The following is a 71186-nucleotide window of genomic DNA, read 5'->3' as shown; positions in this document are numbered from 1 at the left end:
TTACAAATCCTTGACTTATCAGCAGAAGCACAAAATGTGTTAACTTATTCTTTGCATTTCATGAAGTTACCTTATCAGCATTAGCCAGCTTCCTCATTTTTCCTTTCTGAGCAAGAGATTCAGTAGAAGGACTTGAGAACTGTGGAGTGTGCCATTCATGTAATAATAAGAGGAACACATTTGGGACTTTACTCATTTTCCATCATGACTCCAAACCCAATTCTGCCATCATAGGTAACAGCAGTACAAATCTGGCTCATTTTTCAATAATTTTTAAACCTAAAATTTAGAAAGATAGTAACTTTAAGTGCCTGTCGGATAAACACATCTAGTATTAATTTGTTATTAGTCTTAAGGAATAGCACCTTTAATGATTATTTAATATAGTACAATAATCAATGGCTAAAAACCTTAGGATTTGAAGAGAGTAAGATCAACATATCACTAATTTTGCACAATTGAGAAAAAAAACCAACCACATCCTGTGAGATGAATAAACAGGAATTCTGGTTTAAGATTTGCTGAGTAATTGTATGCTATTCAGTTTAGGAAACCACTATTCAAGGTGGAGAGAGTTCAAATAAGCAACAACATAGAGGTGTGGAAGATAATGACTTCTAATGATAGAACAGAGCCTAGAAAGAAGAGGGCTGAAGTCACTAATCCCCAGTAATGTGAAAGTTTGCTTCCAAAAGCTCAGGGACATCTGAGTAAATGAAAAGGACAATAACTAATGTCCTTTGGATGGAGCACTGAAAGTCTAAATAAGACACTAGGGAGAAAATAAAACAACAACAACAAAAAGATCTGTCCAACCATAGTGACAGTGAAGCACTGGAATATATTACTTTGGAAAGTAAAGACCTCCAGTGACAAAGATGCTACAAGACAGGCTACAATCATGTTGGTATCAGTTTAATTGTAACTGATCCTGCCTTTGGCCAAGGGAAATGGATTGGATCAGGAGTTCTTCAGCTGTGGGAAGACACTGACATACCCTTGGAGGCCCAGGCTCCAGGAGAATTTAATCTTATATTTTTCCTTCCTACCTATTCCCCTAAAAGTTCCCTCTGAAAATCATTTGAAGAACGTTGTATTTGCTGTCAGGACAGAAGGGGTGCAGAGCCATCAGATTTGCCCTGCCTAGGGGCACATTTTGAGCATCTGCAGTGGCCACCTGGAGAGGCACTCACTGCATGTTCCCTGCACTCCCCTGGTGAGAGTGAGCAGAACTGTGTTGAAGTTTATGCTACCCCAGTGGCACAAAGTGCATGGGGAAGGCTGACCTTTCTCTTCCCAGTGAAATACAGATCCACAGCTGAAGAACACTGAAAGGCATAGGATGTGAGGAATGGCGCAATTTCCCAGGTTCATCAAGACTTGGATCAGGCAGAGCAAGCTTCTAATGATACCTGTCAATTCAGGCAGCAGCTGCAGAACACAACTACCCAGGGACAAGATTCTAGGTGTTGTACAGAAGTACCACAGTGCATGTGGTATGAACCCACTGTGAACCCCACTGATACTTCATATATGCAGGTTACAGTAAATACCAAAAATTATTAATGAACGTTGCAAAGTTGTTGGGGGGAAAAAAGAAAAAGGAAATTCTGGTTACAACACAATGAAACGTTAAAATTCTTATTACAATTTAAAACTTAATCTTTAGGAAGAAAAATTATAGATTTCCTGATTAGAAATTTAATCATGAATGTCAGTTTAGAAATCAAAAGGTGGACTTAATTACAGTCACAACCACAGAACACTTACCTGTTTGAGACCTTCCTCATAGCAGATCATAATGAAAACTATGGAGAGAAACGAAGACAGAAATAAGTGACATAATAATAATAAAAAGGAATACAAAGTTGAACAAAATAGTTTCTCAGATTTCTAATAATTCTTACATAACATAGGCATTAGTAAGTAGAATAATATTTAGTAAGCTAAAACTATATAAACTTGATACATTAGGATTCTCACCTTTTCATCTTCACTAAGCACAAAGAGTGCACAATATACCTAATAGGTGATCACTACAAATTTAAGGCCTCTGGAAAACCTGCTTCTTTCTCATCTTTTGTATGTTGTAAGCAGGTGGTGACAGACTGCACCTTAAGTAACTACTGTGAACAGCAATGGTACAATAAATTCCTTACATTTACTCGGAAGTCAAAACATGCTGTCTGCAGCTCCAGACTTCAAGAGGTGAATGGAAGTAGTGAGGAAAATAGTCAGTATGGCTACCTTCTATTCACCCAGGACTGTCCTGCCAGTGAACAAAACTTAGGGGTGACAGGTGGAAAAAAAGATTGGGAACCACTGATTTAGACTGATGTGCAGAGAGACGGTAAAGCTACTGAAACAGTATTTAAGTGAGGACAGTCACAACCCGTCCTTCCCACTTCTCAGGCAGCTAGGGTCACTAATTTTTGCAGTTGCAGGAATATAATTATTGTACATCAGTCTGGTCTTCATCTCCTTGATCTCCCTGCTTCAAGACAAGGTCACTCTGGCTTTAAGGAAGATTACAGTGACCTCCTTTATTTATTCCAGCAACTCATATTTCCATGCAAATCCATGGCCTGGACAACTGATGTTTCAGATTCAGCTCTGCAGTGCTACAGAAGTTAAAAGTTGTCACCTATCTCTCCTTTGCTCATTCTTTTTTTGGGCAGAGTCCACTGGTACAGGTCCCTGGTGGCCTTTGACAGAAGATGGCCTGCCAGAATAGGTTGCTCAAGAGTTTCCTTTGTATTGCAGCTCATCCAATCCTTTACAGACCCAGCCTTCAAATTCCCAATGACAAAAAGTTCCCTGGCAAAACATCAGGATTCTTTGATATCACATGAACCATGTTCTGGGAACAGCACCAAAAGATCTTATCCAAACATTTCTCACAGATCTCACAAATGCTAGGGAAAACCAACGCAGTCCAACAGGCATAGGGAAGAATGAGTTGCATCTTTCTGCTCCAGTGAGGTCTTTATTACTGTTAGAGAGTTTTATCCACAGAAAGCAACTTCTTTTGTCTCCCTCCATTTCTGGAAAATGGGGCCTTAGCTCACAGTTTGGGTCCCACAGAGGCTTAGAAACTAAGAAGTAAAGCTGACTTTAACCAAACCTTAAGTTTCCACTCAGACACACAATATACTGTAAACAGTTGCTTATTTTCACATTTTAACTATTTAGAGACTCCCACAAGTATCTGATGGATTTGAAGAGAATGGCCTTTATGCTAACAACTACTGACTCAAGGAAGTAAAAGAAATTAAGATGGTTGACTGAACAATCATTCTAATTAAAAGTATTTAGCAGTTAGTTTTATGGAGCATAAACATATGATTTTTTTCTATACATAAAACTTTGTGGGTGATGCAGTCAGTGCCAGAGACAAACTCTTACCTAATCTCAGAGAGGCCAAGCAGTAGAATTCCTCAAGAATCCTGTACTCTTTACTTTGGCAGTGAACGATGTAATGACCTTACTGTTTCTTCACAAACTTTTTTCAAAAGGTCATAAGTTAACAGAGTCTAGTAAAAACATATTTAAAAAATGCCTTGCCTGCTTTGTGTAATTAATTATCTAAGTAAATATCTTGTTTAATTAGGTTTCACAGAAATGTAAAAAAAAATCCATAAACATGCACAACCCCCCAAACTTATTTTATAAGTAAATTTGTATTTAGTACATGAAAAATGAGTGTTAGAGAATCCAGAAGAGAGGGAAATCCTTTGTTTGTAAATACAAAGAGTTCTGTATCCTTCATCAGCTCAATTTCAATGATTTCTACCTTTTTCCAATTTAATAGCATAGCATTCTGATTTTACTGTTTCACACTGTAACCACTCCAGCACTGAGATTCCTGCATACATCTCCAAGACAAAAAACCCCAAACCACTCACAATTTATGACTAGTAATTATTCTGCCTACAAAGTTGTCTCTGTTGTGTTTTAATGTTTGAAGTGGCTCAGTTTATGAATCTTTTGAATAATTCTGTGGCAGTCATCTCCAATTTCCTAGCACAGTTGCAACACAGAGCTGAAATCCTGGCCTCACTGAAACCAGTGGGAATTGGAAGTTCACTTTTGGAGTTCTGAGCTCTCATAATTAATAGCTATTTAAAAAAAAAAATCCTTTTTTTTGGCTATAATTTGGCTGAGACATGGTCTACAAAAGTCTGCACATCAAGGTGTTGAGAGGATGAGTCCTTTGGCTAACTCTGTATGTTCAACTTGGTTTTAACTGGATGATTCCAGCAATGCTCAGCACTGTGTTCATTATGTTAGTTCTGAATCCAGCCCCAAAATTACAGAATGTAGTACATTTTGTGTGTTCTTTTTGGCCAAATCACTTGTTGAAGATTTCAGTCATGTTTTTCAAAGGCAACACTTGTGCTTTTCATGTTGTCTTGTCAGCTACCTGCCCTAAACTTAAAGAAAGGCAATGTTTAAACATCAAATATCTGTATATATTCAATGTGCCTGGAACAATTCTGTATAACCACAATGTCTCAAATAACAGTTGTATTTTTTGCCTTGTTTGTAGTAACAGCCAATTACTGGTTATTGATCTTTGCAGCCAAGTTCCATTTGAAGGTAGCTCTCTCCCCTACAAAAGGGTAACCAAAGAAGTTCAGGAGAAACACCTACCTATTTAAACTGGGGGTGGGGGGAAAAGCATTTGTAACACAGGAATAGAACATTCTGCAGTTAACACTTGTGTCTGTGGTTATTTTCCTAGGACTATCTTGTGGAGTTGCTTGTATGGTCTATCTGGATTTTGCCACCTTTTTGGTAAGTGCACAAAGGCCAGGTGCACAAATGTTTGCACTGGTGACCATTTAACCTTGTAGGTGAAATACAGGGTGCTGATCACTATGTATAAAGCCTAAAGCAATCTGGCTTACAGAGAAAGTAGAAATTAGCAAAACTTTCTCTCTTCGACTGTCTTACCACAACATCTGTGTTCGGAAAGAATGTTTCCAGGTATCTTTTCCTGAGCCAGGCTGCACAGGACATTTTTTACAACAAGCCATTGTTTGACTTTAATGCCATCAAATGTACTTTGATCTAAATATCTCATATTATTACAAGAAAATCTAAAATGTATATTCAATTATAGATCTTTGATATTAGTATTCATTTTACTGATAAAGTACTGAGATAGCAGCAGAAGCTTGCATATAGCACTGAAAATCATACCTTGGTTTCCAGAATGGAGATTTTTAGGAATAAGGTACATTTCAGTGATAAGGAGCAAACATAACATTTGGAACTTAATTTAAATTCCCTTAAAATTCCACAAAATTCACAGGGAATTTGATTCACATTTCTTGTATTTTCACAAATATGAATAGACTTACTCACTACTTAAACCCATTTCCTTTGTCACATGATGTATTTCACAGCACTCAGGTCAATTTTTTTAACCACATGGCACACTGTTTTTCATTGCAACCTTGTTACAGATCTTTATGTGAGACAGTAAGAAATTAAACAATATATCCTGGTAAAGCAGAAGAGATTATAGGAATAGAATATGGAATGACAATATCAATAGTTTGAGATTTCCATTTGCATGATCCTTTCAGAAATTATTCAAATCCAAAGAAAAAATTCTCCTTTATTTAAGAAATGGAAACAGAAATGAAACCACTCACCTCCAAGATGAACTGAAAGTAACTTTGCCATATGCCTGTGGTCTTCACATTCCAGAATATTATCTCAGTAGTATAATAGTATCTCAGTCTGTAATACATTTTAATGCCATGAGATAATAGCCTAGATGATTAATGACTGCTGTTTGTAGTCAGGAATTTTAAGAGATTTCCTTTTAGAGACACACATAAGCTATACACACTTGCTTCTACCTGGCCTAATTTTCTCAGGAAATATTACTTTACTCTCAAAGATATTTCTATTTTGTACAATTCTGGTGGCCTTGTTCATGTTACAAAGAACAGCATACATAAAACTCAAAGAATGATGACATATACATCACAAGATTTTGCTTTGCTTGCTTTGACACTGATGTGACAGTTCCCAAAAGAGGGAGAATAGGGAGGTGCACTTATTTCTTTACCTGGTTGCCATCTGCTCCCAAGCTAACTTGAGGACAGATGCCCAAATCCAAAGCTCTGTGAAGTTTAAGAGAGGACTTCCACCAGTAACCTCCTGGGAATTGAAAGGACAACTCAGGATGCTCCAGAAGAAGGTAGGTTGGATTTTAGCAAAAATTTTTTCACCAAATGGTTGTCAAGCATTGGAACAGGCTGCCCAGGGAAGTGGTTGAGTCACCGTCCCTGGTGGTATTTAAAAGACTGTAGATGTGGCACTTTGGGACATGGTTTAGTGGTGCACTTGGCAGTGTTATGTTACTGGTTGGACTCAATGACCGTACCAGTCTTTTCCAACTAAAATGATTGTATGATTCTATGAAAATCAGACGGTTCTTGGCTTGAGCTCCCTCTGGTGGGTAATGCACACTCCAGGGACCACAACTACTGCCAAAGGTAACCACCACAAAACAAAAAAACCATGCAAGTTGTTATGTTTTGCTTAAAATACACATAAATACACCCGCTGAGTAATGATTACAACTGAGATCAGTTAAAGCTGCAGCTTAACACATTTGTGCTGAAAAGTGGAAGATGCAAGGTTCTTGCCAGAACTGAACTCCCTTCAAATTCAGGGAAGAAAAGAGACCAGTGTTTCAGTCCAGATGGAAGTTGATTTTCAGCATCTAATACTGAGTAAAATAAATTGAAAAAGTAGTTTAACACTCTTCTTTTTTTTTTTTCAATGGCAATATTCACTTGGGTCTGTGTTCCTGACTGGTATTTTGGGCTGTCCTGGTTTCAGGTGGAATAGAGGTGTTTCCTAGTAGCTGGTATGGTGCTGTGTTTTGGATTCAGTGTGTGAATAATGTTGATAACATGCTGATGTTTGGTTGTTGCTAAGTAGTACTTACCCCAAGACAAGGACTTTTCAGCGTCCCATGCTCTGCCAACAAGGAAGTGCACAAGAAGCTGTGAGGGAGCATGGCCAGGACAGCTGATCTGAACTGGCCAAAGGGATATTCCCTGCCACAGAATGTCATGCTCAATATATGACGTGGGGAGGAGTTGGATGGGAGCTGTCGATGGCTGTTCGGGATCAGGCTGGACAGTGGTCAGCAGGTGGTGAGCAACTGTATTGTGCATTGCGTGTCTGTCTTAGGGTTTATTCCTTTCCTTTTCATTACAATTATTTTTAGTAGTAGTATTATATTATATTTCAATTAATAAACAGTTCTTACTTATCTCAATCCACAAGTTTGGGGAGTGTTTTGTGATTCTTCTTCCTACCACAAGGAATGTGTGGAGTGAGCAAGCACCTGTATCATACTTAGTTGCTGGCTGGGGTTAAACCATGGCAGAGGCCTAAAGCCTGATGCCCTTTCTAAAAGATATTTTGTTGGTGGGATTCAGAAAATATTCATTATTTCAAAAATCTCACACCCTAAAGATTTTTTATTTGTTAAAAGGAGTTTAAAATCTGTGAAATCTTACTTACAAAATAAGCACACCCACACATTTATCAGCTGAAACAACTGAGAATTAAAGCATATTATAAATTTATATTCTTGGGTACAAATCTAGGTCCTTCCACAAGAACAATGGGTACACTGCATTGCAGTATCCCAAATGCAGGGGTTATGATAATGGCAATTTGTGATAATTCTTATATTAAAATAAACATCAGTAATCTCTGCACTATACAAACAATACTTATATTTTTATTACCTTTGCAAAATGCATGGAAATTTTGCAAATAGCAGCAATCTGATGTTTGCAGAGGCTTAAAATTAATCATACTTTTCTGCTCTCATAAGTGGCACCAATAAACCAAACTAACTCTTGCATCCCTGTGTTTGTTTTTTTTTCATTCAGAATCTTACTTGTTGGTCTGAATCACATACTGACAGATGTTTTGGAAAAAAAAAAACCCACAATGTTCCCATCAGAAAACTGTAATCGAGTGTGGGGTAAGAATGGTCACATGAGTTCATGTTCTTTGGTGGACCAAGCCCATACTGTTTAGTCTTAGAACCAACTTAAGCAACTGTATGGTCTACTCATTTAATTGCTTATGGAGTTACATTATGCTTAAAGACAACTCAGTGGATGAAAAACTGGACATGAGCCATCAATGTGTGTTTGCAGCTCAGAAAGCCAACCATGTCCTGGGTAGCATCAAAAGCACTGTGGCCAGCAGGTCAAGGAAGGTGGTTCTGCCACTCTACTCCGCTCTGGAGAGACCCCACCTGGAGTGCTGCATCCAGCTCTGGGGTCCTCAGCACAAAGAAGACATAGACCTATTGGAGCAAGTCCAGAGAAGGGCCACAAAAATGCTCAGAGGGATGGAACACCTCTTATGAAGAAAGACTGAAAGAGGTGGGATTGTTCAGCCTGGAGAAGAGAAAGCTCTGTGGAGATCTGATTGTGGCCTTTCACTACTTAGAGAAGGCTTCTAATAAAGATGGGGACAAACTTTTTAGCAGGGCCTGTTGTCATAGGACAATTAATGGTTTTAAACCAAAAGAGGCTAGACTCACACTAAATGTAAGGAAGAAGTTTTTTACGATGGGGGTGGTGAAACACAGGAACGGGTTGCCCAGAGACGTGGCAGATGCCTCATACCTAGAAACATTCAAGGTAAGATTGGACAGGGCTCTGTTGAAGATGTCCCTGCTCATTGCAGGGGAGTTGGAATAGACAACCTTTACATGTCCCTTCCAACCATTCCATCATTCTATAACTAAGCTGTAGGCATGTATATTGCATCACAACTTGTATTCCGAAAGAAAACTGTAGAACTTATGAAAACCTCTTTTTTTCTAATTAATATTTTTCTCCTTTTAAAAAGGAAGCCGTCCCACTTTCAGATACAAATAAGAACCTGGTGCCAGAAGTTCTTCACTAGATATGTAATTTTAATTGGAATTCTAAGTAATGGATGAAATATCCCAGAAACTTCTCCCAGAATTATTTTAATTAGTTCCTATCCCCTTATGTTGCTTCATATGTTTGCACTTATATTAAGTAACATAAGAGTTTTATGAGGTGAGTGGCATACGTGCAAGTCGTATACACTAGAGACTGACTTGTTTGTAGACATGTAGGACTGAATCCTCCATGTGGTCTCTGCTGGCTAATTAATTTGTACATTTATGAATCCTCCTGCTCGTGTATCATGGTCTGGGAACACAATGGATGTGTATGAACCTGCTTACAACACTCATAGTTCTGTGCTAAGAAAGAAGTACTAAGTGACTTTGTTAGCTCTGATGCACAGCCACTTTGAACCTCAAAGAAAACATCTGATTTTCCTTTATTCTCCATGTGAAAACCAGAAATGATCTGTTTGTAAGAAAAATAATGAAATGGATAGCTATGCTTTTAAATTATTATTGCATTAATTAAGATTATTCTGCAGTAGTCATTTTATTCGCCGCAGTTAAACAGAATTTCACAGCATGTGTTTTATTTTGTTTGGCCAAACTCCAGGCTTTCTGATCCTCTAGTACAGCCTAAAGCGTTGCCTGCAGATTATAGAAAGAGCTACATATATTTAAGTGAATTAAACAGTACATTGCAAAGAAAAAGGCATTTAGGGTTATTGAGAAGTAAAGTATATTTTACATCTTTATTACAGTGGTAACACACTCACTGAAGTATCGCTTGTCTTCCCACAAGATTCTGATGAATGCCAAAACCTGTCATGTCTTTAACTTATTTTATTAGTAGAACTACTCTGTTTCCCTCTTTTAGGAAATAATGTATTGCTGATTATTCTGGCTGAGTGCCCTTCTCTTAATTTTGGATTTCTAGTTTTCACCTGTCTCAAGAAGCTCAGAGGATGCTTCCTCTATGAGAGCAAGTGGAGCATACTCTTGAAATATGTTACGTAGTTTCTGGAAAGCGCTCAGCCATTTCCTCCCAGCTTGCTGCCTGTGCACAGATCCTTGCTGGAAATATCCCTGTAAAACGTGTTATGAAGATGACTAAAAGACAAGCTGTGAGAACATACTGGAAAACTAATAAGTTGCTTTAATCATAAAAGGTGATTAAAGAACACCATTACTTTCGGTAGGTGCAGCTCTAGCCTACCAAATTGCTGCACAGTTTGGCAGATGGACAGATACAGGTTTATTACCTCTATTTTAGCAAGTATATATCTCAACTGGGCCTCAGTTAAACCACCTCTAAGATAGGGATAAAATGTCACATGCCTATTTGATGACAGTGTTACCAGCATCATTAATTAAAGATTCGGGAATATTTTCCTTTAGATAGCTTCCAATGCTGCACTTCTTGGTATAATAAGAAAAGCACTGATGTTCATTTAAGTAAAGATACTATTCATTTGCACAATATAATGCGTAAGGAAACACTTTAAACTTAGTACATCTACCATGCAAGCACTTAAAAATAAAACTTCCAGTGATTAAAGAAGTGAACCACTTTCTGATTAATGAAGTATAAATTCATGTCTTTAATAGATTGGAAGAAAACCCACATTTATTCCTTTACTGAACCCCTTCTGAACAGAAGGGATTCCACACTGACCTGGTAGGCTGCTTGAAACAAAATGGACATGAAGAAAGCAGACTTCAGGCTGCTCAGGAAACTAGTAAGGTCCCCTGGGAAAATTTTTTTTTTCAGATGCTGAGCTCATTTTTTAAACATGACCTCCTAAGGGCACAGGAGCAGGCAACTCCCAAAGGTCAGAAGTCAAGCAGGCAAGCAGCAGGCAGGCTTGGCTGAACTGGGATCTTCTCTTGGAAATAAGGCAAAAAAGGAAGGTGTATGCCCGGTGGAAGCAAGGTCAGGTGACATGGGAAGAATTCAGAGATGCTGTTTGACGCTGTACGGATTATTTTGCTGTATTTGATGGCAAAAGCTTCAAATGAGTCAGAGGATAAATATTTCTCCAATAAGGCAGATAATCTTACAGGGGATATACTTTGTCCATTCAAACCTTAAGTGATATGATGCAGTGATGCACCTTATCAAGACTGCACTTACATGCACATGCGTAGTATATCACATTTTAACCATTCTGCTCACAAGACACACTTTAAATACTGATGAGCTGAATTTGCAGTTGCAAAATACACATCTAAATCCAAATTTTGTGCACTACCCTTGCAGCAGATGAAACTCTGAGCTTGCAACACTCAAAATATTAAACTACTCAGAATTTCACTGGAAAGATGAAGCTAGGCTTTAGAGTTATCTCCACTTCTTAAGTAATGGAAATTGCATTTGCTTGGTATACAAGAATCTCACAGCTCCAAATCAGAATTTCTAGATTTATTCCTGTGTATAACTCTCTTCTGGTGACATTCTTTCCTCCCCTCGATGGTTTATCATTAAGACCTTTAAAAATATTTTATCATCTTCTAAAATACCTTTGAGATATTTTAACATAGAGAGAAACAACGGATGTTTATTAACCGTATTTTTCAGAAGAGTAACCAACCATGTTCTTAAGGCTCCAGACTCAAGATGTTCCTTCCTCTTTCTTTCCTCTCTTCAATACTTCCGTCATCTTCTCTCTCTGAACAGATAACCAAGGAAGCTGTTTGCTTTTCACATTCAGCATGTGTCTCCTCATGAGTCTTGTGAGCAGAAGGGTTAAAATGTGATTCGCCATGCATGTGCATGTAATACATGTTTCTTCCCCATTTCCTGATCCTGCAAGACAGTGACCACCCTTGCTTTCTTTGCGTTCATCAATGCAGCACCTAACACAGTAGGACCTGTGTCTTTGAAACAGAGGTTACTGTGATGATCACAAAGAGATTCAGCCCAATCTTTACCAGTTGGAGCTTGTAGTAGAGGCCTCAAATATATACATCTAAAGCAGGAGGAAATAAAACAAGTGGGAGACACACAGTGATGCTCAGTACCTTTCTTTTTTGCCCATGATGGGAAGAAAACAGGGGAGGACAACTACCTGTAGGAATGCACTGTGAAAAGAGTTAAAAGAACTCTCACCATGCCCTGAAATCAGGAAACACAGAGCAACTGCACTTGAACTCATCTGACTGAACAGTTAGTCACTTGACACAGACACACACTAGCTAATAAGCCACTGTATCTGCTTGTATTTAGAGCATTTTAAACATTATAAGCAAGGTAACAAAACAAACAAACAAACACACAAAAAACCCCCACAAAACAAACAAACAAACAAAAAAACCAAACAAACCCCACAAAAATAGTGGATCCACATTAAGGTTACTAAGTTCTCTTGTAGAACTTCACCTTTTTAATGCTGTCAGACTGACTGTAGTGCCTGTTAACCAAGTCCAGGTAGCTTTTGTTGACAGCATACATGCGGATTTCTTTCATCCCAGAGCAGTAACAGTGTATCTCCTCTCCCTCCATCAAATGCAAAGGGATGGAACTAGAGCTCATTACCAATACAATAGAATCTGCACAGATTTCTGTAACACAAATTTGTTGAAAGCAGTGTTTAATCACATGGACTGCAGCTATACAGCCAGCCTAAATTTATCCATAACCATTCAGAGGTCACAGATCCACTCCATGGAGATAAACTCTGAAGCAGACTAAAGCCACCCAGATCCATCTGGTTTTACTAAAGCAAATTAATTTGACTCTATACCTGGTCATCCTGTTTCAGATGTCCACTTTGTTCCAGGGACAGTTCTGTTACTTTACTTACTTTCAGAAAGTGAAAACTTTGTTCTGTTTTCTGGCTTAGGAGCATACCGAAACTCATTTTTTGTACTACTTTCCTACTAAGAGGGACTTACTAGGAAGAAAAGCAGTAACCATCTGCTTGACACTACAAGGGGAAAAAAAAAACCCACAAACAAAACATGAAGAACATGTAGTCACAGAAAGAAAATCTTCTTATGAATTCCTTCTCATATAATCATCATACAGGCAGCTTTAATTTTGGCACATCCTTACTTCTGAGTACAATTATTTCCTTTGAGTGGATTTGTAACTGTAGCACTGTTTTGATTTTGGAAAGAAATTTCTATATTACATCCTGTACTTTTATCATCTAAAGACATAGGGCATGAAGGGGGGAAATGAAAATCATAACCACGCTATATATCAGTCAACTGAAACCTGGTAATATGCTAGCACTGATCTTCCCAGAAAATTATAAAACTGATAATGCTGTACAGAATTTGTTAATCATCTATAGAGGCTATGTACTTTTTATCCATGGGCTGCTACATTTTCCCTGTGCTATTATAAAATATCTCTTCAAGGTCAATTGAACCAGAGTTTTCACTCAAAGTACAGATCAAATGGTTCCCTACAGTGGAGACAGCAGCTCTTTACATACTAATGCTCTCTTAACATTTGTTTTTCCTGCAAGAAATCATAAAATGCATTAACTGATAGAGACTCCTACTTGATTTAAAGCAAGATCCTGCTCTGAAGAGTGGCTCTATACAAGACTGTGTTTATTGCCTCTCAGTGGCACTATAGCAGATAATTCCTTGAGAAAGGATAGCTTTTTTCCTTCCATATAGTTTCTTGAATGTTATCTTCCAAACTCATACTAGGCTGACTTCTCCTTTCTGATCATAAAGATACAGCACAAGAAACTATGCCCTCAGAGACACCCCCACAACACCACTCCCCTCCAACAAGGCTGTGCAGTTATAGCTTGGCTTTCTCTCTCATTGCTACAACCTTACCTTACAACATAATCAGTTTGCAGTAGGCAATCGCACTAATAAGAGTTTTCAAATTTCTGCCTATTCTTAGCATCGGTACTTTAAACACAAATATCTGTAGGAACGACAGGCATGAATGCTCAGACACAGCAGCAAGGTATAGCTATGTAACACTTTCAGGCTGACACACCAGTGCCTGGGTATAGATTCTCATGTCTTATGTAATTCTGCCATTTGGAATAACTCCTCACTTCGCTCTGAATGAAGGAGAGAGAGAAGAAGCAATTAATTCTTTCTTTGACCCATATAAAATATTTTCCAATGCCTTGTCAATATGCATTGTCTTAACTTACATCAGGCTTTCAGAGGTTGCTTCCACGGGCTCAGAAAGAGAATAACAGAAAGCATAAATTAGTCAAACAGAAATATCTTCTCATAAGCACAAAGCAGACCCATTCTGGGATGAAGCCCAAGTCCATGTTGGTGAAAGAAACCAGAGTGACAGAAAGAAAATCCACAATCCTCTTGTTCTTCACCATAGCTCAAACTCATGACAGAATTTACAGCTGTGCAACAACAGGCTTAGCTTTTGTTTTGTTGTATTGTTCTGCATAGCGAAAATTCATCCCCTGTACTCTTTTAGTTTTGTATAGAGGCACGTTCTTCCCTGTCTACTTCCTCCTCCAATCCACCCAGAATTCTCACGCTTCTGGTATTTTCTCTGTTGAATGAACATTTCCTCCCCTCTCCATTCTGCTGTTAACTGCAAGTGCTTAGGGTGCCACCCTGTTGAAGAAAACAATTTCCAAAGGGGAACTATTTCTGGTTCAGACCAGTTCAAGGATTTTCACAGCACAAAGTTCCTGGTATAACCCAAAATCATTTGTATGCCTCAGGTGAAATGAGGTTAGTCAGTCTCTCTACATTTGCCCTTTACCAAAGGTCCTCTGTGGAGAAATGCTGTTGTTTCTCCTACTGGTCTTTTACTCACCAAAATCTAATTGCTCATCAGTTGGGCACACTTTATCTGTCCACCCCACCTACAAGCAATTGAAGCAGGACTGCAGAAAGTTATCAGCCTTGATTTCAATGTACCTGTGCCAGGCTGACCGCAGGGGTGAGCAGGACATGGTGGGCACACAAAGCAGGTACATTTACTAACAGAACCGGAGGAGACACAGATATCTTCAGGAGAGCATGTGATTTACACAGAGACTAGGAGCTGAAAAATGAGGCATTTTACAATGCCTCATGATGAGGTTAACGAGTTACACACTACCACTATAAAAAGCAATAGATGTGGTTCTTATTTGTCCTTCAACCACCCTCCTAATCTTTAAACAGATAAATTGTCATGGCAGCTTGATTTATACACCAAGGATACCAGCAAAGACAAGTCAATTCCCCTTGGGAAACTAGTGAATAGAAAGAGTCCTGCTTGTTTTGACATTGGGCAGAGACTAAAGCTAAATGCCCTTCACTGTCACAGGTTCTGTGCCAGAGCAACTTCTCCCTGCAGTGATACTCCCCACCAGACAGTCTTGCTCAGGGTACAGCCATGAGCCTCCAGTTTATGTCAAAGGCAAGACTTCATTGTTTGGAAAAGGTCCTTCCGTGTGTACCTTACAACCTTGTAGTACATGAGAGTTGAATTCAGAAAGAAATCACAACTCTCTAAGAAGAATGCTGTACACCGTTTGGTGCACTATTTCAAAGGGATGCTGGACTTGCTGTGTGCACTGAACACAATGGATACCGTCCCTACAACTCTCGGTGAGGTGACTGACCCTCATACCAGTAACAAACCTACCCTGAGTATCACATAAACACATACCACAAGAGGGAAGGTAGAATTCTTTCACCAATTTTTAAGAATGCTTTCTTTGTAAAAGAAAGCTTTTGCAAGCCCAAACTTGCACAGCACAGTAGGCAACACACAATTAAAAAAAAAAAATAAACACATACCACAGCAGATAAATAGGTATTTATTAAAGTTCATCTCAAAACAAACAAAAATAATAAAGAACATTAAGGCATCTTGTATTCAGTAACAGTTTACATAGTAAAGATGACTTCTCTTTCTCATACAAGTGAGGCAGATTAGGGGAAAAAAGAAAGAGCTCACCCAAATAAGAGTTCTCCTGATATGTTTGACAAATTGCTGACTTCCACTGTCCCACCACTCAGTCAGCAAACCCCTCTAAAGAATGCCCATTTCTCCAGTGAAAGAGCTACAAAATCCCAACACTTATTGAGACACTGCAAGAAAGCTCTTTTCCTGCCCCTCAGACATTCAAGTCGTCTGTAAAGACGCACTCTGGAGAAAGACCAACAGAGGGGATATTGCGAGAATAAAGAAGACACACTTCTGCTATAACCACTCATTTTTGAGCAGACTAGAATATCTGGCCTTGCTTTCACTAGTATTTGCAATTTTAGCTAGTGAAATGGGACCACAAGCTCTAGTCTGTTTGGCAATGCAACACTTTTTATGTTCTCCTTCTATGTTCCTATTAGATAAAAAAATGACAAAGGTCTTATTTCCATGGAATAATTTATTTTGATGAATTAAGCTGTCAAGTGACTAATCACTGTTATAGTGCTTTTTTTCTCCAGCTGGAATAAGAACATTAGGAAACGTTTACAGTATCATTGGGTTCACTATAACAGGATTTTACTACAGACTAAAATATAAATTAAAAAACACTGCAGCACTATTCACTTCACCACACTGGCTCTCTATATCCTTGGTCACAATCTAACCTTCATTTAAGGCAAGTTTGTTGTTTGTTGTTTTTGTTTTCCAAAGAAGACCACATAGTCTCTAGATAAACTTGTGTGACTAGATTTACAAGTTAGGAAATCGAGCTTTATAAAATGTTTACTTCAGCAAATACAAAAATTATTAAGAGAGAGATGGTGACCCAAAATTGCACAAGTGTATTAAAAGGTGGAGTTTCCTTGTACCAAAGTCCTTTATTCATCATCTTTAGAACCAGTTTTGCTTAACTATAAAAGAGACACAAAAAGAAAGTATTCAAAGTTTAGACTGCCATTCCATTTATTAGGAAGCAAGAACAACATTATCTCCATCTCACATTGAACACATGTATACTTAATTAACAATACAGACTGCGCTACTGTACCAAGAGACTGAAAAGCATCAAAGTTAATACTTAAATTTAAACACTAAATGAACTTACTTCCTGAACACGAAAGTTAAATTAAAAAAAAAAAAAAAGCAGCAACAAACTCCCCAAAAACCTCAGGGTACTGTTTCTATTTCATTTCAAGGCTCCATCCAGCTCTCCAAAATAAAAAAGATGAAGTAACGGAACATTATTTGTACACGTCTCTGAGAGAACTCCCATATAGAAATTTAAACAATATAAAAATGGACATTACCTTCATATTTCTCACTTTTTAAAGCTAAATTCATAATTATTAAATGTAGGACACCTGTTATGAAATCTATCTGGAATCCAAAATATCCACTACAAATAGCCACTCAAAACTCAGAAGGACTGCCCAAAACCACCCTCATCATTTACTTGCTCTTATTTAACAACTAGAACTGAAAATTACTGAAAATTACAAGGAAAATTACTCAGAGTTGTGTAAAATAAAAGAGTTTGCTTTCAAAATTGTCAAGCAGTGATTTTCACTGAATCAGCAAACACAAGAGGGTTGAAAAATTCAATGCTGAGGGAGTAAATAGAAAATAATTATCCACTGGAGTAGCTGTAGCAGAGAATCAGGCTTGTAGGAGACAGTAAGTTGCTCCCACTTGACACAGCTCCCTTTTTCTGCTTACTTATCCACTGCTCTCCAGAACCTAACAGCAGCACTAATTTTGTTTTCAATCGTGTTGTCATATGAAGACAGAAAACTTGCAGTACATTAGGTCGGCAAAGCCCTCTCATCATAAAACTAAAATTTAGCTGCTCAATAAATAAATACTAAAACAACCAAGGTCAAAGAGTAACCAAAGTTGCTCAAAGCATTTGAGAAATACATAACTTAGAACCCAAAATAAGCAACTGTTCTTACTCTTTCTTTACTTACAGTAAAAAAAGATAACTTGAAAATACTTACATGCTGGATACATATAGAAATTAATCAGACACCATAGTCAAATCCAAACATAGTTGGAAGAAAAGCAAAAAAAAAATAGATCAATTTTCTTCAGATATAAGTACAAATAGCTTTTAATGTACATACACAGTAGTTTCATAATACTGCATATAATACAGACACGTTACCTTAATTACGTCCACCCAGTTCCATCCTCGCGGAAGCTCCCCTTTGTTATCTGCAGAATAAGAAGGTTTCATTTTCAACACACAAGCCAAGGGGGATATCTATCTTTCTTCAAAATCAACGCACAAAATTCTAAATATCCAAACTCCTCAATTTCTCCACTACAAAGCCCCGAGGACAAACCCAGATTTTAATGTCTTAAACACAGCTTCTTCTTCAACCAACCCCAAGTGAATGCACGAGACGAAATGGCCTTAAACTCTGGCAGAAGAGGTTCAGATTAGATATTACAAAAACATTTTTCACTGACAGAGCGGTTAGGTATTGGAATAAGTTGCCCAGAGAGGTGGTGGAGTCACCACCTCTGGAAGTGTTCAAGAGACATCTGGATGTGGCCCTTGGGTATACAGTTTAGGGATGATAATGGTGGTGCTGGGTTGATGATTGAACTGGATGAACTTGAGGGTCTCTTCCAACCTTGATGATTCTGTGAGTATGTGATTCAAAGTAATTCCGTTTGAATAAAAACACCTCAGTCCACCTGAAATTTAACTTGGAAGGTAACTCCAACCTGAGCTGGGCTGACTAGCAATGATGATTTCTGTCAAAGAACAAAATTTTATGCAGCTTTTCCTTTATAAATTTTACATTAAGCCTACTAACTATACATTAGGTTAGGCAGATTATATGAAGAAACCTCTATCACAGGGTACAACTTATTGCTGCAATAGGATTGTATTGTCCAGATCATTATTAAAAGCTGAGGCTGAACATGAGTCATTAGCAGAATTAACTGAAATAATCAACAGCTTTCAATCAAAACACTACTATTTCACTGAAGGCATTAAATATCTGCAGAAACACCTCTATTTCTAAAATACAAACTAAATCAGATGTTTTATTTTGGGTTCCAAAACAAATACTTTCATTTAAAAATGACATTTTTAATAATGTGAATAATTTATGAGGGACCCCCCCAAAAAAAAAAAAATCAAAGAACCCCTACATCTTTTGTCAATAGAGGTCCCAAATCCTCTCCTCGAATGAGTATTGAAAATTTCACTTTTGTCACAAATTGAATTTAAAAAACCCTAAAAACCAATGACATTGTGAAATCCCTACTCTGTAGAAAGTTGCTTTGACCAGAACTAACATCTCAGGCAAGAATAATTCCTGTAGAACAAGTAAAACAGAGACCAGAGACTTAAAGTAGTTAATCTTATAAACAAACTACTGACTCTGACTCCAGCAAGATGTCATTACTATAAAGTTTGGATTTTCATACTGACCAAAACAAGAATATTATAGTAAACAAACCTGTTTTATCAGCTAACTTTCGCTTCTGGGTTTTGGATAACTGCTCCTTTTTCTCTTTTTTCTTACTTGCAGGCACATCAGGAGTTCCAATTGCAATGCTATTGCTTACTGAAGTCTGAGAAAGATAAAAGTGGTTGTAAATATTTGCATATTAGTTCCACGAATACCCCTGTGTGGTGTGATTACCAAACCTGACATACTGAAATATTTTGACTGTCAGAAAGAAGCAATGCTGTCAGCAGCCTGCAGCTCTTAATCAACATACAGTCAGGACTGTAGTTTTGAAAAACACGTGTTGGGGACTAGAATTATTTTCTTTTACAGTTGGAAAAGACACCTCTTACACTTCTCGAATTTAATCATGGAGTGCAATTTACATTTTAGTGAAGGGATTCTAACTTCCCTTATGCACTTATTATTGCACTTATGCAATCCACTGCACTCCAGGAAGGCTGCAGTAAATTGCCACCCTTCCAACCCTCAGCAGACACCTTAAATCTCTGTTTCAGCTTCCTTTAGTTTTGCTTCTGCTCCAATTCTCCATTTTTATGTTATCCTGTGGGACAGCACAGCAGCCCACAAACATTTTGGTATAACATCAAAGTAACAATCAAATATAACAACTATGACCACAGAGCACCATGGCACCATACTCTGTGTGACAATCTTAGCCACTAATGTGTATACCCAATGAACTGATTTACAACCTAAAGAGAGAGCTATGAAGTATTCAGAGAAATAATAACCATTTATTTTTTCAGTTTTAAAAGCAAAAAAGTTTTAGAAGTAAAATCTGAATTTATCTACTTACCACAGTGTTAACAGGCTGATTTTCCATGAACACCTCTTTATTGTCTTTGGCATATTCAAAAAGTGTGTATGTCATAGCAGTTCCAAGATTCGCTTCGACTTCTACCATTAACTTCTCCAGTATACTTCGCTTAATAGCTGCAGATCTAAAAGAAACCGTTAAAATAAACTATAAACTAGACAGATGAAAGAAAGTTTACCAAACAAAAAGCCCTCACGTACAAGGCCAAGGAGCGAAGCTGTCATAAATACTTACATCGTGTTGTTGAAGAAAGCATCCATTGATATGACTGGTGCTGTTTGTGGATATGTTTCTGGCCAAGAAACTTCTATCAGAAAAGCTTTGGGATCACCACTTTCACCTATCTGAAGGGAAAAGAAAAACTTTATAAATCAACAGTTTCCAGTCACCTACTAAGAATTACGATGTCAATACGGAAGTCTTTTGTTTCTTTTAGACCAACCAAATCTCTTGAGACAACAACTATTTTCATAAAGTTATCAGTTAGAAAACAAAGCTGTTATCTAGAAAAAGCATTTTGAAGCACACTGATTACAAAACAGCTGTGCCCTGTATGTGAGACAGGTGCAAGATGTGACGGTCCGAAAGACAGCGTGCGAATTTTTTCTCACTTACCTGCATTACGCTTTCTTGTAATACAAATCATTCTTTGGGGGAAAGGTTTATTGTTGTCTTTGTTTGACACTACGTTTTACTACAGTTAAATTGAGTTATCCTAACTTCTGGCAATTATTTTTCATCTAATAAAAATTAGAAATTACCAAAGCTGGTGAAATGTAAAATAATACACTGTAGACTTGTAGGCATGTCATGTTTCCCCTCCTGAGGAAATTAAATTCACTAAGAATGATTCTATCAGTGAAGAAAGGCTGCACTTACATGGATGGGACTCCAGAGCTAATTATTAAATTGACCCATATCTTGTTACAATTACTGACAGTAATAACAAGTTAATTGAGAAGTCACAAAAAGGTGATTCTGGATGCCTTCTCCTCAGCACAGGCATATGGCATTTTCAGAAGTTTCCCTTCTCTCCCATGGGTGCCTAAGTTTTTGTCAGTAAAGTTCTCTGGCCATCCAAAGATCTGCCTCAGTCCATGCTCTGAATAACTTCCAGGTCTTTAAATCTGAGAAAGCTGAAGAGAATTTCATGCCATAATCTAGCTGCATGTCTTAAGCTTCACACTCCTTGTATGTCTCTCCTGCACAGAACTGTTTCAGTGCATGTGCCCAAAGCATTTCGTGGATTTTCTCTTTAGCAGGCAGACAGAGCATGTCCAACTGCCTCTGGACAAGAGACTGAAACCTCGTAACTGAGCAGCAATGAAGGTTCAAAGTTTTACACGCAAACACCTCTGTAAGTCTCCACATTTCTGACCAGCCAGGGGACGTATTACTCAGCAGGCTGGCTCCTTCAGAGGGTTTCACAATCCTGGCTACACCGGGCAGAAATGCAAGGCTAAGGGATAACTGCCTTGTGGTGCCAAGCAATAGAATGAGAGGTAAGGGGCAGAAAGCGATGCACTGGAACTTCCACCTGAATGTAAGGAAGGACTTCTTTACTGTGTGGATGACCAAGCACTAGAACAGATTACCCAGACTGGTTGTGGAGTCTCCCTCACTGGAGATATTCAAGAATCACCTGGATACAATCCTGTGCAATGTTTCCTAGGATGGCCCTGGTTGAGCAGGGAGGCTGGACCACATGACCCTCTGTGGTCCCTTCCAACCTGACCCATTCTGGGATAAACCCACACTGGGAGCAGGTTCCTACACATGAATTATGAAGCATCGCTGTATCAAAAATTCTGAAACAGTGGCCTACGGATCTACCGTTCATTGAACGTCGGACACCTCTTCGGCTTGGAAACCCCTGGTAGGGCAACTAAAAGGCAGCAAAGTCACTTCAGGGTGCAACTCCGCCTTACCCTGTACTGGAAGGACACGGGGCTGAGCTCCCTGAAGCACAGGTCTCCCTCGTAGATGGAGCGCAGCGCCTCCAGCTCCATCTGCAGCCAGGGCAGAGCAGGGGTTACCGATCGCGGCCCCGCACGGCGCTCGCACCCGCCCGGTCCCGGCAACCCCAGCTCCCACCTCCCGCCCCTCACCGCTCCAGCGCCCGCCGCCTCCCTCCGCCCGCCGGGCCGCTCCCTCTCCCAACACGGCGGCTCCATCCCTTACTCCCTCCCGTGCCGGGCTCGCCCTCCCTCAGGGAGCAGGGCCTGGGGCTCACCTCCTGGTCCTCGTTGGCCGCCATGGCCGCAGCCCCGCTCCCCGCCCGGCCCGCTCCCGTTCCCGCCGGAGCTGGGCGGGCCTGGCTCCGCGGCCCCGCCGCCCGCGCACGGACACGCCCTCACCGGGGCACCGCCCCCTGCTCTCCCATTGGTCCGCTGCGCGCCCGCCCGCGCTTCCTCCCTCCGCTCACTGGCTCCTCGGCCAGTGACGTCACTCCTGGCCGGCCCGGGCAGTGCTGCCGAGGCGCCCATTGGCCGCTCGCGCTGCCCTTCCGACGCCACCCGGCGCTCGCTTCCTGGGGCGGGGCCCGCCCGCGCTGCCTCCCGTGACCCGCGGCCGCTCCCAGCTGGCGCTTCCCGGCTCTATCCCGGCTCTGTCCCGCCGCGCTGAGCGGCGTTCTGGGGAGGACGGACCCGGGACAACGGGGCGCCCCTGCGGTCGGCCCGAGCAGCCCTTCTGCCGCCGCTGTCCCGCCGGCCCGCGGGCCGCTGTGCCGGGCACAGGATGACCCCGCCGACGCACTGGGACTTCCCGGTGGAGCTATGCTGCCGGCCCATGGCGTTCGTCACGCTCACCGGCCTGGACGTGGTGTACAACGCCGTGCACCGCGCCGTGTGGGACGCCTTCTGCGCCAACCGCAGGGCCGACCGCGTCCCCATCTCCTTCAAAGTGCTGCCTGGCGACCACGAGTACCCCAAGTGCAGGACGAAGGTACCGAGCGCCCCCCGCCCTGCGGGGCTCTGGCCCGCTGTCCCCGCGGCACGGCCCGGGAGCAGGGACGCGGGAGTCCGTGTCTCCCTGCGGGAAGGGCTGCGGGCTGGGCTGCCGGCGGCCGAGCACCGCTCCCGGCCGGAGCTGCGCTGCCTCTGCCCCCGCTGCTGGAGCTTCAAGTCAGGGAAACCGTGAGGGCAAAGGGGAAGCCAAGGGTGTTGTGAGGGAGCGCTGTTGGTGCATAGGAGACCGGGGTGCCTTAGCTCATGAGCCAGAAGCAGGCAGTATGGTTTGCTTTTTGAAGTACTTGCTGTTCTCCGGCTCAGCACTAAGGCATCTTGTAAAATTTGAGCTTTAATGAAACCTCAGGTTTAACTCTGGAGAAATTAGATACTTGGAAATAGTGTGTTCTGAAAAAAGCGTGAAGCCTTTAGCTAAGTGAAACACAGCAGAAGGAATATCTCTGCTCTACTCTCTGCTTTGCCATGGCAAGTTAAGAAGCAGCGTCAAAGCCTTGGAAAACTACATAATTCCATGATGCTGGTGAAGGCAAACAATCTAAACTGGTGTGTCCTTACTCTGTTTGAGAGCCCTGTTTTAAATTGAGCCTAATGTTTCACGGTAGTATGTGAAACATGCTACATTCTGAACTTAACCCTCTTCTCCAGTCTACCTAGAATATGTTGTTCTTTGCTGCTGATATCTCAGACATAAAGCCCTGATGCCAGGTATCAAAGGATATGTCCTAATAGAAAGTGAAGGCTCAAGGGGGGAAATGTTAAAGGAAACATGACAAACATATTCTCAAGTGACAAGAATGTAGAGGCAATTCCTTTTCTCCTGCTGAAAATGTTTGTAAATGGATTTGGTAGCTTGCTTTAATATCCTCAATATTTTCAGAGGACATCCTATGAATGGTATATTCCAAAAGGAATCCTGAAGACTGGTTGGATGAACAAACACCTGAATCTGGTTCCAGCACTTGTGGTGGTATTCTATGAACTAGACTGGGATGAGCCACAGTGGAAGGAAAAGCAGCTGGAGTGTGCTACTCGAGTTGAAATTGTCAGGTAGACTTTTTTCACTTGGTTCATAATGTACTAAAAGCTAAAGTAAGTGTGAATTGCAGAATATAAAACATATCTTTTTTTTTTTCTTAGGCACAGATTAAGCGGAACTTGAGCTTTGCTTTTTAGCATACAACTGACAATAAAAAATCTTTTTTTAATGGTTTATTTGTAAAAGTTACTTAAGTAACTTTAAGTAAACAGCCCCTGAAATTTTGCCTGCTAAACTCCGCACTATTATCCTGTCCCAAAAAAGAGAACGCAGCATTCTGTGAATGATGGAGTATATTGTTGTATTTGGCTTTTTCTCCTATGTAACATTCTTCCAGTGCTTCCGTCTAAACTGAAATCTCATTTTTTTCTGATTATTGAGAAATAAGAAGTGAAACCTTGATGCTGTGCCCTGTTGTCTTTATTTTAGGCAAAGTTTGCAGGGAAGAAATACAAAAGTTGCTGTGGTTTTGATTCAGAAAAAAACGCCGTTGCCTCCAGGTACTTGAAAACTGCACAGTTGTGGAGTTGTCGTTTTTCAGAAGGCCAAAGAACTGAGATGACTGTTGTTTGTCACATTATCTGCAGTTCTTCATCTAATGTCATCCACATATATTAAATGTGACTGCAGGAAAGTGTAAGGATAAAAAGCACTCAGGGCGGTTGACTCTAAACATTTGATACTTTTCTCCTTAACTTCTTCCACTTAAATCCAAGTGATTTTTGGTAGGCAGTATCAAAGATGGCTTACTAGTGTAATACACATGATGTGCCTTTTTGTAAGCGAGTTGCATTTTAAACTTTGCTTAAGATCAAGAAAAACAGTAAAAGCATTGAGAACTTAGAGGAAGGGTATTTGGTACCTATAAAGGTCTTTCATCTTAACTGTTTCAATCAATAAAATTTTGGAGCCAGGTGGAGCTGTGAAATGTGATACACTTTAACCTTACATTAAACCTTACATTCAGCTGCTGCTTCAGCTGTAGCTATATACTTTTGAGTGTCTGGCAGACTGTTTTTTTTTTTTGGTTTTTGCTCTACCTGCTGTATATGTTTGCCTTTTCTGGATGCTGTGGTATTTCTCAAGACACAGAGTATTTTTTTTAGAATAATTTTGTGAGAGATGAAAAACATATTTCATACTTGTAGTTTTTTGCTAGAAACGTCTAGGAAGTTTCTGCAATGTGCTCTGCTGGATGAAGCACATAGCATTCTTAAAGAAGTAAGAAAAAAATGTGATCTTGGTTTAACTTCAGTAGATTTTCCCATATCTTTTAGAGCTTTAGGTCTACCTAAGGTTCATAACATGACTCTTAAGCTTTTAGAGCTAGTTTGACATTGCAGCACCACATACCACTTACTTATGCTTTCCTTGACTTCTCTAGGGGAAGATGTTATCGCGTCAGAGAGGGCAGCGGCTTTATGTAATGCTTGTGACCTTTCTGGAAAATCACTCTTTGTACTTCCACACACTGATCATCTTGTTGGCTATATCATAAGGTAAGCGCTGTTTTCCTCTGCTGATTGTGGATAAGTTTACACAACACCAGGCCTGCTGGCAGCAGCTGGTGTACACTTGTCTCAGATGGGGGAAAGAGTTAGCAGAGCTCGTTAAGAGGGCTTTGAACCAGACTAAAGGGGGAAAGGGTTAAAACCAGGTAAGCGTCGCGGTGTGCTGGTGTGCTAGTGAGGACCTTCATTCTGCTGGCTCATTGGAAGGAGGGGATGGAAATCCATGTGGCAGCGAAGACACAAGGGTTATTGCTGTGTTAGAAACTGTGGAAGTGCCTGAGAATGGTCACGTAGGAATTAGGGCTTCTCCCTCCAAAAAGCCCGGTTGAAGTGCATCTAAACCACTGCACAGAGCGTAGGCAATAAACAGGAGGAACCTGGAAGCTCTTGTACAGCTGGAAAACTATGATGTGGTTGCCATCATGGAGATATGGTGGGATGATTTGCACAAGTGAAGTATTGCAATGGATGACTATAAACTCTTCAGAAGGGAAAGACAAGGAAGGAGGGGCAGTGGGGTAGCCCCGTATGTTAGGGAGTGTTTTGATTGGGAGTGTTTCGATTGTGTAGAGCTTAATGATGGTGATGATAGGATTGAATATTTATGGGAAAGAATCAGAGGGAAGGCCAACAAGGCAGGTATCCTACTGGGAGTATCTTACAGACCACCCAACCAGGATGAAGATGCAGATGAAATATTCCGTAAACAGCTGAGAGAAGCCTCATAATTACTAGCCCTTGTTCTCACAGGAGACCTGAGCTTACCAGATATATGCTGGAAATACAACACAGCAGAGAGGAGAGAACCTAGGAGGTTCCTAGAGTGTGTGGAAGAGAACTTCCTGACACAGCTGGTCAGTAAGCCAATAGGGAAAGTGCCTACTGGATCTGCTCTTTATGAACAGAGAAGGACTTGTGGGTGATGTGATGGTTGGAGGCTGTCTTGGACACAACAATCACGGAATGATAGAGTTTTAGATTCTTGGAGAAGTAAGGAAGGGGTGTCAATGTCCTGCTACTTTGGATTTCTAGGGGGCAGAGATTGTCCAGTTTAGGAGAGTGGTTGAGGGAGTCCAGGAAGTCTGGACATTCTTCAAAAAGGAAATATTAAAGGTGAAGGAGAAGGCTGTCCCCTGTACTGAAAGATGAGATAGTGAGGAAGAAGACTGTTCTGACCTGAAGAGAGAGCTTTGACTGGAACCTGGGGAAAAAGAGAGTTTATGTCCTTTGGAAGAAGGGGCAGGCAACTCAGGAGGACTACAAGGATTTCATGATGTTATGTAGGGAAAAAAGAAGGGCTAAAGCCCAAATAAAACTTAATCTGACCACTGCTGTAAAACAAAACAAAAAAAAAATAAAGTATCTATAAATACATTAGCAACAAAAAGAGGGCTGAGGAGAATCTCCATCCTTCTATTGCATGTGGGGCAAAACATAGTAACAGAAGAAGAGGAAAAGGCAGAGGTACTTAATGCCTCCTTTGCCTCAGTCTTTAGTAACGGGACCAGTTGTCCTCAAGGTACCCAGCCCCCTGAATTGAAAGACAGAGATGGGGAGCAGAATGAAGCCCCCATAATCCAAGGGGAAATGGTCAGTGGCCTGCTACACCCCTGAGACATGCACAAGTCTGTGGGGCCAGATGGGATCTGCCCAGGGGTACTGAGGGAGCTGGCAGAGGTGCTCAGTGAGCCACTTTCAGTCATTTACCAGCAGCCCTGGTCAACCAGGGAGGTCCTGGTTGACTGGATGTTGCCCACTGTGGTGCCCTGGGAGACTGAGAAGAGGATCCAGGGAACTTACAAGCCTGTCAACCTGACCTCAATGTCAGGAAAAGTTTTGGAGGAGATCATCTTGAGTGCTGTCAGAACTAGGAGTTCAGGCCCAGCCAGACAGGTCCTGCTTGACCAGCCTGATCTCCTTCTGTGACCAGGTGACCTGCTTAGTGGTTGAGGGAGAGGTTGTGGGTATTGTCTACCTGGACTGCAGTACAGCCTTTGACACTGCCTCCCACAGCATTCTCCTGGAGAAGCCAAAAGCCCGTATTCTTGGACAGGTGCACTCACCACTGGGCTAAGAATTGGCTGGGTGGCCAGGCCCAGAGAGTGTTGGTGAATGGTGCCGCACCCAGCTGGCAGCTGGTCACGAGTGGTGTTCCCTAGGGCTTGATATTGGGCCCTCATGAATTCTACACCACTTTGTGAAATTCAGTAATGGCAGTCAGAGATGTTGCTTTTAAAGAAATATTATTCAGTATCCCGAGATGTTCCCTTACTCAAGTGAGATAGAGGCGAAGTGGACTTTTCTACTTCTGCAGTGGTTTTGGCCCTGCTGGTTCTAAATGATTTTCCCTACAAATGTGTTGTTAAGTTTAACTCTTGGCCGGTTTTTGTTTCTCCCCTGCCCCCCTTCCTGGCTGTGCAGCTCTCTCTTTCTGTTAATGCTAAGTGGCATCTATCTGGTTGCAAATGTTATGTCTTTGTCATTTTATAAGTTTCTTGTGCGTTCTGTTTTAATATGTACAGGGAACATGACATCAAATAAATTAGGAAGACTTTTCAAAAACAGGTTAGGGAAAGGTAGACAGACTTGTGTAGATCTAAAAGGAAGGGCTCAAACTAAGGCAAATCATAGGTTAATAGAATTAATTTTCCAGTATATGCTCAGGGAGAGAAGGAGTCATGGTCTGAGAGGCTAATTCTTCTCTCACCTTTATATTTATATATAAACGGTCTAATTCTCAACATAAATTAATGCTGGTAGTGTATCCACACTGCTCACAAACTGCCACTGGAATTCATCAAAGCAGGGTAACCATTACTTCTAGCTTTTCATATTTTACTCAGTGCTAAAGTGGGAACATTTACTGTGTGTTAACTAGTGTAAGCCTTTGCAAACTGCATCTAGTTGCATTTTGAGATTTATTACGAGATTTGCAACAGTCTCCAAGTTGGTGGACAAAAAAAACCCCAACAACTGTTTGTGCATATAATCATGTCAGAAGGTTTGGTATAAATCTTTTAATTTTGACGTTTTTAATTGAGATTTCACAGTAATAAAAGATTCCTTTTTTTTTTTTTTTTTTTTACCCCTCAGAATGGCTAATGTTCTCTTATATGGCTGCAGTATAATACTAGAACAAGCATACTAGGTTAACTTTATTTGTCTTGTCTCCCCGTTGTGACTGAATTCATAGTTAACAATTGCTGTCTAGTGATCTGTCGCACAGTTTCCTTTGCCATCCTCTCAGCTGCATGGCAGGCAGAACACAAGTTGTGATCTGCCTTAGTCAAGGTCTGCAGTGATCCCTTCTTGACCAAACCACAGAATTGGTACTTCAGCCTTTAGTTCCTGCATGTGTCAGTGCTATTGCAAGTATTCCTCTCCTGGATTCTGGTCTTGTTCTAGTTGATTTTTAGCTTGATTTTACAGCATATGGTTTTTAGATCATCCTCAGCCTCATACTGCATTTTGTGTTCTTTGTCTTACTTTTCCTCACTTGTAACTTGCCTTGGGCTATTTATCTTGCAAACACATATCCCACTGTTACCTCTGCAAATTACCAGGTAGCTGTTGACATTTAGACAGAATAATGAAACCTAGTCTATGCCCTCATAATTTTGTTTACTGGTATTTTTTCCTTTCCACTTCTTCCCTCTCAGTCCAGCAAATAAGATCTTGACTTGTTCAGACATTTTCTGGGAACCTCAGCAAGGTGTGCTTGCTTTTATTTAGGGGCATCTCTCCACTTTCTATTGCCTTGCAAACTCAGAACAGCTTACCCTCAGACTTTATTAAATTAAATACCAGAGATTGTTGTATGAGAAGTCAGTATATAAAGCTCTCAAACTTGCCTGTTCTACTTCTCGCTATCCCTATGTGAAGGGTTTTTGTCTGCAGACTCTTATCTGTGTTGTAACTTAAAGAGAGTTTAGTAATACCTCCAGCTACTTTGCCAACACTGGAATAAGCAGGACTAAAAGTAACTTATTTGGAAGAACTTCAGAATTTCTTTGTATGTGGGAGAAACTTTGTGAAACTTATGAGCAACTTTGTTGCAGGTTGGAAAATGCTTTCTATGAGCATGCACAGACTTACTACTACACAGAAATACGAAGAGTTAAATCTCACAAGGAGTTCTTGAACAAAACCACTCATCAGGTAATGTTACCCTGTTTTTGAAGTACTGTGCAAAATTATATTGCATGTTAAAACATGAAAATAAGGGATGTTTATTAAATGCTTAAATGTTTTTATTGCCCCCTTCCAACTTGAGATGTCCTCTCTCAGTACAGAAAGTAAATTAGGTTTTATTTTCTGCATTTTAAGCTTTTATTTTGATTGGTTTTGTTCTTACATTCATCTTCCTCACATCTGCCTTAGAAGAGCTGCAGCCCAAAAATCAAGCTCTCAGATTAAAAAAAGAAAAACTTCTTAATTATCTTTTTTGGTTTAACCTATTTGAGTGTAGTATCTTAACAAGTTGTGGGATGTGCTTTCCTTAGACATTTTGTACTCAAAGTTGCACTTGATTTGACTTTTTAACTTTTGCTTTTCAAATCCACTCAGACACATGATGTTCTGTTGAGATTGCCAGCTTTCCTCTCTTGAAATCTGGAATCCAAGTGATCAGTTTCAAACCACAATCAGCTCTGTTGTGGAGACTTTGGGGTGTTACAAAGCCTCTCCCTTGTTCTGGGGTAAAAGGCTTTGGATAGATTAAATCTGTTGAAAGATCCCTACTGCGTCATGGTGGCAGAGAGAACTGTTAGGAAACAGCTACATAGTCAGTTTTTCAAGTCTAGTGCTATATTATGTAAATTTCTGAAGTTGCCACCTGTATCTGCTTTGTAGGTAACAAGTATGTTGGAGTGTTTGTGAATGATGTACACTGTTTGTGTTTTGCAGCTTTTATTTGTTAGACACCAGTTCAAAATAGCGTTCTTCAGTGAGCTGAAACAGGATACGCAGAATGCTCTCAAGTAAGACTCATGTACTTTTCCCTGGCCCTCTATGCCATAGACTGTTATAAATACTATGACAAATACTTTCCCGAACACAAAGTTATTTAAACACGTATGTAAGGGGCAAGTTCTTCACTGGGAAGAACGCTCTGATTGAAAGACTGTTTTTTGCTATTGGGAATCCTGGTCTTAAATTTTATTATCTTGTATGATTTAACTCTAATTAAAGTATTCGTGCTTAGGAATTACAGAACTGCATATAATCTTGTGCATGAACTGAGGGCTCATGAAACCAACATGCTGGAAATCAAGACCATGGCAGGATTTATAAATTACAAGGTAACAACTGTACTTCTAATCTTTACTTCTAGCCTTTACTTAAAAAAGAACTCAATGCATCTTTAATGTGTAAAAAGTTGATTTTATATTGCTTTTACAGAGATAGATTAGAGAGAGTGGAATACCAGTTACACTCAGACTTGCAGAGAGTTCTGAATTCCATATGAAAGAAAGGTCCTTTAGCTGAAGTTTGGGATTATTTTGAAGGATTTGAGTTCATTTGAGATGCAATTATCTGAAAGACTGGACACTCTTTAACTCTCCCTTTGTGCAGGGAGAATGAATGCAAGGGCTGCTTGAATATTTTTTTCTTCTTGAAAAACTTAGGCCAATATAGTTCACTTACTGCTTGTTAGGAGGAGGAAAGCAACTACTTAAGAATCAGACCATACTTCTGTTGTGTTTTAGAGGGTTTTAGGCAAAACAAAACTATCCCACCATTTACAACAATCTTGGAGTTGGATTCTATCAAATTCCATTTGCACACTGCAGTCTTCAAAGATAATGATATTTGTAGTGGCTTTGCATTTCTGTGTTATGTTTGGCAGTGAGTTATTCACTCTTCTGTTGCTGTTCTGGGGAGAAGGGGAAGAAAAGTAGCATTAGATGAAATAGGAGACCATATAGTTTCAGGTGTAGTGCATTATGGTTTACATCTATTTTTCTCCCTGTGTTTTTTATGCAATTTTAGCTCTCCAGAAATAGGTAAAATTAGTTTGGGGTGGGTTTGAGTGCTAATTCTCGGCAGCCTAACACAGTGGTTTTTCCTCTTATTTTGGTGTTTTCTAGATCTGTCGCCTTTGTTTTCAGCATAATACTCCACTGGACGCAATTGCACAGTTCAGGAAGCATATTGACCTATGCAAGAAAAAAATAGGAAGTGCAGAACTGGCTTTTGAGCATGCTGCTTGGATGTCTAAACAGTATGTTTTTGCTTAGTAGTGTTTCTGGCTTAGTTTTATATAACCTTATGAAGTTCACTGTTTTACTTGTCTAGACAAGATACAAATTTTGAGTAATTTATCTAAGATACATTAGAATGTATAAACTGTACTGTTGTTCTGTTTTGCAGTGATTATTGACCAATTCTCTCTTTGAATGAACAGAGTATGACACAAATGCAGCCATAGAATTTAGATTCAAACGTTTAGAGAAATGTAATCTGCCTTAACACTAACCAGAACTTTTAATTGTAGGGTACCTTTTAGTTCAAATTGCTGTTCTGTACATAATCTTGGTTACAAATTTTTTTAACAGGTTTCAGGCTTTTGGTGACTTGTTTGACGAAGCGATTAAGCTGGGATTGACAGCAATTCAAACTCAGAATCCAGGTTTCTATTACCAGCAGGCAGCCTACTATGCACAGGAACGGAAACAACTAGCAAGTATGCTTTGTAACCATGATGTAAGTTGGGAGGGGAGAAAACGCTTTGCAAGTAAGCAGAGAGTAAATTAGCTAATATTGTAATCTTAAATGGAAGTGGAACAATCTTTAATGTACATAAATGAAATCCAGAGAAGGGATGTATGTGTTCCGATGCTTACCAACATTACATGTATTTGTTTTGTATGGGAGAAGTTACTCCAGAGAAAATGCATCAGTATTTATTTTGTTACAAATGATTCTGACATATTCTTAATTTTTTTTAAAAAATATACTTTCTACATCTCTGGATACTTGAAAACTTACTGGTTTGTCTTTCCAGTATATTTTTCTATATGTGCACTGTATCTGTTGACTTATGGGAAGCTGAGAAACAAAAGCATTAATATTAGTATATGGGAGAGGGTATTGTTTTAGGGTTTTTCTGATGCTTACCTGGCAGAAAATGAAACATGAACCCTTTTTTGTTACTGTATTTGCTAAATTTACAGTCCTCTGTGATGTATCCCAATCCGGATCCCCTGGAAACGCAAACTGGAGTGCTTGACTTCTATGGGCAAAGACCATGGCGGCAAGGAATACTGAGTATGTTTCTGTGTCTTGTATCTGTGGAGTTTGGACAAACTTTTTTAGCTGCTGATCCTACCAACTAACTTAGTGGTCATCACCATGTAACCCCTTTTCCACTGAGATGGATGCAGGGCTGAGACCTCACTCTCTTGTTAGTTGGTTGTACGACTTGAGCAGGCATCAGCTGGCAGCACAGGAAGTGTGTTTGACCTCTATAATAATCAGGAAAAGGAACCTCAGGTTTATGCAGGATCAGGTCTTCAGCAAAGTTGCATAGGCCGTATTGAAGCTCTGCTGCTGCCTTGTTTCTGTTGCTGCCCAAGCTACCTGTAATCACTGTGCTGTAGGAATCCCAACTGCAGTGAAACGTGATCCTGGAAAGAGAAGTTGGAGAACTGGATACAGCAACAGTAAAGATGTCTGTGAAAGTGATCGTTATAAGTTCATCTTACCATCCATACTGTGACCTATCAACTGCAGACAGGAGATCAGGGCTTTTTTTTTTTTTTTTTTCCCCCCCCTCTTCTGAAAAAGTTTTTTGGATTTTGAAATAGATTGAGAGTATGCAATTACTAGATTTTTATTTAAGAAAGGAATTTGTGATTTTCCTGTTAAGGAGGATATTTTTCTCAGAATTTCTGACTCTGCACTGTAACAGCTTTGAGCTATATATGGAGTATACATGCAGTTCTGAGATCTTCATCGTTGTCTGTGGTTTTACTTCCCTTTCTCCCTTTCCATTTGATCGCTTATATTCTCTGCATATACCTTGGGCTTTACTGCTTTATCACTGTCCTCTTTAAGACTTTATTCCATTTACTGTAAATACAGTACTGTCTAACCTCTTTTATCTTGCAGTCCTACTGTTTTAAAATTATTTAGAATCTACTTTTGAGGTTAAACAGTTTAAGATGAAGAGAAACTTTACCTATTAGTATATTAAAGTTGTGGTTTTTTTGTTCCAGCAAGAGTTTATAGTCTTTTAAAGCCCTGTGCAGTTCACGTGATGGTGAGCTCTGTGCTACAGAAACATAAGCTTGTATCCTTATTTGAGATCAGATTGGAAAAAGCCTACAAATTTGTCTTAACATACACCCTTTAAATGTTAATAGATGCAGTATAAAGACTAGCTGTTTTTACTGTAACTTGCTAATTTTGAGTAGCTTCAGATAACTTCTTTTAAACAAGGGGGAAGATATTTATTTTCTAGAATTTCCCTTCTAGAGAGATGTAACTGTCTGTGAGGTAAAAGAATGTGCAACTGTTTGAGTCGAAACTTGCATTGCATATTGCTCACAGCATAAAGAGTTCCCTTTGAGTCTGGACAGCATTCCAGTTTCATAGATTTTTTTTCATTGTCTTATGCAGGCTTTGATCTTTCTGATCCTGAAAAGGAGAAGATGGGGATTTTATCTTTACAGTTAAAAGAGAAAAACGTCCTTCACTCGGTAAGTTTTATTCTACAGAAAAAAAAAAATCTGGTTTTAGCACAACGCAAATGTTTGCATATATAATGATATCAGTAATGGTTTTGTCTGATAGGAGCTAATAATCACTCTGTTGAGTAACGCTGTCGCGCAGTTCAAGAAATACAAATGTCCAAGAATGAAAAGTCATTTGAGTGAGTATAGATAGTCAGATGTGTTTTTTAAATGCATTTTGCAAAGGCTTTCAATATTGATCTGGAACTTTTTTTTTTTATCAGTGGTTCAGATGGGAGAAGAATATTACTATGCTAAAGATTATGCCAAGGCTTTGAAGTGAGTATCATTCATGATTGCTTCTTGTACATGCTATATTCTCGCCAAGACCCCATGTCATATTGCTGTGAAATAATGTTGGCAGCTTGAGTAAGATGCTCCTTGTGCCTGGATCTCATCGAGGCACAAGCTATTGAGTCTACAAACTCCACTTTTATTAAAGAAAGCAAAACAGATATGATGAGTCAGTTATTAGAGCAGAAAAACTTCTTGCTTTGAACTCTTGTGGGAGTTTGCCTTACTGGGCAAATATTATATATTTCTAACTCACTGACTGAGTGCTATCTGGCTGTCTGTCTCTTGTTTGAAGACAGATATGTATTTGCTGTTGTTAGCAATTGACTGGAATTTAAATGGAGGAGAAGATAGGCTTGGATAAGCAGATCAGTTTTTATCAAGCTTGATTGTTCTATGAAGAAGCATTTTTCTTTTGTTAGGTAGATTTTTCTGAAGTAGGCAGGAATTCTTGTCTTAAACAGTTGAGCAGAGTTTAAAAAAATCTCTTCTCTGCTTTCCTAGTAATAACAAACATTGGCCAGTATTAAGAACCTGTGAAGGTGTGTGGTTTTGCTTCATAAATGCATGTGTTGTAGACCTTCAAATCCCTTGAATGGAGCAGGGAGTAGGAGGGGTAGGAACGAAAACTTCTTGGCTTAAGGAACATTACAACTCTTCAGTTTGGAAAGGGACTTTATTGCAGGGCTTTCAGTTGTTTTTCTTAATACTTAAGTGCGTATTCAACAATAAGGCATATTTTTAATGTAATACTGGACTAAGACACTTCTGTCCAGTTGCTGTTTTGCTAGTTCTTTATGTGAAGACAGGTGAGTTTTTTGGTTGTTCTCCTGTGAAAATGTTTCTAGTTTGAAATAGAAAATTGACGGAATAAATGTATTTCTTTACCACAATTTCATGCTGTTTTCAATAAATCATTGCCACATATAAACAGTAGACTTGACTTTACCATTTGTATTAGTGAAGATGAATTTTGTATTAATGATGCCAAACAAAGGCAAGCTTCTAAAAACTATTGGTGAGTATAATTTGTTTTCTCTCAATTTCACTGTGCTGCAGGCTGTTGGATTATGTGATGTGTGAGTATCGCAGCGAAGGATGGTGGACCCTTCTCACTTCCATACTGACAACAGCACTCAAATGTTCATATCTGATGGCCCAGCTAAAAGATTATATAACATACTCTCTAGAGCTACTGGGTAGAGGTAGGTATTCCTTTAAGAAATCCACTCAGCCTATACAGAAAAATTTAAGTACACGTATTTTGAATATGACAAATCACTGTTGGATACAGTGCTTACAGTACTTCACATCATTTGACTACAAAATAGCTGTGTACCTGTGCTGAATTTTTACTACCTTCTGTGGTATGCTGGAATTTGAGTTTTCTTGCTCTTCTATTATAAAATTCATTGCATTCAAATAGACTGTGTCAGGGATATCTGAGGCACAGAGCTTCGTTTAAGGCAGTGGAAATAACACAACAGGAACTTCCTGAGCTTTGGGATGGGAAAAACATTTTTCCTAATAACAAAGCTAACATGATTTTTCTGGACTTTAAAATCCCAAGTATGCTTCTCTTAGGTCTTTCACTAGAACTCTGCTGATGAAATATGCATGTGATATGTTTTAAGGAAAAAATGTGACGCAGGGTGGCTGCACAGTAACAATGCGAGCACTCTGGTCCATGTAATGTCTCTTACTTGACGTTGCAGAAATAATCCTTTTGGGCCCTAAATTACTAATACCACTTTTAGGGTAGATGTAGCTAAAATGTGTTTGCATCTCCTTTTAGCTAGCCTGGCCACTCTGCTTTGTATTAAAGAATAGCAAACAATGCAAACCCACCTTTCTTCAAGAGAGAAATGTGCATTTTAAATAGTCCTTTTTTCTTCCTGTTACCTTCTGTAGTTGTTTTTCCGAATATTACCTGAACTTACCTCTTTGCATGTTCCAGACTTTTCTATGCTTTCTTGTTTTTAAACATAAAAATCAGGAAGGCATAAGCATTATTCTTCTGGGATTTTGCTCCAGTAAATTACAAAATGTTGTCTAACCAAAAAATATTTTACATGGTTTCAGTAAAAGTAAGAGGAAACATTTAAAATAGGAAAAGTTCTGAAAACTGAATGAATCCTTCATTAGTTGTAGATGCATGTTAGAATTTTTCCCCAGGATGTGTTATTTGAAAGATGCAATCTAAAGGAAAGGTTTATTTAAAAAAAAAAAAAAAAGTAGGAACACTTGCTTCTGTCTTGTAATCTTAGTTTTGTTCTGTTTATTAGCATCTACTCTTAAAGAAGATCAGAAATCTCGAATAGAAAAGAATCTGATAAAAGTTCTAATGGTAAGTGGCAGAACTCCTATTTACCCTTTCAGATAATGCTAAGAGTGGTCAGTGTCTGGTAGCCTTCTTTTGCTGTTGTTTGTAATCTTTTACCTGTGTTTAGAATGAAAGCCCCGATCCTGAACCTGATTGTGACGCTGCTGCTGTGAAAGCATCACAGAAATTGTGGGCTGACCGTGTTTCCTTGGCAGGCAGTAATATTTTTACAATAGAAGTCCAAGATTTTATACCATTTGGTAAGTAAGAAAGCAAATTAATGCCAAATTATAAATTTTGATGTAGTTATACCTTGAAAATAACTAATTAAAAAAAAAAGAAAATGAAGTGTGTCCTAAAGTGAGGAACACTATTCCAGCATTACTGTGTTCGTCTAAATCAACAGGATGAGAGAATTCAGTAATCTGTTAGCCCTGATACGAATTACTAAAGAAGTATTTCTGCTTTTTGGAAGAATTCTGCCACTCTGATGTGCTTTGAAGTAGGATTCTGAGGAAAGAAGACAAAATGTGTGCAAAGTAATGCTCCCCATACAAAGGGAGAATGAGTGACTGTTACAAACAAATTTCATGCAAGCATACAGGACTATCTGTTTTCTGCTGGGCATCTGCATCTCTTCTCCTCTGCAAAGGTTTTGACCAAAGTGGCTTTCTGTGACAATGTTAGTGGCCAAATTTGTCCCACTTACAAACCAAAGTTGTAGGAGTATACATAGAAAAATCTTTACTACAATTATTTCAAGAGTGTGCTTCTGGAATTAAATGTTTTTATGTTTATATTTAACACCTACTTCTTGTTTCTTTTTTTTTTTTTTTTAATTCCAGTCCAGTGCAAAGCAAAATTTCTTGCTCCTAGTTTTCATGTTGATGTTCCTGTGCAGTTTGATGTATACTTGAGAGCTGATTGTCCTCATCCTATCAGGTTTTCTAAGCTTTGCATCAGTTTCAATAATCAGGTAACTGTGTTCTTTATATCTCTGACCTAGTGATGGAGGCTTATGATAAGAATGGAATAATATCTATTAGTGGTTTTAAACATAAAAAAATTAAAAGCTTTTTTGCAAAAATTATGTTAATACTTAAGCTGAAACATGTTTTTGTTGTTTCTTTTCCACTATCTATCACTTTTGACAAGTATATTGATACTGGGATAAAGCTCCAAAATGTAGTTTGATTAGTTCATCTATCATATCTTTTCTTTTTTTTCTATGAAGTTCTCTGTAGTTTCAGAAGGATCATTTTGGTGTCTTAGTTCTTGTAATGCATGAAGTTGCATTAATGTAATGGATATCTTGCGTCAAAGAATTGCATTGTAATTATTTGCTAAGTCTAACTTTGATAATGTGAAAAGTAGGAAGAACCCATAGAGTTTGATTGAGTTACACAGAGCCTTAATATTTGCCATTCTGCCATTACTCTCTAGAGGTGTCTTCAGTCTGAATTTATCACCTTCTTTCCCCTCTCCCTCCTTGTAGGATTACAACCAGTACTGTGTCGTAGAAGAAGCCTATCAAAAAAGTGATGTTCTAGAACAGTCATCGCAAGGAACAATGTGCTTAGTTCCTGGCAAAACGAGAAAGTTCTCCTTCAAATTTGTTGCAAAAACTGAAGATGTAGGAAAGAAGATTGAGGTTTGTCAGCTTGTGTTGCAGCTCTCTTACTGTTACATACAATGAACTCAGACTAAAGTGTGCCTCTGATCTGGCACCAGTTAAGTCACCGCTGTTCCAAATGTTTGAATTCTTTAAACTGAGTATCGAAACTGAGAGTAAAACTCTTGACAATGCCAAAACAAAACAAAAATTACAAAAACTTAAGTATTGCTCCAAGATTTTGGGGGGTTTTAAGTTGTTTGTTTGTTTGTTTTAGATATGTGCAATACATTAAAAAAAAACCAAAACAAACAAAAACAAAACATGAGAGGTGGTATAGCACTATGAGGGGGTACAAAACTGCAGCCTACTACACTGCACACACATGAGCATGGATACTTTTCCCACCACTGTTTCATTAAGTGAAATCGTGGGGTGGTGAGGTGCTTGGTCTGCAAAGCTTCCAGAAGCTTTTTGATGATACATGTACTTATTGGGCCAGTATGTGTTGAAAAACTGTATTCTTACAGTAGGTAATCAGAAGGCGAAGTTACCAATACAGGTTTAAATTTTCGTCTATCAGATCACTTCTGTGGATTTGATCCTGGGAAGTGAATCTGGCCGATGTGTGATTCTGAACTGGCGAGGAGGAGGGGGAGATGCTGCCTCCTCTCAGGAAGCATTGCAGGCAGCACGTTCTTTCAAGAGAAGACCTAAGCTTCCAGACAATGAAGTGCACTGGGACAGTTTGACTATTCAGGCAAGCACTATGTGAGTAAAAACTTGAGAATATATATATATAAATAATTGTGAGTCTCCTGTGAAGTCCTGTTAATGCTGTTTAAGAAGATATAAAAGGCTTGTTTGGACTTCTTCAATGCTAGCTTTTTAATATGTCTTTTCTTAACTGGGGATAAGATAGATACTATCCAATTCTTCAGGACTCTTGAGGCTCCAGACAGCTGGGAGCACAGAAGAAGCTTGCAATGATCTGAGTCTACCGAGAACACTTTAATTTTCCCCTTCACCTAACTTTGCTAGGCAGATTTTTCCCAAATTTTTATGCAAAGTGGGAGGTGTTACCGCTCTCTTATGAAAACCATCACACATAGAATCCCTAAAAAATGCATTATATATATCCCTAAAAAAAAGCTATTATTAGTAACAAAAATAATTAAATTTGACTGCAGTTGGTGTGAGTGCTTTTTTCTTTTCTGACAGAACATCTGAACCATTAATGCTTATTACTGGGGTCCAAAGTGTTTTTATTAAGTTTTTTGCATCATATTGCTTTTCAGGAGCCTCACATCTCTTAATTTAATAGGCCACCAGTTGTCAGAACTCTCTTAAACATTAGGCTGGTTTAGTCTCCTTTAAACTAGGCTTAAAACATGTTATTTAAGAAACATGCAATAACTGAGTCTCTTCTCTTAAAGGATCATTTCTAGAGTCCCGAACATTTCTGTTCAGCTCCGTCATGAACCTCCTGCCCTGACTAATGAAATGTATTGTTTGATTGTGACAGTCCAGTCACATGAGGAGACAGTGGCCAAAGATGTTAAGCTTACAGCAGGTTTAAAGCCAGGTATTTGTGGTTATTTTCTTTTAATCCAGCAGTCTCATAATTGACTCCTTGTTCTTGATGTAATGCAGGGAAATATAGTAAATGGCTTTCCTGCAGTAATTAAGAGCCAAAGCAAAATAAAAGTTGGGAATGATGAAATACCAGTAGTAAGAACAAGAGCTAGCAGACTCACTCAGTTATGATTATTTTAACCATGGCTTGTCTATGGTGTTTACATGGGTATTTTCAGAACATAAATTTTTACCAGCTTGAAAGAAAACATGGAAGCTTTTGTATTCCTTTCTAGCTTTTTATTTAATTTGCTCACAACTTTTTCTTTTCCCCCAAAGAGAGATCTTTTTCTTGCTGAAATGAAAGCATCAGACAGCACTAGATAAATGTTTTATAAGTATAGTCTTTGTGAGTTTTCTCCTACACCCACCCTGTGCTTTTTTTCCCCTGCTCTGGACTGCATGATCTGGTTTTAAACAGCTTCAAATTTGGAGAACAGTGGAGAACTGAGGCAATATTTCTTTGAATGAAAGATTTTCAAATTTCAAAATGCAAATATTGTATGTGTAAGCCCTAGTTAGCTGTATGTAGATATTGCTGATAGTTTTCGGTACGTCAAGCCCAAATGTTACTCTCCTGTCAGTACTCCTGTTAGTAGCAATTATCCTAAAAGGCAAAAATATTTTTGAGCCACAGGCATATAGGATGCCATGTGTTCTGTGTATTCTGAAACAGAACCACATATCCTATGCAGTTGTATCGTTCACTGAAGTCAGTGGAGTGTTCTGAAAACTTGTTTAATTGGATGTTTGGGCTTGGCTCCTGAAGCAGCGTTTAATAGATGGTCTTTATTTTTCTTGGGTTTTTTCCTTTAACATGTGATATGCAAGGTCAGTGTGGACTTAGTGGTTGCATTAAAAGAACAATTGAAATGTGACATTTCATTTATAGGGAAGGTGATGTATTTTCCATAGTTGCAACGCTGGCAAGATGTGGCTTGTTTTGCTTTGAAAATTATCCCACTTAATTGCAGTAATGCCATTATTCTAGTTAAACTCTGACCAAAGAATGGTGTCATTTAACATCTATACATTTGTTTTTATGTATTGTCAATACCAATTTGGAGGAACACTTTTAAAAATACGTGAAATCATTAAACCATGCTCTTGAAACCAAAAGAATCACAGAACAGTGAAACTTAATTTTTACTTATAGAGTAATTATAGAGCATCAAGAAAACTTGGATCACATAATCATGTTGTGTTACATATATAGTAGGGTATGATTTCTGATTTTTGAGATACTTTTTCCCTGGCCTAAATAGCTGAAACAAACTTGCAGGGATGTGAACCTTTAAGTTAAAAAACTTAAGGTGGTGTGAAATCTAGCCTCTGCTGGTACTTTTGAGAGATTCCCTCAAATAAATGAACAATGTTAATTCCTTATGCATTGCTTTTTTGAGATTAATATTGCATTATTTTTAGTTATTGTTTTCATGCTTTAGTGATGTAAGCCTGTGTGGATATGAAGACAGTTTTTAATCCTAGGGCAAGATGCTAACCTGACTCAGAAAACTCAGGTGACTCTTCATGGAACAGATGCATGTGATGACTCTTTTCCTGCACTGCTTCCTGATATCCCTGTAGGAGACTTGCAGCCAGGGGAAAAGGTGAAGGCTTAAAACCTTACTTCTGTATTACACTTAAGAAAATAGGAACTAACTAATAAACTCTTGTAGAAGGACTGAAGTTTACTTTCAGATGAATGAACTGATAAATTAAATACTTATGGCATATTTAACCTACTGTTTATGTGTAGTTTAGTATTCCTTTAACTAGATTCCCTTTTGGACTAAATTTAGGAATAAGGTGTGTTCTGGGATTGATGATACAGCAGGGAGATAAGAAATGAGTCTAATCTCAAGTGTTAATTAAATGCACTGCCTAATGGACAATAGATAATAGTCAGCAAGTGTGATTCAGCGTGGTAGAGGATCAAATATGCAGGTTTTGCACCAAAGTGAAGCTGTGACCAGTAAATTAGAAGCCTGGTATATCACATATTACACAGTTATGCTTCTTTCCTTGAACTGTTAAGTAACAGATGAGCATCAGTAGCAAAGCAGCTGCAGCTGTGCTGCTCTGATTAAAACTCATTGCATGATTAAGATCGAAGGAGATTTCTTATGGTCAAAATAATACCCATTCTACTATTGCCCTCTTGGACCAAGTAAGATGATTAATACATTTTGAACAGCTCTAGGCCTAATTAATGTAATTTAGGTATGGCTTGACTCACAGAGTCTCCTTTATTTTGCAGCTGGAAAAACCAATATACATTCGTTGTGGAACTGTTGGTGCAAGAATGTTTCTGTTTTACATTTCTTACTTAATCAACACTGTTGTCGAGGGGAAAGAAATCCTGTGCAAGTGTCACCGGGTAGGTTCTAAAGATTCACCAGTTGCTGGATATACATTCATGAAATGCAAGAAATATTCTAAAAGCTGTAATTTCAAGTGTCTTAAAAACTTTCTTGTGGATAGAAAAATTGCTAAATCAGCATTTGGTATAATCAGCATATAAATCAGTATAATTATAGCCCTTTCTAGGGTGAGCCATTCCTTAACTATGAGCAGAAGTTTTCTATGTTTATTCTTAAATATCTTTAAAGATATGTTTTTCCCTGGAGAGGACTTGGTTAAAATGATGAATAAAAGTAATTTTACATTAGTAATCTTTGTCTTTAACAGCCAGGTCTGAAACTCTTCTTTCTACCCCTTTTGTTACCTATACAGGATGAAACTGTAACTATAGACACAGTATTTCCCTTTGATGTTGCTGTCAAATTTGTTTCCACAAAGGTATGTGTTTGAAAAGTTGTTGATGTTTTGGAATCACACCACTTTGGGTAGTTGCACCCTGTTTGGTCAGAAACAGTCAGAGCTTGTGTCTGTCTTTGACAGTTGGAGCACTTGGACAAAGTATTTGCAGATATACCATTTTTACTGATGACGGACATCCTGAGTGCCTCTCCTTGGCCTCTCACTATTGTAACTAGCCAGCTACAGCTGTCAGCTTCCATGACCCCGGTAGATCAACTGGAATCTTATGTGGAGAATGGTAAGTTTTTCTTAGAGTATGCTCTCTATCAGGAGGATACTTTTTGCATAAATTGGGAGTAATAAAAGGGGACATTTTAAATGTTTGTTTATCAAACTCTGAATAGAATAAAGCTGCTTAAAACTCTGGTTGCTTGCCAGAACGCAACTTGGACAGCAGTATGCTTCAAAATGTAGTTCTGCTTCACTAGATCAAGTATATAGACTTGAATGATGGATGGTAAACAAAATTCTAAATACAACAGATGTAAGGGAAAGCTCCTGAAAGTACTTCTAAAATGTAACTTCTTAGATATCTGTATGAAAAGATACTCAATGTTTCCAGTTTTTATGGGCTATGTATACTTTCTGAAATGTGAACACTTTACCACATGATAGAGGCAACATCCAAAGACCAATGATCAATGGTCATGATTGCAGTCACAAAACTGAAAAACGTGAAGCTAGAAAGGGTAGGTTATAAAGAACAATTAGTAGTAAGCATATATATTTTTTTATTATTTCCACAATTTACTGACTTACAGTAAATTACTTACATTTAAATTACTTACATTTTAAAAAAATTGCAGCTTTTACCCATTAAAACTGCAGTATGTTAAAGTTAAATAAATGGATTGGTTAACAATAGAGCCAATCCAAAATCTTCCAACAAAACATTCTTTGCATTTGCAGGGTCAGAGATGTGAAAATATGTATTCTGTCAAAACTTCAGATCAAATGAGGTAGTCTGGGTGGCTGCCTGATTGTGGGGCAGCTGTCCACCCATGCAATAAAGGACTTGCAATACTCTAGTTCCTCTGTAGATTCAAGGGTTGCCTGGCAAAAAGCTATTATTTCCTACGTCCTTTACTCTTCAAACTATGATATTTCAGCTCTGGCACCTTGTGCTTCATGGCTTGGTTGGTTGCTTCTAAAGAGCAAAGTGCCAGGACATATGAACCCCACAGGCACCAACCATAGCTGTCCATCTTTTGGTTGGTTTTTGTGATTTTTTGAAAGATTAATGATTAATTTTGAAAGACTAAAACCTATTTTGTTAGTACTTTTTAAAAATCGCTCTCTAAATGAAAAGGTACTTTTTTTTTTTTTTCATTCATTTGATTGGAAAAAGAAAAAAAAGGAAAGAAAACTCAAAGCCAGTAGATTTTTCTTGTGTTCCTTCTGCTTCCCACCTCTCGTCCATTTGGGTGGGAAAGGGGATGTATCCATGTTCATCATCCAAACAACAGAGACATCTTATGCTGATATCTTGGAATTTGCTGTAGGAGAAGTGTAGAATTTGAATTGGCATTATTTTGCTTTTTGTGTGTGTTTATGAACTCTAAATTTCAAATGACTCATTCTGTGTGTACATAAAAGACCTCATAATGCTGATCAGAAAGTAAACTGTCATGTGCTTGCTTATGTCACTCTCTCATGTGTTGAAATACTTTGCAATCTATTTAATTTATACATTATGTAAGTATAGTTTGCAGAGCACTTCAAAGGCCTTTCTGGCTGAATGCTCGTGTCATGCTGGATTTTTAGATTTGGTGGCTTCTGCAAAAATTATGCTTTGATTTTAAACAAAGTCTTGCTGATAGTTGTTTTACAGACAGGTGAGAGTGCCAGTGAGTGCTTCTGCCTTCGCTGTCCTCCAGTTACTAATGCTACTGGAGTGGCAACTGGGTGTTATATAATTTCCTGGAGGAGGTAAGCATCTCTTGGCCCTGATGGGTAGAGGAAATACTCTAATTTGTTCTTAGGGATGATAGTGAGTTGTTGGTTTTTATAGGGTGGGAAGGGGAGGGGGCCAAGAAGAGCAAAAGAGCAAAAAAAAGTTTTGGACCTTACTAATTACTGCTTAGTTAGTTAGAGTTTTGATAAATCCATATTTCACTTAAGAGATTAATATAGGATTATGGTTTTAGCATTACAAAGAAGAAAGCTTCATGGAAGATCTTAGATCAATTACAAAGCTATTTTGTCACCTTCTACTCCCTGTCTTCTCCAGTCATGAAATACTTGTGTATTTCTGTTTTTTCTTCCCACCACTGAAGCTACTAATTTCTTTGAAGCTACTAAAATATTAATTTAGTCACATATAATGATGTTCTTTTGGTGTACTTACTTGAAACTTTATGCTATATAGTATTCAACATGGGTCTGCATTTGACTTTTTCCTGCAGAAGTTCACCTGTGGAAAGTGTACCTGTTGTTAGCACAGTCATCACTCTACCACATGTGATTGTAGAGAGCATTCCCCTCCATGTTAATGCAGGTAATGTTAATTTGGCAACATATATGTCCCAGTTAGAATTTTTAGGACTGCCAAAATTTTTTACAGGACTCAGAGCTTGCACTCACTGTAGCAAAAGGCAGAAAACTAGTGCTGGATATTGTGGGGCTAGTGAAATAAACCATATCATCAATTAGGTGATGCCTCAAGCCTTACCCTTCTTTTCCCCCTTGAAGGGAAGAGCAGGAAGCTAGTTACATGAGTGTTTTCTCCTAAAAACTGTCAGTGGATTGACATGTATTACATTGACTTGTATTACATGACAGCACAGAGGCTGGACTTACCTCTGCTGATGCTGCCTTCCCAGTAGGTTTCTCTAAATGCCTATGGCAACAATTGTTCCATCCACGCACACCTTGGCTGCATCCCAGGAAAAAAACAGCCTAGAGAGTTGAAGAAACTTGTGGGCAGGTGAACTGTTTGTCTTCTAGCATTTCACCTGCACAAGAACATAGGGAGACTGAAATGCTCACTGAACACACATAATTCTGATGCTTTCCTTGGTTTGGTTTAATTTTTACTGAGGTTCTTCCACCATCCTATTCTATTTTCAAGAAGCTTCCTGACAGTATCTGATTAGATTTTGGTAAGCTGAAAATACCCAGCAGCATCCAAAGTGACTTCCTAGTTATTATTCTTGGGCAGCGTTAGCAGTTAGGAGGTTTGTAACTGGATATTGAGGAAGTGTTACTGGAAAATTGTAATGAAGTTGTGATCTGTTCTTTAACCTGTTTCTAAAAAAACTTGTCAGAAATGCTTTATATGCCTAGTTATTGTATCCTTTTTCTTCAAACTTTTCATTGCTTTTTGCATCAGACTTTTTTTTTTTCTAATGGAACTTGAAATGCACTTTGTATTTGAGATTCCTTACTTTCTTTCCAAAGATCTGCCGTCATTCGGTCGAGTCCGAGAATCCTTACCTGTCAGGTATCACCTGCGAAATAAAACCAACCTAGTCCAGGATGTGGAGGTGTCCGTGGAACCCAGTGATGCCTTCATGTTCTCTGGCCTTAAACAGGTACAAAACTGTCATATCTACTGATCCTGCTGGGCTTATCTGGTAGTGAAGAATAAATTGATTAGACTTCCGCTGATGTGCAGAGAGGACAAACTCATTGTTTTTTAGGTGTTTTAAGTATGGTAAATTCTGTCTAGAAGAATATGGGGATGCAGACTCCCTTTGAAAAAGGGCTAAATGGAAGCCTGACTAGGAGCTGTTAGTCATGTTGTTTATGGATAATGTGGTGTTTCTGTGTAGAAGCAGTAGTTTAAATTAGAATAGGCAATTATTTACATTCTGTCCAGCATCAGAAAGTAACCATTGCATAAGTAGACAGTAACCAGGGGACTGCTTTTGGATGCAGAACACCCATGTTTGTGGCTTTCTTTTTCTTTTTTTTTTAAGATCCGATTAAGAATCCTTCCTGGCACGCAGCAGGAAATGTTATATAACTTCTATCCTCTGATGGCTGGATATCAGCAGTTACCTTCTCTTCACGTTAACTTGATACGATTCCCAAACTTCACCAATCAGTTGCTCAGACGATTCATCCCGACACACATTTTTGTAAAGGTAAGGCTGTGGGAAGTGGCTTGTATTTAAAGGCTCTCCTTGGGGCTCCTCAGGTTTTGGGGACAACCACTCCAACCGTATAATCCAAGTGTTTCTAGGCAGATCAGAGCAGCCACCTTGTAACAGAATTACTTGCTTTGAAAAATCTCATGTTGTTGTACCCTGATGTTGTCAGCCAAAGTCTTTAGGAAATCTGTTTCAGTGCAATACGTATTCAGTCACCACTAGGTGAATGAGCTGAATGTGCTTGTCCTGTCCCTGTTGTTTTGTTCCATTTCTTGCTCTGTTAAATGAGTTTTAAAGTTGCTTTTATGTTGAGCATAATGGGGTGAGCTAAATATAATGAAATACTTTTAATACCATAATTTCTAGCACTTCTGAAAAAAGAAGTGTTTGAGCAACCCATATGACTAGGTTGAGAGACACTGCAGCATCCCACACCTCCCTAAATAACTCCTAAAAACACATTCTGTCATTGAATCACTCAGTCTAGATTTTTTCATAAGTGATACAACTCTGAAGACAGTTCAGTCATGCCATGAAAAACAGATCATAGTGGTCTTTTGACTTTTTAAGAATCATTTAAATCCAGTTGCCTAAAACAATGCTGTCTCATTCCACTGCTGCTGTATCCAGAATATTTGGTTCTTTTTATTCAGACTCTTAACAGTGACGGAGCCTTGAAGAGTTTGTTTGTATGATTTGAAATGGACTTGTCCAGACATCTTTAATCATGTTTCTAAGAAACGGGCCTGGCATTCTTTCAATTTTGTTTTAACCAAAACAGATAGGCAGAACTTACTTTTTGCTTATGCTGCCCATCAGTAGCTCTTCCAGATTGGTTGTCAAGGGGTCCCCCTAAGTAAATAGAAAAGGCATTTACCCTCAAAAGTGTGGTGTTCAGAACACTCCTGTGGACTCTCTCAGGCTTCAGAATTTTTTGATTTTGCTTTGGAGTTGTCAAGACTTCATAAAACCTTATTGTAAGGATGCCTTTTCTTCTTTAAAACTTCCTCCTTACTCTCTCCCATCTCTAGTGGTGTTGCTTTAAATTCCTTCAAGAAACTGTCACTCTCATTCCTGTTTTAGGCGTTGATAATTTTCAGCTTTCTGTACTGCAGTAAAGCTCAGAACTCTGATCAGCCAGGCTTTGTGCTAAGCTGTCCAGATGTGTATGGAGGAGGCATTTAACAGGGCAGTTAAGGAGATGAGGCCTTTACCAAGTACTCACTGGGCCCAACTGAAATTTCAGCTGGATGTCCTCTGTGTTTGTGCTGCTATTGGAAACGTTTAGAAGTAAGGATAAGCTTAATGCTACAGTTGTGGATCAGAGCTACATTGATAACACAGTGTATTGCACTAGTTTGCTAGTAGCCTTAGCCTTTTCTGGTTGTTGTTGTTTGTTTGTTTGGGTTTGTTTTTTGTGGGTGTTTGTTTTGGGGTTTTTTGGGGTTTTTTTTTGTACAGGGGGTAGTTTGGGTGGTCTAGTTTTTTTTTAATTCTCTGTTTTTATTTTCTTAAAGCCTCAGGGTCGCCAAGCAGATGATAACTCGATTGCAGCTGCGTAACTTTGAGACCTGTACCTCTGCACTTAAAGAAAATGGGATGTTGCACAGAATATGTAAAGCTTACTTTGTAAACATGGTTTTGATCAAACCATAAGAATTAAATTTTATTTTAAAATGACAACACTTAGCAGAACTAATGTGTAAAAAAAAAAAAGCTAGTATTTCACAGACTTTCTTTAAGGAATAAACACATGGGGAAATTTTGGTGCTTTATTTAACAGGAACATTCTTTTGAAGTTAATTTTGAATGTCAAACCCTTAAAAGCATTATTGAGGCATATTAAATGTCTTGGGTATTTAAGCGAAGAAATGCTAATTCACGTGACCAAAACCGAAAGATGTTTTCGTAGTTAACAGTACATTTAAGTGCAAAGTTTGTACTTACTATTAGAGATACACGACAGTGAAAATGATCATTCTTTACAGAAGTTTGCCCTGTGCCACTAATCTTGAGAGCAGAACAGGTAGTGCAGTAGCTCCGTGAACTACAGATGTTTACGTCATACTGTTGGAATTGAGCAGCTTACTCGTCCCTTAAAACTGTAACTCTAAAAAGCCACTATTTCTCCTGGGTGAGCCATACTTCCAAAGTGGAATTCAGCAGCTGGTCTAATGGACAGAGGGATTTGTTCGTAACCGTTGGTCTATCCAACCTGAAGCCGATAGGGTTTGCGATTATTTTTACACACACAGTTTCCAGATGAAAGACGTGTTTTGGTAGTCTCCTGCTGTGTGAATTTAAAAAACACACGTCCTACTGTTGTACAGCTCCTGATGAACTGGTGTTGAAAATACAGTAAATTATGTATATATAAAAAATTGCATTGTGAAAACTTGCGTTGTTTAACTTTCTAAATAATTACATTTTGATTGCTTGGGAAATACCTTATTTATTGTCAAAGTGAAGTTCTAATAAACAGCTTGTGACAGAGTACTGCTGAAACTGTGTCCTTAATTGCATTGTTTTCACAGTTGTTTCATAACTCTGGTCTCTCTTGTGGGCTGATTCATTCATCTGTGGCACTGAAGTCCAAAATAACAGCTGTGATACTCAGAGGAAAGCATGAGCGAAGTCCTGAAAAAACATGTGAGCATATACAGTTTTTTCATGGAGTGCAGAGGTAGTTATGTTATGATGGTCTTTTTCAGTGTATAGAGGAGGATAAGAAGATGACTGATAAACTCTGCTAGGAAAAACAAATGAAACCTTCCTTATTCTTTGCTTAAATATACTGAACTAAGTGGCAGTCATGAAATAGGTATCTTATCTCTCTTTTTTTTTTTTTTTTAAGAGTGGAAAATGTATTTCATTTCCAGATATTTTTTTTCTTTTAAGTAGCCAGTCAGGTTACAGCAACTTTGGCATCTCCGTTACTGCTTCTTAAAAGACATGCTGATGCAAGTAGTTTAAGTGTTCAGTGGAGAACTGCCTTCCCCCACCCTCGAAACAGCCTAACACTGAAACAGTGATTTGTATTCCTTTGAGAGGGGGGAGAGCACAAAACACTGTCATGGTTACGATAGTATTGAAGTCTTAAGTGAAGTGTGTAAATATCTGTCTGCTTAAAATGGTGAGTAGTAAAGGTAGGAACCATATAACAATGATATGGAAATACAGAAATGCAAATGTATCTCACGGCATGAAAAAAAAATACTTTGCCATAGTTATGGTTACAATTTTTTTTTTTTCATTCACAAAGGGAATCTTTTCTTGTTCTGTGTGATCTTACAACAGCCATAAACACTACAAAGCAAAGATTTTTGTCTTAGTTGTCTCTAAAGTGCTAGGCACACCTTTTATGCTATGTAAATGAGTGATGTGAATGAAAACATGCAACAAGCAGGAACCACCTTGTTAAAAATGCTAGAGAAGTGATTAATGATGACTATCTTTCTGACTCATAAAACCCTAGTGCTGAGGGGAACGTTTGTGATTCATAACCCAAATCCCTTTGGAAATCTTAAGGAGATAAAAAGGGCACATATATTTCAGTGTAAATGCAATTCTTTTTTATTATTTACTGTATTTTGAATGTTGCTCATCAAACTTCAATGTATACTACTTAAATGTAGTCTGTTTTAATTGGAACTAATTAAGTATCAAAGAAAAGAGAAGCTACTTAGAGACTAGTTTAAAAATAGCTCTCAGGGAAAAAAAGATTGAGATCAACATGTCCAGACTGCTACTGAGCTGGAGACTTAGCCCCTTTTTATGCTACTTGGCCTGTGAGAGGGGAAGAACATGTGCTTCCCCTCTCATGCACTGAGATGGGACGTTTCCCCTCGTCTCTGATCTGGCCAACAGCAAGATCTGGAGTAAAGAAAGTACTCTGTTCCTTCTTCATAGAAGAATAACATAGTTTGGCTTCCAACCGCTAAACTAGAAGAAGTTAAGGAAAAGTGAAGGATTAAAAGATACTCATTTCAGATTCATTTTTAGGGTCTTGCATGAAGTATCCTCACATTGTTGATTTACACAGGGGCTTTGGAGGTTCTACCAGCTTCCTTTTATCATGTCCTAATTAACTAGTTGTTTTACTTCATATTTTCTCTACCTTCACCTGGGGGATTGGCAATTCCTGGGTAAGAACACTTCAGTTAGGACCCTCCTTCAGGTTTGAGGTTACTGTACGTAGAGTAGGAAGAAGGAAAAAAACATATAAAAAGCACCTTATTACTTAAACTTCCTCTGCTGCTTCATCTTCTAAAAACAATGAGCTCCTGCATGTCATTTCAGTGAAGAAGTCAGGCTCAGGGCAGCAATGGTGAACTTGGGTATCTTACCCCAAATGACCTTCCCAGTAGGGAAGTAGGGCTGAGTAGCAATCTCTGCTTTATTTCAAGGATGAGGCATGTTATGGGGTTATCCAAAGTGGGGGATTGAGATCTATTGCAGGACTTGCAACTAAGTGTTTTAAGCTTTCTCAGATTCACAGTGACTTTGGAGAGTGCTTTGCATCTCTCAGCTTTCAGTGTGTCAGGAGTGCCCTGACCAGACATTTGGCTCGATGGGCTACTGAGGCAGCTCCTACTCACCTTGTAGGTTTGTCCCATTGCCTCAACACACTGGGTTGTAAAATAGTTCCTGATTGTAACACTTCTTACTTCACAAGGAACGTGGTGGTTGAGTAGCTGTAAAGGGAGTTGTGTTGTCGATAAAAAAGTGTATATCCCAATTATTCATAGTGCTTAAAGACGGTTCAGAAAATAAGTTTATGCAATGTGTAAGATAATTTTGGAGAATAGGTTCTTTAGGGCTCTCTGCAGGATGGTTCTGGGTACTGCAGTATGATAAATTAGATAAAAGGGAAAATAGTTTCATCTGCTTTGAGGTTTCTGCTAGAGTAAAGCCTAGGGATGAACAAACCTCATGGCTGTGTTCAATGCTACCTAGGACCTGTTAATCCTGCTAAATTTAAGGCCATGCAGGGCTAAGGGTTAGACTCAATGATCCTTGGAGGTCCCTTCCAACTCGGCATATTCTGTGATTCTTACTCAGACAGTGACCTTCCTGCTTGCTCATTTGCCTGTGCAAATAGGTACTGGCTTCCAGGAGTCACTATGACCTTCTGTTTGATCTCCTTATGTTATTGTGTTTCGTGATAAATTTTTTTCTCAAAAAGTTCTGCAAGTTTCCTCTAGAATGAACTCTAACTTCTGCAATTAGTCTGGGAACTAACTGGTCTGCTGCCTGCCCTGGACCCCAGAACTCTATGGCTGACATGTCCTTGGGACCTGGGATGCCAGCCATGCCTTAGCTTTCTGGTTGCTCAGGACAAAGCGCTCCTGGGGAAATCCTTAGTTTGTTTCTACAGCAGATTGTGTTGGGACCTCCTATGAGATTGTGCCCATGGATTTCCATGATTAAAGCCTGCTCTGAGATAATTCCCTTAGCCTTGGACTAGGCAGGAATACTTCTTGGCATTGCCCCACACGGGAACGTGCATATGCACCCTCTTGCTGTGGAAATACCTAGGTATGGGGTAGGACTCAGAGTTTCCAATCCTTACCCAGCTCTGAGACTTGTCTTTGTTTATCCTGCAGAAACTGGTGGGCACTGTGGCTGGGCGGAGCAGCAGGACTAGACGTGGGGACAGCAGCCTTTGTGAACCTTATAGAAACAGTTTTAATTTGGGGGGAGGTGAGTAAGGAATATATATTGCAAGTACTAATAGGAATTAACGAGATTTTAGAAGCATAAAACTCATTACATGTCTCAGTGTTGCAATTTTTCTGCCAAAGAGATGGCAAGTGTTGGATAAGTAAACCCAGGTATTTATGTATTTAAATAGAACTTTAAAACAGCCCAAAGATTTATTCAAGACAATATAAATTCCCTCACCTGAAAAGAATGGAAATATTTTATTCTAGAATTTTTTCAAGAAAATTATGTCAAATTTCCTTGCCAGATCTCTACGTGATTTGCTGGGTAACATGATACCGTGCAAAGGCAAGAAAGTTTGTATGGCTATGCTTATAGGATGTGTTGTATTAATGCAAAACTATGTCAAGTATGCATGCTGGTTACCATTGTCTGAACTTGCCAGTGGGATGGGAAGATCTGTGAGTCGGATATTTATCCCTGGAAAGTAAATTAAAACAAGCAGCTGACATTTGTTTGCCTGCATTTAGGAGTTGATAAGAAGTATCTGATTCCATTGGGGTATTCAAAGCTGACCTTGAGGCTGAAGTTTCAATTAATCTTTCTAAAAGTCTAACAGTGTTTTTACTTTAGAGCATGCACGTGCTTTCTCCATGTAAACCATTTTGCATACAGAAGTTTAACTTTTCTGTCATATCTGCACTCTTTAGCAATTACTGTGGGGCTTTTAATATTTTAAAGTAGGTAATGGAAAAGCTTGAACTTGTAAAAATATTTGTGTTTTTCATAACTTTTTTTTTTTGCCAACCAGTATTTAAATTATCCATTTCCTAAACTATTTTATTAAGTAATTATATGAAATATATTGAACCCAGGTGGTTCTCTTTATGTAGCTTTTATATGTGCATACACGTGTTTGTACACATATCTATGTATACCAGTGAGATAAATAAATTGCAGTAAAACAGTGAATACCTAAATGAGGATAAAACCCCTTATATTTCAATTTTCTCTTCTTCTCTGAAGATACTCCATTAGCTTTATAGCATGGGATGAACTTAGCCTGATTTTTCTTCACGGTTTGATTTTGTGATGCCATCATGGAAATCTTCTTGCCACCTATTTTTGCCAGCAGTAGAGGTAAGGTTGACTGCCTTGCACCCTGAGCCAGGGGCATTCCAAGTGCCTGTTTCACCCCTAAAATGTAAGTAAAACCATGTAGCTGCCTCACAGCAGCCAGTACCCCATCCCTCCAGAGTCACCAGCTGTAAGCCTGGCATAAGCACACATGTACACATACATACATGTGTGTATAGTAATACATATCCTCTGTTTCATATCTAACATCAGTGACTCCCACCTCAGCATATCTTGGAAGCTTGGTACTTGGGCATATGTGCTCAATAATGGGTTACTCTCTCAAAATAGTCCACAAGTGACAAAGCAAACAGCTGCAGTAAATATCAAAATATATGTGATAATCACAGATAAAGGAAATTAGAAATGCACTTGAAGATATCAGAATAGTCACTAGTTGGTTTTCTGTACAATGGTTTCTCTGTGGGCCAATGTTAGCAAGCTAGAAAGCAAAGATATTTTAGTCCAGTTTTCAACCATCATCCTCTTTATAACAAGGAAAATGCTAATTTTTCTCTATCTGCTACAAAATTGCCTGTTTATAAGATCTTTATCTGCCAAGGAGGTTGCAGAGAGGTCAGACAAATGTTATTCTCTCTCTCGGGGTCACTTTTCCTCCACTGAAGACTTTCATGTAGATAAGTGTAGCAATTGCTTGCATTAATTTATGACCTTGAAGATACTCATCACTTGGAATGGATTTGGACTTGAGAAGCTTTTAGTTCAAATAGCCTTGTAGCCCAGGAACAAAAGGGATGCTGATAAGAATGATTAATGCATTCAGTGAAGAAGGTTTTTATGTAGTGAGAAAGGAATGCTCTTATCCCCCTCAGCCAGATGCTACTGAGTACACCAACTAATTTTAACAGAAAAGTTTTTCTGATTCCCGAGTCAGTCACACATCCCTAAGAGGCTGAGCTCTTTGCAGTCAGCAAACATCACGTAAGCAACATCAGGCTGGTTACTCCACTGACTGGAAAGGAGCTGTGCCCATTTGCACCTGGGGGAATCTGGCACAATGTTCTTTGTGCCAGGGTTACCCCATGGGATGAAATGTGCACTGCTGAGTAGAGCATGTGGGATTTAACAGAGATTTCATTATTAGAGGAAAACCATCATTACTTACAAGCACAATCAGTTATGAACTATCTATGATGAGAAGAGGGCATAGCATTTTTTGTGGGGAAATAGAGATGTACAGCTATGATTAAGCTTCCTGTTTGTTACTGTACTGCAAATCATTGTGGTAAACTTTAGCTTGTGATTGCTGCCCTATTTCTAGCTAAATTAATTTGATGTTTTATTAATTTATCCACGAGAGATCTAAAAACGCTGTCTATTTGAACTCTGCTGCATTGCTTTACTGCAAGTAACCTGCCTTCTTAAGTTGTAAAACTGATGCAAACCAGGACTGGGATCTCCTGGAGTTTCTCCTACCCTGTACCCACAGGCTGTAAGGAAGACTGCGTTCCTGCCTGCTCAGGAGCAAGCTGCCAGGTGCTCTCCAAGCATGTGTTCCCAGGGTAGCCATGGCCCAGGCTGCAGGTTATTAAGTATGGTGATTTACAAAAGGATGGGCTTTTCCAGTTGGACTCCACTAAGCCTCAGAGAAACAATTTTGTCAATGAATTAATGACACTTGGTAAATCCTTGGTTAAATTTTTCTTTTCTTGTTTGTAGACTGTCTTTCTCGCAATAACATCAATGCACTTGGGGTTGGTGTTGGAAGTCATGCCAACCTGCAGCTGGCAGAGCCAAGACACGCCCTCCCCGCCCTGTGCGGCTGCTCTGGTGTTGTACTGGCCCTCACCTAAGCTACTGATAATTCAAAAAATAATGAAATTGCATTTTAGTGACCACATGGTATCTCAAAATCAGCTGTGTACTTTCATTACCCTTGTCTTGGAAAGGCAGATAGCACCAAGAACACGATCTGGTCATGTGGCAAACAGGTCCTGCGTGGTGAGCTATGTCCTGTGCTTGCTGTGTCCTGGAGCCACAGTTTCCACTGTTGTTAGAAGGAGGGGGAACATTGCAGGGATGTTGCTGTTATGAAGTCTCCTAAGGGTATATGCACTCCAGTGATTGATTTTGTATAGCTATTTCTAGAAAGAAAAGCCCTCAAAACTTACATAAATCTTGCTTTCCCAGACCCCTTGCAGGGATGAACCCCAGCTCCTTCTCAACCTAAGCCATGATGGGGTCTGAATGCAACAGCTACGGCCTGGAGTGCTGTTGAGAAGGGCTGACTGATGAAGGGGTGAACCAGGTGCCACTAAGGACCAGCTCTGCAGGACTTAACTTACATATCTCTCTTGCCATCAAGATCGCCTGTGGGCAAGAGACTCTGTCCTGCCTGTCCTTAGCAATGCTTCACACACATCAGGAACACACCTGTGCTGCCGAGACACACAGCCATGGCCACAGTACAACTCATAGGTGGACACAAGGTGGAGAGTGCCCATCGTATAAAGTACTGCCACTCCTCGACTGATAGGCATGTTGCCAGTTGAACCTGGAGGGAATCTGCTGTGCTCCCAGGCAGAAATCTACATCTCTCTCTCAGAACTGCACAGGGATCCAGTGCAAATAATCTCACCTCAGAACAAAGAGGGACGTTTTTGTAGAGTAAGAGTAGTAAAATGTTCACAAATCTTAGATGGTGAGTAAAGGACCAGATCTGTTGAAAAAATAATGCAGTACTATGGGAAAAACTGAATGCTGGAGGCTGTAATAGTTAAACAGTGTGAAATAAAATCCTGACAGGCCATGCAAAGTGGACCGGGCAAGGGACCCTGAGGATAAGGATGTGTGAGGACCCCCAGCTGTGAAGTACTGCTGCCTACTTTGGAGCCTGGAGATGTCTTGCTTGGGGCTTTGAGCCCCAAGAAGAGGGGTGATCCAGCCATTCCCTCTTTACCCTGGCCTATGTGACACCTCTTTCCATCAGTTCTTATTCTTTGTCCCTGGAGAAGAGGAAGTTATTGGAATGGAGAGCAAACTGCAAGGACTACGTTAAGCAGCCTTGGTGGAACAGTGGGTCTGCCAGGTCATTGTCAAACAAACTTCTTCCATCCTTGGTTTTCAGTGAGTGCTGGGTGTGCCTGTTTGTGCTCTGCTGCCAGCAATACTCTTCTGTGCTTTCAGGATTCCTTCAAGGCTGCCCACAGCTAGGAATGTGGGGCGAGACACAGGACTTACTGCCAGAGAGCCCTGCAGATGCCCACAGACTCCATGCACATTGCTCTGCATGTCTAAAGGAAAGATCACGAGTTTGAAAACAGAAGCTGTTGAACCTCAGATCAGCAGCGAACCCAACTGCTCCAGCAACCTTCCATACAGCACCATCCAGTGGCACCTGCTGAAGCTGGATTTCCACAGCCACAAGCCAGTCAAAGCAGGGTTACCTCCAGCTCTGTTCTCCACAGGGGTCTTTCCAGTTACACCACCTCAAGTGTTTTGTATGACAAGGCAGCATGAACTTAAATGAAAGCAAGGAAACACTGAGGTTTCCTCCCTCTTTCCCCCTTACACTGCCTGGGTTGGTGTGAACCTCCTGGAAACCATTCAGCCTTTGAAAGCAGCAGTAGGTTGGCCTCAAAAAGGAGCCACAAGTATGGGCTGGCCATGGTTGATCGCTGCAGCATCTCTGAATGTGCCCTTTCAGTGTGGAAGCAGTAGTACAAAAGCTGGCTGTTGGGTTCTGTAACTTGCAGCATTTGCTATGGAAAAGAGAAGGAAAAGCCCAAGTAGTTTTTTTCTAAATCTACTGCATACACTGGCAAAGCTCTTCTCATAAACCCCATGGTAAAGACTACTCATTCCCACTTCTTCCTTGCAAAGAAATTGTCTGATTCTTGGCTATTAACATGTAACTCTCCTCTGCACAAATCTGAAGCAATGATGTGTCTACTTTTTATTAACAAATATAAAACCTCATTTGCATTAAAATCAAGAAAAATTTGTATATAAGAATCATTTTTACTACCTCAGCAGGAAATTACATTTCCTCCTGGGTCTGACACATGCCAATGGAGTGGGCTCAGATTTAGCTGCTGAAATGTGCACTGCCCAAGAGCTTAGACTATTTCCTGATATGTCTTACAGCCCCACTACTGAGCTCTTGAGCTCTTGGTGAACTTTCTGTTGGAGCCCACCGTCCTTAACCTGGTGGGATTGAGATCTCCTCCCAAAGCCACGAAGGTGTCAGAGCAGTGCTGCTGCTGTGATAGAAGCCAGCTCCTGCTCTCTTCTTCCACAGTGGAATTCTGATACATTCTGGGCATGCCAGGGAAGCACAGGGTGGTATTCCATACAGATCCCTAGGGAAAGCATGAAAAAGAAGGAAGGAGAGTAGAGGAGAGAGGAGGAGATGGGTGTTGCTGGATGGGGAGGAAAGGAGAAAAGAGGAGCGTAGTGGAGAGAGAGCCACTGCCCACCATGCCTGAGATGTTTAAAACAGTAAGCTGATAATGGCTAATAGAAGAACAAAAGCTAAACTTTCTGGTTTAGCCTGGTGTTGAGTCCATGGATAATCTTCAAAGAGGAGCTACAAAATTTAAAAGGAATTAAGCTCTGAGAAGTCTTAAATCTGGCACATCTGGTTTACAGAGGGGTTTGTTGTGTTTTCTGGTTTTTGGTTTTTTTTCTGCATGCTGCTGTGTTTTCAGTTTTGTGTCAGAGTGCCAAAGGCAATTCTCTCTGTCAAATGTAGACTCTTGACCTTCTAGTCAGGATGACAAGAGAGTTATCCCAGGGTGTGTCCACACCTGTCAGGCAATATTAGGCATGAAATAGAGCTGTCTGTCTTCTTTAGTTAAAATGGCTTCACAAATACTTCATAAATGCCTGTCTTCACAGAGCAGAGAATTGCCTGTATTATCTCGGTGCGTTCAATATTGAGATTGATGACAACTGGGGTCACTGGTTAAACTGTCTAATCCTGACAAGCCGAGGCAAAGGGAAGAGGCAGGAGAGCAGCAGGATGGCTGCTTAAAATTACCTATGAGAGAGATCAGTCCTGAGAGTAGGCAGGGCTAATGAGGAAACCAGCAGGCCTTCGCTGTGACTCATCCATCAGATCCCGCTGTTCAGGGACATTGCCTCACAGATGTGGCTGTACTTGAGGATCAACATTTGTGACATTGGACAGGTTTACCTCAGCTCCCATAAAATAAAAGCAGAGCTTGCAACTATAATTACAGCTTGTATAAAAAGTCTAATGCAAGGGAGCAGCGTTCAGGAGATGGGAGCCAAACTGCCATTTAGGCAAAAGGCTTAGCTATAATGAAGGGCTATTAAACCGGGAATACATTCTCTCAAATCCACCCCACCATCCCTTTCACCAACTCCTTGTTGCCAAAGGCGAGCTGAAAGTGAGCCTCTAGCCCATCAGCCTTCATATTTGTCTCTTGGCTCTGAGTGAAATGAAAATGATGGAGGAGCAAAGAAGCTTAGCCGATGGCTGGCAGACACCGTAATCTGAATGCGAGCCAGTTCTTGGCACACCCAACTGGTACAAAACCAGTGCAGGAAGAGCCACAGCCAATCCTCCTGGAGAAGACGGCTCTTACCTCCCTCTCTGTGCATGTGAGCATTCACTGGGCTACTCCACTGCCCCTCACCAGTTAAAAGAGCAAAAGGGGATGCTTCCCACCACAGTGTACCAGATCTGTTTCTAAAAGTAATAATTAGTTATTGTAGGTAGCTGTAAGGTGCCTGTTATTTTCGTATTTGTAAACCAAGCATGGCTTAGACTGAACTAGCTCATCAAGGGAAAGCAACTTAAGGCCTTAAGTGAAATGAAAAGAGAGAAGGTTATTAATAAGAAATTTCTGTAAAAAGGAAAAAGAGAAAAAAAAAATCCATGATGGTAATTTATTTCTCAGGGATATTTTGTTCTTTTCCAGAAGCAAAGAAACACCAGAAATCGGTATCCTGATCAAGAAAAGGTGGAGATGTGTTAAAAGCATGCTAGGAGGATGTCAGTGGCTGGAGAAGCTGCAAGCAGGAGCAGTGAATTAAAACCCAAGGTGGACATGTTATCCAGCATCCTTTACTGCATTCTTAGTCCCCCTTCCCACAGGCATTTTCCCATGCTTGAGTGCAGAAATCCTTTGGGGGTTGGAAAGACACATCCTTGGTTTAGAGGAACCCAGAGGAAGGCTGTAAGCCCAGCTCCCATTTTCTGAACTGAGTCGTGGTCAGTGAATCAGTGCACAGAAACTGGAAGGATGTCATCGGCCAGTTACATAGAGTGAGCCCACCATTCAGCCTGTGCTTTCTGGCAGAAAGTGCAAGAATGTCGTGGCACAGGTGAAGCCTTCTTGTATCTTGATATACTGTATCCCTGTGCTGCCTATCTGTATGCCTGAAAGGCAAGGAAAAATCTCAAAGGGCTTTTACCCAAAACCAGCAACACCCATTGCTTTCTGTTTCCCTAGTCAGAAAAGAGGAGCCGTCATCCAAAAACTGGCAAGCTCATAGACCAGGGAGCTTCGCCATCCTGTGATCTGAGAAAGCCTTCCCAGACCTCTGCCACCAAGGGGGTCTCAGAGAAGCCAACGTGCATCAACTTGTCCTTCCAGCTACCCATGCCAGCTCTCCCCATGCCGGGGGGCACCATTGAAACTACTTCACCTCTACCTGCAGGGATGGACTGTGTGGTTCCCACCAATGCAGTTTTTTGCAGCTTCAGTTAGAGAAGTGGTATTCCTACCCTTTTCAAGCCCATGTCAGAGCTGTTCAGCTCAGACCGATGCCTACTTGTCACCCACACATCCATTGTCAAGGCAAAGCCAAGGCTGCTTACAAAGCCCATGCCCATCTCTGGTTCTCTCCCTCTGCATGCTGATCACTCTATTAGCAGATTGCCTTGTGGTGTAGAATCCTCTTCTTATTTTTTTTCCCAGGTGGACATTGTAATAGCAGCCCCAGATTAATTCTTCCTCTTCAGGTGGAAGAGTTCATTTAATTGTTCATTTAGAAATAGTCAGCTCTGCCTACCTTACCTTCTTGTTTAGGCACAAAATATACTTCCCAAATGAAAGGGTGGGATCACAGGTCCTCATTCTCTCATTTTGGCCCCCAGTCTAATGGAGTCCCTGCAGGAAAATCAAGCCAATACAAGTTGGAGCTTTTGGCTGTGCATGTTACATGAACAAAGATTTTCCCTTACCTTGCTTTGCCTATGTTAGCCATTTACATTTGTGTACTCTTAGGGGTATATGTATTTCACTGCAATTTTGTTCTCCCGAGTGCAGCTTTGCACTATCCCCGGAACTGAAAGGACTTGCCTTGCACTACATGAAAAGGGCCAGTAGGAGGAAAACACATCTATTCAAAGCAGAGAAATTTCAGATTAAAATGCCAAGGCTGGTGGAGATCTTCTGATCTCCTTGATCTGACTTTGAACTCATAAATTCAGCAATGTGAGGTCTGCCAGGGATCAGCCACATGCCTTTGCTAGGCTGGGTCAGGAGTCAGCAGAGCCCCCATGCTTCAGACCATGGGCTGTGAAAGGAAATGTGAAAAAGGATAGAGAAATAGAATTTATTGCTCTTTCTTCCAGAGCGCCCATGAAAATTAATGGCCATTTCATTCACAGTTTCTTTCTATTACTGGTAGGGGAATCATAAAAACAAACCCTAGTTCTTTTGGCATGTCAGCACTTGAGCTGCCTCAATGTGATTTCAGTGGTTCTTGCAAGGCAATGTGACAAGCAGATATTTTAGGCAAACTGGTGGGCCATTTCCATAATTAAAATTACACGTTGCCTGCAAGTATTGAGTCCTTTATGGCTTCAGTAGAGTACAACTGCAGAGTTTATTTTTGAAATAAAAGCCTGTCTATGTCAAATACAGTGTCTGACTGCAATCTGGCCAAAAAGCAACCATCAATATCATAGCAGATAAGAGACAATCATAGGTTGGAAGGCACATACAAAAACTTGTAGAAAATATATTTAGAAACTCAAGTTATAAACATGCCCTTCTCTTTCCTCTGTATTATTTTACAGTCAGGAGTTTTCCATGCAGGGAATATATTCTGGCCCCTTTTACCTGCACTGCTATGACGAGCTTTTTGGCTTCAAAACACCTGTAAGTCTTGTTTCCCTCTTTGCAACTTCATCAATAAATAAAATTAAAGGGCTTTTCAATCCAGGTGTTTTAATGCTGTGTTATTTACCTGTCTTAACATAGGCACCTGAGTTTGAATGTGAGAGATCTGTACCCTGTATTATACATGTCCTATGGGTAAAGTGGGAACTTGTTTTCCATGTCTGCTGGGAGGTGATTTTCCTCCTGGTCAGTGTAACTTCCCCAGTATATGTAGGCTATTGTTAAGCAGACAATAGGTAATTGTCTACCTACCAGCTCACCTGTCCAAGCAGCACTCACCTCATTGCGAAGATTAAATACCGTTGCCAAAGATTTTCCTGAAGAGGAAGATGGGCACGCCTGCCCATAACCTGGGATCTCCTCTCCTCCCCCAGATTGCATCCTGCCTCCAGGATCCTTCTTGATGCCAGCAAGTCTGAGTCAGGTAAAAGCACAGAGCTTAAAAATGATGCAGTCAGCTGTTTCCTCCTCTGCTTATTAGTTGGGTGTTTAGTTTGGACCCAGCTCATCACTCTTCACACAGGAAACTCCCATTGACTTCACTGGGAACTCTGTCTGAGCAAGGACTTGTGAGCAGGGCTTCGTGATGGAGGATGGCAGGACAGGACTGAGTGCAAAAGTCCTTGGCTCCTACCAGAGCAGAGATTGACAAACAGCCATTCCTGATTTTTAATAGCAGGTCTCGGGACTTTGCAAATGTGAGACGTATTATTATCTCTCTATTATAAAAATTGGTTACCAAAACAAAAGGATAAAGCTAGACAAGGTGGTGTTTTAGGAATTCTTGGTGGCAAAGAAGTGTCATAATGCGATGCAAACTAGGCAAATGTAGAGATACAAAGTATGCCACACTTTTGGGAAGAGTTTTAAGGAACAACTGCTAGCATGCCCCTTCTATCTTGCTTTCCTTAAGAGCAAGTCAGCATCACTGTTCCTGACCTCCATTGTTTTACAGCATTCACTCTTCTGACATTGCACCTGGTTTTTCTCACAGTATGACAAGAAGAGCAGCATCAGGCCTGTGTGTCACCAACATGCTTGTTCCTGGCCCTTTGCCTGCACACTTGCAACAGCAAAGCCAGACCCAGTTAACATTGACTCCGTGTCCAAGAAAGTCTAGCCAGGCTAATGTAAGTCTTGAATGGGGCAGGAGGAGGAGGTAACTGTTCTCAAAATTTATCATTGAGGTCTGTAAGCTCTGGTCTCATTAGGGCTACAGTCAGTGCCACGTCTGATGATGGCAGTCGTACTGAGCTGTGCGTCATTGCAGCACCACTTTGAGTCTCAGGCTTCAGTCAGCCTTCCACATGGGAATAGATGCAGGTATGTTCAAAAAAAAAGCTCTGTCAGAAGTATCTTAAAAATGTATCCTGTAGTTGGCAGTTTCTTGTCACACACACTTCAGCCATCTGAAAACTCACATATTAATAACAGCAGCTTCTTCTCAGGAATGAGACAACTCAGCTGGGAAGTACTCTCTTGACAGGTAACAATCCTGGATGGACAGTGGGACGGAAGGTATAATTTCTTCTTGTATAAAGCAACTAAAGAGATTAAAAATTAGTTTTCCGATATGAAATAGTCTTTCAAAACCTCACCTGGAATGTACTAGCTAACTTAACTGCCTGAATATCTTGTTTGAAGCAGATCACTTGCTGACATACTATGTAGGCTGAGAAATTGTGTAACTTGCCTTACTATGTACAAATCAGGGATGCGCAACCACCATTAAACATATACATTTCACCTCAGCCTTTCTTTTCCATTCTGTGGCCTTGGATGAATTCTGGGGTAATATTTTTTTCCCAGGGAGTTTTTAATGAGGCAATGTTTGCAGCAGACAGAAATGCCACACCTGAGCTATGGATCAAAACAGACATCCAGAGAACACAGCTCTATCAGGTTTGTTTGGCTTTCTGCTCCTACCCAGAATGAACGACGCCATTTGCTGGAGACCTCCTGCCACCACTGATGCATTTCAAAGAGATGTGTCTAAATTTTCAGGGGTTTCATCCCACTAGCAACATAAGCTTCTGCCTTTCCAAACACTTCAGAGGCACTTAGGAGTTCCACTTCTCTTGCTTTCATTACTTGGCCATAAGAAGATTGTAGGCAGTCTATTCACTTGTATTTCTGTTGGGAAATACCATATTGGCTTTAATCTGGCTACATATGTTGATTTCTTGAAAGAAGTCCCTTGAAGTGAGAGTGAATGACAAGGAAGGAGATGCTATTCAACCCAAAACCAACAAGAAACAAAATATAAATAAATATAAATAAATCAAAATAAACACCACCACCCCCCTAAATTCTGAGGACAAAAAATATTTGAATTAGTAAAAAAATGGGGGAAAAAGGGGGAATAATTAATGATGAACAGTTTACTCAGTATATATGTGTTGTCCACAGCCTACACTCCGGCCCTTGAAACAAGGTGAATTTCTGAACCAGGCCCTCAAGATCTCGCTCAGGCAAGCCTGGCACTGCTTGTATGAGCACCTGGTGTATTCTGATTTGTGCCACAATCGCTGTGACAAGGTTTGGACAAATCATTGCATACTCCCTTTCATTGCCTTGTCTTCACACCTGTGTGTGACACTACATGTGCACAAGCTGCAGAGAGGGGCAGTGTGCTGAAAAGGGCAGGGAGTGAGGGCCAGCCTGCAGGCACAGAGGCCTGAAGCAGCGTGAGGGAAGAGGTGATGAAAGCAGGGGAGGAGAAGATTAGCAGATTGAGGACTAGCCTTTACAGGAGAGCAAGCCAGGGATAGGGAAGATGTTGACAGGCCACAAATGTTACTGCAAGGAGGAGGAAAATGACTCTGTGGAGTGTTTTGCCACACCAGTTGCTTCAGAAATTAGTATTGAAGGGGAAAAGGAGCTTAGCTAATGGAGAGGGCAACAGTGATGTCGTGACCAAAGGCTGCCGGGCATGCTACCCTGAACATGCCTCTCCGCCAGAGGCAGCAGAGGAATCACAGATTTGGCTAGCAGTTGGGATTTGGAGGATGTAGGCAAAATGTGGGGCCCCACATATAACTGTTCAGTGTGTATCTGGTGCAAAAAAACTAAAAACCAAAAGGCTTAATTTTGGCTCCTTTGTTCTTGCAGATAGGAATAAAACCTGAAAACTTGTCCAAGTTACCTGAAGTTACCTGGTGACTCTGATCAGCAGCTGAGATGTCAATGTGTTGTGCTCCACATAAAGGCAACACAAAGGTGAGCCCTGCCCAGGAGAACTGAAATGCAAGTATGATGGGCAAGATAAAAGGCTGATACAATGCGGAGAGGAAGAAGGCACAAGGTAAGAATAACATGAGTATGACAAGATCATGACAGTAGTTTCAACACACTAAGACTAGGCTCTTTTAACAGGCAACAAATGGATCAGGTTTGCTTTGGGAAGCAGTTTGGAGGACAAAGAGGGTGCTGGGGGTCCTCTTGCAAAGTTTAGTGCCGAATAGTGATGTGGGAGAGCTCCTTTGAAATCCTGACAGCAGCACCATCAAAACTATTGCTGGCTGAGGCGAGGGGCCTCTTGAGGTCTTGCTGTGCTGGATACTTGGGAAGGGGTTAGAGACTTGCAAACTGAGTGTTAACACGCTCTGCTCCTAGCTCAAAATGGCTCACAGCATTTCCGGACAATTTGTTTTACTTCTTATTTTTCTTTTGGAAATGTGAGTTTCATACAACTTTTTTCCTTGTAAGACTCTTTGGGATGCTGATAAATTTGACCTTTCTGGGTTTCATCCAGAGCCTAGTCAGCTTTGGATGAAACCCAAAAGTAGGGAGCTGGGATGTCAGAGAAGTCTGATTCTTATACAGTGCCCCAGAGGAGGAATTGTATGGAGCCAGCTGGAGAGTGGCACAGGATTTGAATGAGGTTGGAACCAAAAGGGTGATGATTTAAGGAGGCCGAATATGTTAAGGGATGTTGATGTGAGTGAACTCTGGAGCAACAGGTAAAACACTATAGTTTGTGCACAGCATGGGGTGTGGTGGCTGTAGCAGCTCTCATACTGCTGCCTGGCAGAGTGGCTGCTGCCTGCTCGCTCCTCTCACTCACCTCTCCTCTGCCTCCACTCCTGCCCCACTGCTCTACAGCAGTTTTCCTCTTTGTGTACTTTACCTTTCTGGTGCATTCCCTGCTTCACTGCCAATGTCCCAAGTGCCATGGTGCCCTGCTCCCTGGGGCAAGGCAAGGGTGTTGCTGAGACCACCCAGACAGTTCACACACCACCAAGATGTCCAGCAGCTACAGACCATTCAGGAACTCAAGCCCTGCTTTCAGAATTGAGACTCAGTTTTGCCACGGGTTTGAGGGTTCCTATAGAAGACAGTATTGAAGTTCCTGGAAAAAAGCCACAGAAGTTAGAAGTGAACCTAACACTTGCTCCATCACCATCAGATTTCAGAACCACTAACACGCAAAGCAACACGGGATTACAGCGGGTGAGTAGAAGGGCGTTTGGACACGGCAGGCTCAATGCTGCTCACTGGGTATGTTACCTACAGATGTGTAACCACTGGAGGAAGCAAAACCATAAGGAATTATGAGACTTGCTGGGGTAATCTGGATGTGGCTGAGGGATGCCCCTGTGTTTCACGCGGGGAAGGGAACGGGGAGGGTCTCCCAAAGGCGGGGAGGGGTGGTGGTGCCGGGAAGCCTACACCACCGGCCGGGACACGCAGCGGGATAGTTTCGCTTCTGGGGACGGTGCTCCCGTGCTGGGACGGGGAGGTGTGCTGCGGGGGGCTGCGAGGGGTGCGGACCTCCCGGCCGGCAGACCGCGGTCTCTGCCCGCCGCGGGGCCAGCGGCATCAGCGGGATCCCACCCGCGCCTCGCCCGCGGCAGGACCGCGCCGCGCCGGGGGTGTGCCGGGGGCGGAGCGGGACAGGACGGGCCCGCGGGGGCGGAGCGCGGCCAGCCGGCCGCGGGAGGCAGCGCGGCCGCGGGAGGCATGTCCGTGTCCCTGTCCCTGTCCCTGTCTGTGCCCGTGCCGGTGCCCGGCGGCGGGCGGTGAGCGGCCATGCCGCGCAGGGCGGAGCGGTGCCTGCAGATCGCCCCGCACTCCCTGGCCATCGTCTTGGACGCCGCGGCCGGGGGCCGGCCGGGGGGCGGCGGCGGGGCCGGGGCTGGGGCTGGTGCGGGGCCGGCGGCGGAGCTGGGCCGCCACCGCATCGGCTACGAGATCTTCGCGGACTTCAAGCGGGAGAACATGCAGCACTTCTGGGACCGGCGGGCCACGGCGGCGGTGGCCGAGACCTTCTTCCTGGGCTGGATCGACGAGCAGGTGCTGCTGGTGCAGGGCAAGGAGGAGCACCTGGAGGTGCTGCGGCAGGGCTGGGCGCGCCGCTCCCTCAAGCCCCCCAGCGGCTTCCACATCAAGTGCCTGGGTAGGTGCCGCCGGGCTGGGCCGGGCCGGGCCGGGGGAGCAGCCCCGGAGCGCTCGCAGCAGATGCCCGGCGGGGTCAGGGAGCGGAGAGCGGAAAGACGGGCCCTCCCGGCCGCGGGATTTTAGCCCCCAAAAGTGGGTGTGTGCACGAAAGGGGTGAGCCGGGACGGGAGCGGTGGCGTTTGCAGGGATGCGCTGCGGGTGAGTGAGGTTCTCCAGGAGAGCTGCGGGCCATGGCTGTAGGGTCGGTAGGTGCGTCCCCCCGTTTCCATCAGCGGGGGAGGTTAAAAACACAAAGTGGAAGTGTTTGGATATACCCCCAGCAGGGTGAAATGCCCGCTGGTCTCCGGCCGGCCGGCCTCCTCCCGCGCCGTGCTCCCGGGGCTGCTTGGCTCGGGACTTAAAAGATCGTTTTAGTATTTCTGGTTTTGCTAAAAGAATATTTCACTTTATATTCGGATCTACTTGCTAGATCAAACTTGGATCACAGTGTTGCTATGAAGGTGTCTTACACAGCGAGAAGCAGTAGTAGGAAGTGACTAACATATATCTCTTTGTGGTGCAAGGCAGGTGGCTTTTGGGAACTGTACACGGCAAGTCTGTTGTGCTGTGATGGGCTGAAGGTTCAAGTTACACTGTGATTCCCCAAGGGAATCCCACCAGTGTACAGTGTGGCCTGGGATGAAACACACTTCATCCTGAGTTTTCTTAAAGAAAAAAATCCTAGCATGGAGAGCAAAAATGTTTGCAGCACTTATTTTGACATGAACCGCCCCCCCCCCCAAAAAAAAAAAAAAAAAAAAAAGAAAAAGCTGTGGCTGTTTGGGGAGTTGTGAAGAGCAACAGAGCTGAAGTTTTCCTTAGGAGTTAGGGTAACTTGCAACCTTCACAGCTTGAAATGCAGCTTCCCTTATGGAGAGAAGGTAAATTGTGAGGATTTGTTTAATTGTTGTTCCCCCCTAGCTGCTGCAGTGGTGATTGGGAGACAAACTGTCTTTTCCTTATGTACAACTTATATCGTCTGTGTCCTATGCAGCGGGCACTGGGAACAGGTCACAGAGCTCGAGATGCTCTCTCTGTGCTGGGAGTTTCAGACCTTTAAAACAGGATGCTTCCATGCATTTCTTTTTTTAAAAAATTAGCTGAGTAAGGTTCCTGCAAAGAATGGACCATGAATATTCGGGGTTTCCCAGTTTCCTGTTGATAATCTTGGTTTTGAAGGTTTTTAGCTGCCTCTGTCGTTCCGGAACAAATAGTGCAGACTCTTATCATTTCTATTTATTGGCAGTTTTGTGTCTTGCAGAGTAGTCAGACACTTGTCTGTCACTGTTTCCCCATCAGATTTACTTGAATATTATAATTTTTTGTGTCCTGACAGGGAAGCTTAAGACAAGCTGCCCTTTTAAAAATGATCTGATGCACCTTTTTTGCCTCGTTATAGCTGAATTTCTTCTGAACATCAAGTGACAAAACAGTGTTGGTGAACAGGTGGTTAATCATATTTGGTGATAGAAAAGTTTTGTGTGCTCCACCAGCTTTTGAATTGACTCCCTCACCTCACAGAGTGTAAGGGTCAGTGTTTGATTTTTGGGGTGTTCTTGGACCTTGCCCATTGGGTGACATTCCTCAGCACTCTGCCCAGGAGCGCTGTGGAAGGGTGTGCTCCAACCCTGATTACTAAAGCCAGACAAGGAATGTAAACAGGTCTTTGTGGCCCGTTTTAAAATACTGAAACAAAACTTTTGCTACAAGTTCGTGTTAATAAGTAAGCTCACTGGTGTCTAAATAATATGCATTCCTGGGGGGGTTATCTTTGCTGCAAATTTACAAAAGACTGAAGCCAAAGGTTTTCATTTGACTTTAAAAAATAGCAAATGTTTCTCAGTATTTGATTAAAGGCTATGAAAGAAGAGCAGGGACCTGCTGGAGTCTTGCCTGTTGGGTAGTGCTGCACTACATATAATGGGAGGAACTGTTTGCTTTTTATTTTTTTCCACTCCCAGACTGATAATTCAGGTCTTGTATCTAAGTAAATTCAACTTGCACTTACTGTAAAGTTAGGTAGTTAAAGAACTGTCGAAGCAATGGGCTTGGCCTGTGGGCACGAGCATCTGCTTACATGCGTGTAATTGTATTTTCGACTTAATTAGGTGCCTAATGTGTAAATGGCTGTGACTTGTTTCGAATCGCTCTCACACTTCAGTGTCTACTTTGTTGCATTAAGGCAGCAAACAACACACAGACAAAAAAAGTCTCTATGCATTTCAGTTTTTTAAAAAGTAGTCGATGCCTTAGGCAGGGAGGAAAACCTGCCTGTTGGGAGGTGCAGAATGGTAATATTTTACTCCTGTTAATAAATAACTTATGGGGTCAATGGGGAAAAGTGGCACAATATTTTTGATGAAGGTGAAGCTACTGTTTTCTGTTGCTTTGGTCCAGCCAGTAGTCCCTGAGCTGTGGCATAGCATGGCTGGGCATAGCAGTGGGGGGTGTGTGAGGGGCTCACCCCGGGGGTCTTTCCCTGTACCCCAGGGCCATTGAGATCCCTGGACAATGCTGTGTTAGGCTTTTGGGTTGGTTCTTGCCTTAATCTCTTGGGTGGCTAGCCACTTGCAGAAGAGTGGGGGCAGCTTTCTGCCTCACCTGCCCCCCATCTGGGATGGGGTAGCTGGAGAACCAGCTGCCTGCCCCAGAGTGGTGAAGGGGAAGCATCCCAAGCTCCTGCTGCTGCCTGGCACGGGGGAAGCGGCAGAAAGGCCTCCTGCTCTAAGCTGCTTGACCTCTATGCACAGGTACCAGAGAGCCTTGGACAGTGCTTCCTTTCACCTATATTTTTAAGTGCTAATGTGACCCAGAAATCACAACTGCAAGCTGACTTTCAAACCTCTGCTGCTGTATTGATGTTTCTTGTTCATTGTGGTCCAGGGCCTTGGCTGGTCTGATGAGTCATGTGTTGTGATGGCTGTGGAGACAATAACTGGAGGAAAAAGTAACTGGTGAGGAAGAAGGAATTCTAAACCTATAGTAGGAACAGCATGGTATCTGCTGCTGGGATTGTAAAATGTGAACCAGGAGACTCGTTGCTGAATAGTCTCTCCACATTTAAGTCACCCTGGCTTGATAATGAAAAATTAATGGAAGTGTAATCCGTAGTTATCAGGGACTGGACACTCCTAGTATGCTCGGTGCAGGTGTACCTGAGCCACAAAGTAAATGGATTAAAATCCACATGAGATTTTGGTTTCCAAAGATTTGACTTTTGAATTATAAAATTAGACTTTACAATGAAATACAGCCTAAATATGAAGCATGTGAGAAACTTGCATATAGCACTGACAGCTTAGGGCTGGAGGATACAGGGAATGAAGTGTTTCATGTGTGACTTCCAAACTTACTCCTCTGGTAGTTTTCTTAAACTAAATGGTTACACCATAAAACCTTGCTCAGCATCGAGTTTTGCAGTGATCAGAGTTATTTGGATATTAGGAAATTGGTGAATATGTCTAGGTTTTTAAGTTGGCTGAAGAGAAACTTTGGGAAAAATAAGCAGTCTTTGAATAAACAAAATCCCCAAAGTAGCACTTGCTTAATATGCTGATTTAGGGGGTCATGGAAACCTTATGCAAACCTACAGGTCCTGTGATGAAATTCATTGTCCTCGGAAGCTTTCTTGTAACTTTGCAAGGCTTTTGCAACTTAAGTCTTTAATG

General features: G+C 40.7%; 3 protein-coding genes and 1 long non-coding RNA gene across 5 annotated transcripts in view; 3 read left to right on the top strand and 1 right to left on the bottom strand.

Moving 5' to 3' along the window:
• Nucleotides 1-15686: 15686 nt before the first annotated feature.
• Nucleotides 15687-22461, bottom strand: RWDD4 (RWD domain containing 4). Of its 2 annotated transcripts, none has more exons than XM_027879887.1 (8): nucleotides 22360-22461; nucleotides 22055-22135; nucleotides 20361-20470; nucleotides 20106-20250; nucleotides 19295-19409; nucleotides 17980-18029; nucleotides 17813-17815; nucleotides 15687-16726 (listed from the first exon to the last, which is right to left on the bottom strand). In XM_027879887.1, exons 1-8 carry the CDS (start codon nucleotides 22381-22383, stop codon nucleotides 16694-16696), a joined length of 561 nt encoding a protein of 186 aa, XP_027735688.1. In that variant the 5' UTR covers nucleotides 22384-22461; the 3' UTR covers nucleotides 15687-16693. The 2 variants fall into 2 exon arrangements, with proteins under 2 accessions (XP_027735688.1, XP_027735689.1); XM_027879888.1 differs by lacking the exon at nucleotides 22360-22461 and adding an exon at nucleotides 21122-21245 and having other exon boundaries at nucleotides 20361-20471; nucleotides 22055-22141.
• Nucleotides 22462-22770: 309 nt separating this feature from the next.
• TRAPPC11 (trafficking protein particle complex 11) lies at nucleotides 22771-49663 on the top strand. The gene is made up of 29 exons (XM_027879886.1): nucleotides 22771-23072; nucleotides 23973-24142; nucleotides 24561-24631; nucleotides 25516-25630; nucleotides 29701-29800; nucleotides 30548-30621; nucleotides 30846-30942; nucleotides 31732-31865; nucleotides 32200-32347; nucleotides 32818-32911; nucleotides 34265-34344; nucleotides 34439-34517; nucleotides 34602-34656; nucleotides 35731-35876; nucleotides 36957-37018; nucleotides 37122-37254; nucleotides 37840-37970; nucleotides 38490-38645; nucleotides 39190-39377; nucleotides 40043-40191; nucleotides 41730-41851; nucleotides 42502-42621; nucleotides 42978-43043; nucleotides 43146-43302; nucleotides 44885-44993; nucleotides 45470-45561; nucleotides 46464-46597; nucleotides 46985-47152; nucleotides 48676-49663. The coding sequence occupies exons 1-29, from the start codon at nucleotides 22866-22868 to the stop codon at nucleotides 48718-48720; spliced, it is 3402 nt and encodes a 1133-aa protein (XP_027735687.1). The 5' UTR covers nucleotides 22771-22865; the 3' UTR covers nucleotides 48721-49663.
• Nucleotides 49664-50253: 590 nt separating this feature from the next.
• On the top strand, nucleotides 50254-56125 carry LOC114055587. Its single transcript, XR_003570769.1, has 3 exons — nucleotides 50254-50291; nucleotides 52765-52861; nucleotides 56111-56125. It is a non-coding gene; the product is annotated as an uncharacterized LOC114055587 (long non-coding RNA).
• A 10985-nt stretch (nucleotides 56126-67110) lies between these two features.
• STOX2 (storkhead box 2) overlaps nucleotides 67111-71186 on the top strand; it is a 153088-nt gene continuing 149012 nt past the window's right edge. Inside the window, exon 1 of the mRNA XM_027879879.1 lies at nucleotides 67111-67477. Within this exon, the coding sequence (XP_027735680.1) occupies nucleotides 67111-67477 (367 nt within the window). The remainder of the gene's footprint in view (nucleotides 67478-71186) is intronic.

The sequence above is a fragment of the Empidonax traillii genome, unplaced genomic scaffold, assembly GCF_003031625.1.
Source record: "Empidonax traillii isolate 1590-97213 ecotype Southwest subspecies unplaced genomic scaffold, ASM303162v1 scaffold60:size2069287, whole genome shotgun sequence".
Lineage (NCBI taxonomy): Eukaryota > Metazoa > Chordata > Aves > Passeriformes > Tyrannidae > Empidonax > Empidonax traillii.
Note: the sequence above shows the minus strand (reverse complement) of the source record. Positions and strands in the feature narration are given on the sequence as shown.

Coding starts and splice junctions, on each gene's coding strand:
- RWDD4 (XM_027879887.1), bottom strand. CDS start 22,383: ATGGCGGCCAACGAGGACCAGGAG. Junction 22,136..22,359: donor CGGCCAACGAGGACCAGGAG/GTGAGCCCCAGG, acceptor CCCTGGCTGCAG/ATGGAGCTGGAGGCGCTGCG. Junction 20,251..20,360: donor GCTTTCTTCAACAACACGAT/GTAAGTATTTAT, acceptor GGTTTCTTTTAG/ATCTGCAGCTATTAAGCGAA.
- TRAPPC11 (XM_027879886.1), top strand. CDS start 22,866: ATGACCCCGCCGACGCACTGGGACTTCCCGGTGGAGCTATGCTGCCGG. Junction 29,801..30,547: donor TGAACAAAACCACTCATCAG/GTAATGTTACCC, acceptor TGTGTTTTGCAG/CTTTTATTTGTTAGACACCA. Junction 43,044..43,145: donor TCAAATTTGTTTCCACAAAG/GTATGTGTTTGA, acceptor TGTCTTTGACAG/TTGGAGCACTTGGACAAAGT.